Raw genomic sequence first — 72089 nt, forward strand, 5'->3', positions numbered from 1 at the left:
TATGAGTACTAGAATGGATGTTGATAAGAGTGCTTCTTAGCACTATTGATGCATTAAATTGACGCTCCATATTGTTTGCTGCTGGTACATCAGAGATATGAGTGTTATTATACTCTCCTCTAATTCATCCCATAGCATAGAGTTGATTGACAAGCTGTGCTCCACCAAGAACTCCTCTAATAGGCCACATTATTAGGAAGAGCCTAAAGTCCAGTCAAAGCTCACCTCGTTGAAACCTAGGAAAAAAAAAAGCTTAAATGAAGGATTGTTCCAAGAATAGGACCTCCTAAATCCTATTTGAGATATTGCATATATATGACTTCCAACCGTTCTGTAAAATATCTAATGGATAAATGCAAATTTTTTTAATTCCCCTCCCCAGCCGACTGTTGTGCTGGAAGGGGAGGGGAATAGAAAGGAGTCGGAAGCTCCTCGGTGGGAGCTCGCAGGGAATAGTGCCATGCATGTTGACACGAAGCAGAGGGAGGATCCCCCTCCCCTCCCCTATTTAAACCCTGTGTTACTGCCACTAGGGAAAAAAGGAGGAATCAGACGGAATACGTGAGGAGTGAGGGGCCATTCTAAACGTTGAGGGAGAGAGAGGAGGGTAAAGCTAAGGCCGCTACCGTAAAGGAAGGTACGAGATACGAGAGCCAGAAGAAGGTGCTGCCAAACAACATCAGTAGCTGCCGTGAAGGGACGAAAGGAGAGAGTGAACCGCCGCCATAACGCCGTGCCGTGCCGCTGCCGTAAGGAGGGAGGGCCGCCTCATTGCCGTGCTGTGGACGAGTATTGGGCTGCCGTGCAGCCAAAGGGAGCCACTGCCTTCCTTTTCGCCGTCGATAGACGGCTCTCACACCCCCCCCCCCGCCCACCCCCCCCCCAACATAATCTTTTGGAAGTCAGAAGCTTCCAAAGGGGGGGACCTCCTTAGGCCCCCCTTCCTATACCTTATTATCCCGTCCCAATTTTAATCCCCTTAAGCCCCCTTTCACCCCCCTTGTTGTTGCCTCATCAAATCCTTTCCCCTCGGGTTTAAAATCCTCCTAACCCCCCCTTCACCCTCGTGCTAAAACCCCTTTCATTGCATTTTGGAACCCCCCCTGTGTTAAACCCTTAAGCCCCTTCTTTTGGGATTATTAACCCCCCCCGATTTTTAAACCTTTATAAGCCCCCTTTTCCCTCTGGAAGAACTAAGGCCTCAAAGGTCTTATCATCCTCCATGTTCTATAAACACTTAGACCCCCTTTTTGCGTGGATATTGGAATCACCCCTTTTTTTTTCCCCCCCATTTTTAAACCTTCTCTAACCCTCCCCTTGTGGTGTATTGATAACCCTTTCCTCCAAGTTAACCTAAGGGTCCTTCGACCTTACTTATAACCTTTATGGTTACTATATTCCCTTAGAGTTCTCTCCCGTACCTTGTGTCTTTTCCATCCCTTTTCATTCCTCGTTTGAACAAGTCATTAAAAGGACATTAAGCCTTCCCCATGGCTTCAATGGGTCTTAGTTGTAAAAGATTCTGAAACACCCTTTCAAAGTCCCGACTTCAAGGAGGGAGCCTTCCAAAAACTACTTTCAACGGTCGGTGCAAGGGAGCGACGGTGGAATTCTGAAAAGGAGTGTAAAGCTGCTTCCACATTCGAAGGACTACAACTTTGATGCCTCCTAAGAAAGTCCAAGGAGTAGCTGCTGGAGGTGCATCTCCCGGTATCCATATGGATATCTCACCCCATAACTAGGTTTTTCTTCTTGGCTTTAATTTGGTTTTAAGTCAATCATGCTAAGAGAAATTATTAGGGATAGGATATATTTGTCCGAGTTATTTGTAATGAAGAAGTTTAGCTTATTTGAATGAATGATAATGTATAGAACTTAGTTTCCTTCGAATAGCATCATGCATTATAAATTACGAGCAATATTATCTATTTACTATAGTAGTATATTTCAGTTAAATCCTAAAGGTATAGAAATTATATCTTGCACTATTAGTCTTATTCCTTTTCGCAACGAATCATTGTAAATGATTAAATTCATGAAAGGTTTCTTTCATTGCCCAAATTATAGGAAGTTATCATTGCTAATTGCACATCTTAGCAAGGGAAATGATTGTTATTTGCATGAGTTCGTCTGCAGGGAAAAAGGAAGATTAAATTGAATTGTATTGACTGAAAAGTAAATTGTCACAAGGATAGCAAAACCGTGACAAGGCGATTAATATTACCTTCCAAAAGATAACCAAACCAATCTAAACATAGAAATACCATGCTGAAGAGAAAAATATGCCTTGAAATGATTTAAAGACCAAAGAAATATTCATACCCTAAGCACTTGACTACTTCCCTTATTGTAGGGTCAAAAAAAATTCGTAAAGATAAAGAACTAGGGTTGTCCCCGAGATTCTTAAAAAGAAACCCTAGGCCCGACATACGTCAGCTTAAAGGATCTAAAACGGATTATTTCATCGCAGGACTTGCGCAGCAAGTACGAAATCATTTAGTCTTGTGATTGATTCACAAGAAGAAAGGGTAAATACCCTCAACAAGGATGGCAGATCCATATGCAAGTTATCTTGCAAAAGGACGTATTTTTGGATATCCTTCTAAATAAGAAAAGTTGTAAACCGGAAACTAACATATCTAAGAAACTTTAGGATTGAACAAGTTGGATTAATAAGGTATTCCCTACACCGGAATGTAAAGGATCTTGCCAATGTACAAGACACCTTGGGAACGAGTGCTGATACACTCAAAAGGAAAGAACACTTCCTTAGGAGTTTGCCAAACAATACGGTTGATTAATGGAAATGTTTGTGCTTGCTAGAGATTTTAGGGCTCTCTTTGAATTATGAATTACAAATTAAATGAGTACATATACTTCAGGTTAAAGGCCTGAAGGAAGAGGCAGTTTTAGTTACCCCCGACTACTTGCCTAACCCTAACCAAGGGGGTTGTTGACCGCGCCGGGAACGTGGACCGAACCCCTGCGAGAGGTCTCTCCGTTGAGCTCTACTTGGAGCAGGAGGATGCTTGGGTGCCAGGGGGGCTCTCGCCGTAAATCCCTCGCCTTCCGGGTCCTGCACAAGTGGCTAACGTGACTCAGGATTGGATCTTGAGGCCCGCATACTAGTTTACGAACGGAAGCTTGGAATAGTGATCCCTGCAGATTACTGGATAGCCTTTGGGCGGATTATGGACAAGCCTACGGGCGGAACTCATTGTATTTCAAAGATAAAATGACGAAATGTTAACAAAGAACTTGCTTGATATTGTTTTCTATGTCACGTGATAAGATTACGTGAAGGAACCAGTGCTTAATGGATTAATTAAAGAAGCTGATTGTTATATGTCAAATCAATGTGTTAGATAATTACATAACTAAAAACAAACCGAGGAAAGTGCCGAGGATGGGCCATGGGTCCGTCCTATGGTTGGGTGGTCCCGGTTAGCCAGAAACTTTTCTCAAAAATCTCGAAGAACAGCAGGATGATCATCAAAACGAATAACAGAAGCAATGACCTAGAGTTATGTCTTACCCGATTTACGTTGTTTTAGGGGAACGGAATGGGACTATGCCTTATGGCAGAGAGGTTGAGCTTTGCATCCCTCTCGTTTCCCATTCTCCTTAAACCAAGTGCAATGTGAATCTGCTTCGGACCTGGCGTTTCTGCGTAAAGTAGTTCACTTGGGTCCGAGGCTAGTTGCTGTTAGTTAATGACCAGTCAGGAATACCCTAATTCCGGTTGATCCTAAGTGGAAACGGCCAGGATACTTCCGCTACGTGGCAGACACGGGAAGACCTAGATCGCAAATCCCGTAACATTCCATGGGAGTGCCGGGCAGAGCTTTCTAGACGTCCTTTCCGATGGACTGCTAAGACGTGTCCTGCATGATACTAAGGGGACACGTTACAGTTGGTATCAGAGCCGACCAACAACGGAATTGTTTTTATAGGATCTCAATAAATTGAATTAAAGAAATTGTTGTTGTCCAAACATTTCATTACCTTCAATGCTGTCTTGCAGAATTATGAAGCGTGGAACAAGTTTTTGGTATTTTGGGTCATGTTTATGACTGCAATGCATTCTCCGCTTTACAGACAAAGAATTGGGATGATGAACATCCTAGAGCAGATTTATAATCCATCACCTTTATACATAGAACGAAGATGGACGGGGTCTTTAGGAATCTACTATATAGCCACCCACCAGTTTGCTTATCTACAGACCAACCTAAAGAGGATCAAGTGGTTGGAAGACTTGAAAATCGTGAAGCTGTTCATTTTTGTGGAAGCCCACGTAAATTCGACTTTACATATTCAAGGTCGGAGGGTTGAGATGAACTCATATGTATATGAGGAAGTAACCTGTGTAATCCCAGCCAATAGGATTAAAGTGTTGGGCCACCATGAGAAGTATGGATTCCAATAGAAAGGGTATCCTGAACTTCCAATGAATTATTGATTCCTAAAAATCCACGAGCCAAAACCCTACTATTACACAGTTCCTGTAGACAAATGCAATACAACGTTGTTCTCCCCAAACTGAATGTAACGATTAGCTTATCATCACATGAAACGATGTATTCAAAAAGGCTATGCCCATGTAAATACAAATAAAGACTTCTTTTTATCAATATCTGGCTATGCATAAGAGTTGTTAAAAAGCTAAGTGGCTACATTGTTTATGAGATAGCTGAACTAAAAATGAAAGATAAGCTAACGTCGATTATCATATAATAATGTTAAGAAAGCCTTTATCCAGGCACAACCCCAGGTACAGGTTCCAAATTCACCTCCTACATCAAGTACTGTTGTGACCCAGGAGAAGAAGTTCCTCCTCAAGAAGATAAAGCCATCCGAGTTTGACGGGAGAGGCAGATTCGTCCAGGCTGATGCTGAAATTTGGATTGAATCCATGGAGGATAACTTCGAAGCAGCTGCAACTGCACCTACCAATCAGGCCATGCTCGCCAAGTTAAAGCTCACCGACGAAGCTAGACTTTGGTGAAAGCAATGGTGTAGGGATCAAGGGATTTCAAAGGGGTCCGTTACTTGGGAGAAGCTGAAGAAAGCTGTGTAGGGAAGATACTTACCACCTGCATATCATACGCAGAAAATGAATGAGTTCTATGAGCTAAAACAACTAGGACTCACTCTTGACGCATACTACTCTAAATTCGTCTTACTTTTAAAGTATTCGCCACAGATGGACATGATGTAGTAGGTGTCCAAATTTTGTGTGGGCTTAAATCCACCAGTAAATACCCGTCTCGAATCTATGCGTCCATCAGATCTTCAGGATGCACTCATTCGAGCGGCGCCTATAATTCAGGAGGTGCAAGCTAGACCAAGGGGTAACAAAACTTGGTATTATAGTGACCCCAACAGAGGAGCATTCAGACCTCAAATGAAGAGAGTTCAAGGTCATAATCAGGGACAAAGAAAGAAAGCAAGGACAAACAATGTCAACAACTTTGTTCCTACTCAAAGTAATGGCCGAAACCTCCGTTGTTTCCACTGCAACGAACCTGGTCACTTCAAGAGGCAATGTCCCAAGCTCAGCAAAGGACATCATCAAATGCCTTTCCAAGGAGTAGGCCGCGGTCAAGGAGCCGTTACCCGTGGAAGAGGAAAAACCGCTTGCATTGCCAATAGGCAAAGATGCGAAGAAGAAGAAGAGGAAGATCCGACTATGGAAGCTGAATTCAAAAAAGCGACATTCCATGCCGCTTTACACAAGAAAGGGCCGAATCGCTAGTTCTCGGTGATTCAGACACCGTCGGACTATCAAGGTAAAGGTTTCAAAACCTTGATTGATTGTGGCAGCACACATTCCTTTATCTCACCAGCATGTGCAAAAAGTTTAGGAATAACCATACTAGAAGCACCTACCCTGCTTGTGGAATTGGCAAATGGTCGTGACGTAACTTGTACCAGGCAAACTGCTAAGGTGGAATTCTTTCTGGGAGGAAAGAAGACTTCAGTCAAATTCAAAGTCATGAATTTAGGTATCCATGAGTGTCTACTCGGGATGGATTGGCTTAAACCCAACGACGCCCACATTCACTGTGGAAAGGGTCAAGTTTCCTTTCGAAACTCTGAAAGGGAATTTGTCACAACTCAAGGTGAAGCATGAGTGCCAAGAATCCAATTGGCCAAAGTATCTCGAATCATAAAAGGAGTCAGAAAAGGATTACCCGTTTACCTGATCAAACTCAACAAGTTAGATCAAAAGCAAGAGTCTCATGAGAGACCTTCTTGGCTAAAGGAATACACTGACGTATTCCCTGAGGAATTGACTGAACTTCCACCTCAAAGAGAAGTAGATCATGAGATTAGGCTAGTGCCTGGAGCTGCACCAATTGCAAAGAGACCTTATAGAATGTCCATACCAGAAGCAATTGAGTTGAAGGAACAACTCAAGCAACTGTTAGATCAGGGTTACATCCGGCCTAGCAATTCACCGTGGGGAGCTCCAGTACTATTCCAGAAAAAGAAAGATGGGACACTTCGACTATGTATTGATTACCGGGCATTGAATCAATCAACAGTCAAGAACAAGTATCCTATTCCTAGAATAGATGAGCTTCTTGATCGTCTTCAAGGTGCAAAGATCTTCTCCAAGATTGATCTCAGGTCAGGTTACTATCAGATAAGGATCAAGGAAGATGATATTCCAAAGACAGCCTTCAATACAAGATATGGGTACTTTGAGTTCCTGGTTATGTCATTCGGGCTTACCAATGCACCTGCCACCTTCAATAGATTAATGCAAGATATTTTTAGACCATATCTTGATGATTTCGTGCTTGTCTTTTTCAATGACACTTTAGTCTATTCTAAATAGGAAGAAGATCATGAACCTCAACTTCGGATTGTCCTTGAGACAATGAGGTCACATAAGCTTTATGCAAAAATGAAGAAGTGTGCATTCTTTAAGCGGAAGATTGAATATCTGGGATTCATAGTATCATCATAAGGAATATCAATAGACCCAGACAAGGTCAGAGATGTGCTTGAATGGCCAACACCAGTATCTGTCAAAGAAATACGCAGCTTTCTTGGATTGACAGGATGGTATAGGGTCTTCATCAAAAACTATGCTTTGATTGCAGTACCTCTTACAGACTTATGAAAGAAGCAGACTTCCATTACATGGTCAACTTTCGAACAAAATAGCTTCGACAAATTGAAGCAAAGTTTGGTATCAGCACCTATTCTAAAACTTCCTGACCTCAATAAGGAGTTCGAGGTAGATGCTAGCATTCTTGCCATGGAGTGTGTACTTATGCAGGAAGGTCATCCAGTAGCATACTCTTCAAGGAAATTGAAGAGTCATGAAAAGAATTATGCCACGCATGATTTGGAATTACTAGCTGTCATCCATGCTCTAAAGCTTTGGAGACACTACCTGTTGGGTAACAAGTTTACTCTAGTAACCGATCATAAGAGTCTCAGATGGATTTTTACCCAGAACGAGCTCAACATGAGGCAACGTCGGTGGATTAAGGTATTGGAGAAATATGATTTTGAAATCAAGTACCGACCAGGGAAGGAGAATGTAGTTGCCGATGCACTTAGTCACAAGGCATTCCTAAATTCCCTAATCTTGCAGAATCCATCAACGGCCAGATCTCTGGCTACAAAAGTATCTATGCCAAACAACCCTATACTTGAACTAGCTAGAGAGGAAGCATGCCATGATTTGGCCTACCAAACAATAATAAAGGAAATATCTGCCAAGGAGCAGAATCAGAAGTTGCAAGCTAAGTATCAGGAATTTTCCATTGATAATGGACTTGTCTACTATAAAACAAGGCTGTGTATACCAGCAAGCCAGTCACTTAAGCATAAGATATTATGGGAAGCTCATGACTCTCCTTTCGCAGGACATCCTGGCTATGCTAAGAATCTTAATGCAGTTAGGAAGAGCTACCATTGGGAGAGGCTTAAAGGTGACGTTCTCAAATATGTCACTGAGTGTTTGTCTTGCCAACGTATCAAAGCCGAACATGTCATGATGCCAGGGAAACTGCAACCGCTTGACATTCCCCAAATGAAATGGGAATTCATCAGTATGGATTTTGTTGCAGGCCTACCCCAAGTCCAAGGAGGATACAATTCCATTATGGTTGTAGTTGACATGCTTACTAAGGTTGCACACCTTATTCCAGTAAAGACAAAACTATAAAGCCTCAGACATTGCAAGATTTTTTATCAAGGAGATATTCAAGCTACATGGTTTACCTAGAAGAATCATTAGTGATCGTGATTCTCTTTTCACATCACACTTCTGGAGAGCTATCTTTGAAGCTATTGGGACTCAACTCTGTTTTAGCACCGCCTACCATCCCCAAACGGATGGCCAAACAAAGCGAGTAAATCAAATCATCGAAGATATGCTTAGGGCATACTGTTGTCGAGAGCCAAAGAGGTGGATTCAATACTTGCCATTAGTTGAATTTGCCTACAATGCTTCTTACCAGCAGAGCATTCTGATGATTCCTATCCAAGCATTGTATGGTCATGATTGTCGAAGTCCCCTAAACTTTTCTGATCCAACCTTAAGGGTTGAAGCATCAAGATAGATGTTGGAAGACATGGATGATAAAATAAAGTCAATAAGACAAGACATACAGGCGGCCAAGGATAGACAAAAGGCATACGTAGATTTGAAACGTCAAGAAAGAGTCTTCGAAGAAGGAGACATGGTCTTCATTCCTGTACGCCCTAAAAAGAGTTCTCTATCCCTAGGAGAGTGCAAGAAGCTAAGTCCAAGGTATTGTGGGCCGTACAAAATCCTCAAATGCCTAGGACCAAATGCTTATAGATTGCAACTCCCTGAGAACCTAAAGGTTCACAATGTATTCCATACCAGCCTATTGAAAAAATATGTACCCAACCCTAATCATGTACTTGATGACCAACAAATTGTAATGCCTAGTCAAGGAGTCCTTGAACTAAGGAACTAAGGCCGGATAGGATCTTAGATGTTAGGGAGAGACAGTTAAGATCTAGAACCTTGAGAGAATGCCTCGTCTAGTGGAAAGATTATTCCGAAGAGGATGCCACCTGGGTAGATGAAGGCACTCTCAACCATCAATATCCCCAGTTTATCTCGAGATGAGGACATCTCGATTCTTCTAAGGGGGAGAGAATGTAAAATATCTAATGGATAAATGCAATTTTTTTTAATTCCCCTCCCCAGCCAACTGTTGTGCTAGAAGGGGAGAGGAATAGAAAGGAGTCAGAAGCTCCTCGGTGGGAGCTCGCAAGGAGTAGTGCCATGCATGCTAACACAAAGGACAGGGAGGATCCCCCTCCCCTCCCCTATTTAAACCCTGCGTTGCTGCCACTAGGGAAAAAAGGAGAAATCAGACGGAATACGTGAGGAGTGAGGGGCCATTCTAAACGTTGAGGGAGAGAGAGGAGGGTAAAGCTAAGGCCGCTGCCATAAAGGAAGCTAGGAGGTACGAGGACCAGAAGAAGGCGCTGCCAAACGACACCAGTAGCTGTCGTGAAGGGACGAAAGGAGAGAGTGAACCACCGCCATAACGCCGTGCCGTGCCGCTGCCGTAAGGAGGGAGGGCTGCCTCATTGCCGTGCTGTGGACGAGTACTGGGCTGCCGTCCAGCCAAAGGGAGCCATTGCCTTCCTTTTCGCCGTCGATAGACAGCTCTCACACCCCCCCACGTAATCTTTTGGAAGTCAGAAGCTTCCAAAGGGGGGGCCTCCTTAGCCCCCCTTCCTATACCTTATTATCCCCCTCCCGGTTTTAATCCCCTTAAGCCCCCTTTCACCCCCTTTGTTGTTGCCTCATCAAATCCTTTCCCCCCGGGTTTAAAATCCTCCTAACCCCCCCTTCACCCTCGTGCTAAAACCCCTTCCATTGCATTTTGGAACCCCCCTGTGTTAAACCCTTAAGCCCCTTCTTTTGGGATTATTAACCCCCCCGATTTTTAAACCTTTATAAGCCCCCTTTTCCCTCTGGAAGAACTAAGGCCTCAAAGGTCTTATCATCCTCCATGTTCTATAAACACTTAGACCCCCTTTTTGCGTGGATATTGGAATCACCCCTTTTTTCCCCCCCCGTTTTTAAACCTTCTCTAACCCTCCCCTTGTGGCATATTGATAACCCTTTCCTCCAAGTTAACCTAAGGGTCCTTCGACCTTACTTATAACCTTTATGGTTACTATATTCCCTTAGAGTTCTCTCCCGCACCTTGTGTCTTTTCCATCCCTTTTCATTCCTCGTTTGAACGAGTCATTAAAAGGACATTAAGCCTTCCCCATGGCTTCAATGGGTCTTAGTTGTAAAAGATTCTGAAACACCCTTTCGAAGTCCCGACTTCAAGGAGGGAGCCTTCCAAAAACTACTTTCAACGGACGGTGCAAGGGAGCGACGGTGGAATTCTGAAAAAGAGTGTAAAGCTGCTTCCACATTCGAAGGACTACAACTGTGATGCCTCCTAAGAAAGTCCAAGGAGTAGCTGCGGGAGGTGCATCTCCCGGTATCCATATGGATATCTCACCCCATAACTAGGTTTTTCTTCTTGGCTTTAATTTGGTTTTAAGTCAATCATGCTAAGAGAAATTATTAGGGATAGGATATATTTGTCCGAGTTATTTGTAATGAAGAAGTTTAGCTTATTTGAATGAATGATAATGTATAGAACTTAGTTTCCTTCGAATAGCATCATGCATTATAAATTACGAGCAATATTATCTATTTACTATAGTAGTATATTTCAGTTAAATCCTAAAGGTATAGAAATTATATCTTGCACTATTAGTCTTATTCCTTTTCGCAACGAATCATTGTAAATGATTAAATTCATGAAAGGTTTCTTTCGTTGCTCAAATTATAGGAAGTTATCATTGCTAATTGCACATCTTAGCAAGGGAAATGATTGTTATTTGCATGAGTTCGTCTGCAGGGAAAAAGGAAGATTAAATTGAATTGTATTGACTGAAAAGTAAATTGTCACAAGGATAGCAAAACCGTGACAAGGCGATTAATATTACCTTCCAAAAGATAACCAAACCAATCTAAACATAGAAATACCATGCTGAAGAGAAAAATATGCCTTGAAATGATTTAAAGACCAAAGAAATATTCATACCCTAAGCACTTGACTACTTCCCTTATTGTAGGGTCAAAAAAAATTCGTAAAGATAAAGAACTAGGGTTGTCCCCGAGATTCTTAAAAAGAAACCCTAGGCCCGACATACGTCAGCTTAAAGGATCTAAAACGGATTATTTCATCGCAGGACTTGCGCAGCAAGTACGAAATCATTTAGTCTTGTGATTGATTCACAAGAAGAAAGGGTAAATACCCTCAACAAGGATGGCAGATCCATATGCAAGTTATCTTGCAAAAGGACGTATTTTTGGATATCCTTCTAAATAAGGAAAGTTGTAAACCGGAAACTAACATATCTAAGAAACTTTAGGATTGAACAAGTTGGATTAATAAAGTATGCCCTACACCGGAATGTAAAGGATCTTGCCAATGTACAAGACACCTTGGGAACGAGTGCTGATACACTCAAAAGGAAAGAACACTTCCTTAGGAGTTTGCCAAACAATACGGTTGATTAATGGAAATGTTTGTGCTTGCTAGAGATTTTAGGGCTCTATTTGAATTATGAATTACAAATTAAATGAGTACCTATACTTCAGGTTAAAGGCCTGAAGGAAGAGGCAGTTTTAGTTACCCCCGACTACTTGCCTAACCCTAACCAAGGGGGTTGTTGACTGCACCGGAGACATGGACCGAACCTGCTGCGAGAGGTCTCTCCGTTGAGCTCTACTTGGAGCAGGAGGACGCTTGGGTGCCAGGGGGGCTCTCACCGTAAATCCCTCGCCTTCCGGGTCCTGCACAAGAGGCTAACGTGACTCGGGATTGGATCTTGAGCCCGCATACTAGTTTACGGGCGGAAGCTTGGAATAGTGATCCCTACGGATTACTGGATAGCCTACGGGCGGAACTCATTGTATTTCAAAGATAAAATGACGAAATGTTAACAAAGAACTTGCTTGATATTGTTTTCTATGTCACGTGATAAGATTACGTGAAGGAACCAGTGCTTAATGGATTAATTAAAGAAGCTGATTGTTATATGTCAAATCAATGTGTTAGATAATTACATAACTAAAAACAAACCGAGGAAAGTGTCGAGGATGGGCCATGGGTCTGTCCTACAGTTGGGTGGTCCCGGTTAGCCGGGAACTTTTCTCAAAAATCTCGAAGAACAGCAAGATGATCCTCAAAACGAATAACGGAAGCAATGGCGTAGAGTTATGTCTTACTCGATTTACTCTGTTTTAGGGGAACGGAATGGGACTATGCCTTATGGCAGACAGGTTGAGCTTTGCATCCCTCTCGTTTCCCATTCTCCTTGAACCAAGTGCAACGTGAATCTGCTTCGAACTTGGCGTTTCTGCGTAAAGTAGTTCGCTCGGGTCCGACGCTAGTTGCTGTTAGTTAATGACCAGTCAGGAAAACCCTAATTCCGATCGATCCTAAGTGGAAACGGCCATCTAAATGAAGCATGATGATAGCATGAGCCCTTTCATCATCCTCTACATCAAGGGGATTGGATGGGTCACTAACTTTGGTCCCTTTTATGAAGGGCTAGTAGTCTCTTTCCATCATTTTGTATTTTACCAGGACTTGCCAAGGATGGAAATATTTTCCATTGAACTTGCAAATTTGAGGCCTTACATCTGTATAGGCCATGGAACACCATATTGGAGAATATGAGAATTTCCCATAAGTTTGGGACACGTGGTCAAATCTTTGGATTTGTCATAACATGAACACTTTAATTCCAAATCGAGCGCTCTATAGCTCAATAGATTCCATTTGTCAAGCGCTTTCCAATGATAGGTCACATCATATGGTTTTAAGAAACTTATGGGCATGTTATCCGGGTGCCACCTTTTCAGTATTCAAAAATGGAAATTGGCAGATTCCCAAACTTACTAATGTTGTGTTATGGCCATTATAGGAAGGTCTTACCTATTCCCTTAAGTAATGATAGTGTCTAGTCCTTTACAGGTGGCCAAGTACAATCGAATAGCAGAATTGATAGGCTTACAGATTATAACAAACTTTTAAAGTTGTAGAGTTGAGAATGTGTAACGTGTCCCCTTAGTATCATCCAGGACACGTCTTAGCAGTCCATCGGAAAGGACGTCTAGAAAGCTCCGCCCGGCACTCCCATGGAATGTTACGGGAGTGCTGCATTTCGTTGCCTTATGGGTTTAAAGGATGGAGACATCCTTACACTACAAGAGGAGATCAATGAAGATTCATCATATTGACCAACTCTCCATTGCCAAGGAGAAGTGGGATCAACTTGAAAGGCTCTATGGTGCTATAGGGAAGAACTCCGAGATCTTTCTAAAGATTGAGTTTTTTAGCTTGGAGTACAAATAGGGACAAGATCTAAGCAATTTTATTTCACATATGAAGGGGCTTATGGCATAGCTAGCCTCCATTTAAGCACCCATTCATGATGAAGATGCCATTGCCATCCTTCTGAAGTCTGTAAAGAAGGTTTTTCCAACCCTTATGATTGCCCTAAGTAATATCCCGAACCCAACCTTGGCAAGTACCATCCAGTCTTGACTAGATAAAGAGAAGAGAAACCATACTGAAGGGATTTCAGCATTTACTTCCCGTGAGCAAGTGTTAATCCATATCGCTTCTACTAAGTGCTCCTTCTATCACAAAAAAGAGCATATTGTAAGCAATTGCTAGAAGAAATATCCTGACAAAATGAAGTGCAATAAATGCAAAAATACAGGGGAGCATATCACTAGTAAGTGTCCCAATGTTCTAGAAGTACCTAAGGAATTGGATGCCAACTTTGCCTCCCAATCCACAAATGACCGACTCTTTTGAGTTTTTTAACACTCTCTACCTATAACCTTCTTTTGTAGCCTGATTTATAAAGGCATCTCATTATGGATTAGGGGGGGCATCCTATCATGTTGTATCTAATGCCACTTGGCATTGAGGAGCGGTGTTGAGAAATAAGCATGGGAACTCTCCTTATACTAGAGAGGATAAGGGTAGCTAGGTGTAAATGGACTAGAGGACACAGGAGCAAGGGGAAACCCTAACCCTAACTCCTCCAGAGGCTATATAAATAGCCTAAAGTACACACTCACAGTTGAGAAGAGTGTACTAGTTGTACCTTGAATAACTCACTAAACAAGATCTTATTCTTGTACTTGAGCTCTCTCTCTCCCTCTTGTGCACACTCTCTCATGCTTCCAACTCTAATTTGCAACAGTGTACTCTGTCTACCTTTGACAATACCTAGAGATCAGGATGAGTCTAGGGATGACATATGAGGAGCTACAAGAGATCTTCACAGGTTTAACTCCACATAAAATGACCTACTTTAGAGATATGGTGAACCAAGAGTTGTCGAGATCATCGTATCACCATTCTACAATGTCCTCGGGTAAGTTACTCATGGATATATATGTGCATCCATGGATTAAAAATAAGGTATTTTCTAAATACAATTTTTATAAATTTTTACATACAGAAGGGTGTAATATAATGGGGTTATTTACAGATTGAATAGAAAAGGGTTATATTTTATTCAAGAAAAATTCAAAGATAAGGATATTTATTAATAGGCATTGAACGCACGTGATGTAGAGGATATACATATAGTAAATTCCCTGAGACAATGTCTACCTCAATAAGCTTTGATGCTTCAATCTCGAGTAAGTGGAGTCAATGCTCTAGACTAGCCTTGGATGGAGGGAGTAGTTCTAGGAGGTACTACAGAGATGTAGATGTTGTGAGTCCATAGCCGATGGCTACTCCTTGCTCTCCTACCAGTTTTAGAGAGAGTGGCTAAGGTGGCTATTGTGTGGAGGCATCAATGTAGTATCTGGGTCTCGTCATTCTGGTAGACACTTGTTATCTCTTGGGTTTTTCACACTGAGATGTCTACTCCCATGACTCCAAGTTTTTCTCAGACATCTGCACAAGTGGAATCCCTATGGGTATTACTCTAAGAGATACCATCCCCATAGGTATGTGAGATGTACAAGGGTCTTCTAGTTATACCAAGGAGTGTGGTCACAAGTGGGAGATTCTGCATCTTAGACATACCCCAATAGGGTATAGATACCTCTCGTAGATGAGAAAATAGGCGATGTGATCATGAATGATCAGGGGAGAAGAGTGATGACTCACATGAGAGAGTTTTGTTAACAAATATTTAGGCATAATGTTTTAGATCATTGGAAGAATATACAGGAGGGGAGTAAGGACTATGTAGTGGAATCTTTCAATGGAGGATTTTTTGGTACCTATGACAGCAGAGAGGTTTTCCACTGGGTGGATGATGGATTGTATGCATGCATGCATGTCACATAGATTATCAGATGCACACATGAAAATCAAGAGTGACATCTCAAAGCTTGAGTGGTTGGAGCCACAGGATTGGCAAAGACTCATGGAGGAGGCCACAAACTCTCTAGGATTATAGCAATAGCAATAGGACGCAACAAGGATATGATTAGAGATATGGATCGTGCATCATTTGGGGAGTGGTGGTGGCCATACAACTTATTTGGAGGACATTGTAAGTTTTCTTTTGGTTCTTTTCACTTTCTTATTTGGAATATCACTTGTACTAACAACCTTATTTTTAACAATTTTATTCTATTTTCTTTGCAACACTTCATCACAAACCCCGATTCTACAAGTTTGGAGCCTCAATATGCAGAGAGACACGGTCTCACTACAGTTATGGATAGATTGTATATGCATGACAACCTAGTACGTCAATCATGTTTCTAGTTTTTTTGTGATACATTGTGTATTGTGGATTAATGTCTAGTTGTTTATATTGTAGAGTCTCTTCGATGCTCCATTGCATTGAGATAAGTTTTGGATAGCGAGGAGCTGTAGTATGCACTTGGATTCGTGGAATGCACATCATTTCCTTTTCTGGGTCCCTCTGAACTATACAAGCCTATTCCATGTAGCATTCCTTAGAGATATTTCTCATTCTCTATATAAAATCGCATTTTGCAATATTTTTAGATACATTTTCATGTTTGTTTTGGACTCTCCTCTCCATGGTTCCATGTATTTTTATGAGTTGTCATTATCAATCTTGTACTTATTTGAATAGTAAATCAATGTCACTTTTTTTCCAAGATCTCATGATGCATCTATCTTGTTGATAATTATGTATTCAATATATAATTACTTTATATAATATTATTCAACACATGGTGCTAGGATGTGGTGGTAGCTTGTTTCCCTATCACCATTTTTTTCCCTCTACAACCATCACTATTTATGTCACTAATTCACCTATACACATCACTATTTGAGTCAATATATGTGTTGAAAATCGCCGCTATTTACATCACTATTTGAATTGTAAAAGCAATGCTAATTGCAATGAATATGTAGAGACATCTTTGTTGATGCTTTTAACAATGATGCGGGTAAAAATTTTTATGAATGTTGGTCTCACTTAAAACGTGGGTATGCGGTCTATATCTTGTAGTGCTAGTCTTCCTTTTTATGAAAGAAATAGGTTGGTATCGAGTTGGTGCTAATCATTATGATAGGCTAGTTATGTATCTTGCTCCAATAATTTGACTTCAGAAGGTCAAGGCTACACTGTAAACTAGAGAAAGTTTCCTTTTGCAATTGTAATCTTTACTAGCTACTATGATAGGAACATAATGTATCTGTAACTTATACAACATGACTAGATTCTTCACCTACATGTGTAATAGCTTGTCTACATTGGATCTATGATGTAGCAGTGCACAAAGCATTCAATTTTGTGCACAACATGCATCTTTGTGCTCATGCCAATGATTGAGGTCAATAATGTCTGGTACTTTGATAATGGTGCTTCTAAGCACATTATCTCTCATAGTATATTGTGTATCTCTACATGGGATGCAAGGAAAGCATCGGTGTGGGTAACCTTGGACAAAATAAGGACTGCCAAAGTGTCAAGATCAAGCTACCTCACATGCAGCCTTTGCTGCACCCCTGTACTCAGCCTCTGTGCTGGACAAGGCAACTGTAGGCTGTTTCTTGCTGCTCCAAGTGACTGCAGCACTCCCAAAAGAGAACACATATCCACTGGTAGATCGTTTATCAGAAAAGCTACCAGCCCAATCAGCATCAGTGTATCCATGCAACTGTATCTGAACCCCAGTCTCATAAAATAGTCCATACTGCAATGTGGACTTCACATACCTGAGTATGCGTCTAGCTGCATCCAAATGCGGTTTCCTTGGAGCCTGCATAAACTGACTTACCAATCCAACAGCATAGCTCAAATCTGGCCTGGTAATAGTCATATAAATCAAGCTTCCTACTATGCGTCTGTACATAGTAGGGTCTTCCAGAAGCTCACCTGCATCTGTGCTCGCTTCACATTCTGCTCCAAAGGAACTGAAATAGGCTTACAGCCTGTCATCCCATATTTGGACAGCATGTCCAATCCATACTGCCTCTGCAAGAGCTATATCCCACTTGGTGATCTAATCACCTCAATGCCCAAGAAATAACGTAGCTCTCCCAAATCCTTCATCTCAAACTTCTGCTTCAATAGCATTTTCACATGAAGGATATCTTCATCACTGTCACCTATCATAATCAAATCATCAACATAAATGACAAGTAGCATAATACCTTTCTCTGTTTTTCTCACATAAAGTGAGAAATCTGCCTTGGAAATCTGAAAGCCAATAGTGACAAGATACTGTCCTATCTTGTCAGACCATGCTCTAGGTGCTTGCTTCAAGTCATACAAGGCTTTCTTCAACCTGCAAACAAACTCAGGATGAACAACATGCACATAACCTGGTGGCTACTCCATATAGACCTCTTCTTGCAAATCACCATGCAAGAAGGCATTCTTTACATCCATCTGATGTAAAGACTATCCCTTTGATGCAGCCATAGCAATGACTACTCTTACGGTTGCCATCCTTGCAACCGGACTGAATGTTTCTTCATAGTCAATGCCATATGTTTGTGCATACCCCTTGACTACTAATCTTGCCTTGTATCTGTTCACAGAACCATCTGCATTGTGCTTCACCTTATAAACCCACTTACAGCCAATTGCATTCTTACCTTTAGGCAAAGGTACCAATTCCCATGTAGAATTTTCTTCCAAGGCATCCATTTCTCCATCCATGGATTTCTCCCATTTTTCTTTTCCCATGGCTTGCTCAAAAGAAGTGGGTTCTGGTTCCTGTATCACTTTGACCATATATGCATAGTGAATGGCTGTAAATCCATCATATTTCAGCCTATCCACAGGATACCTAGCTTTCATAGACCTGCGCAAAGTAGGTTCACTCCCAGGTGCTCTCAAAAAATCCCTGGTCTTCCTTACTCTAGGTGTAACAATAGAAGGAATACCCAACTCATCATCAATGCTCTGTTTTGAGCCACTGGATTCACCATCCACATAAGAGTGACCTGCATTCACATCAAACATGGGCTGATCAACCTTCTCTTTTTCTTTTCGTGATACCTGCATACCACTATCTGCATTGCTTTGAGAAGATTCTCCTGATCTCAATCTGCCTGTCCATGGCAAAGAATGTGAACCACTGCTAGAGGATGCTCCAGGTCCACTAATATTTTGTGATTGCTGCTGTGAATTCTGTGCAGCATTACCATTTTGTGCATCTACATCATCAATCACATTTACTGGTTTATACCAGCTACTCATCTCATCAAAAACAACATCTCTGCTCACTGTAAACTTACGAGTAGAAGGGTTATAGCATGCAAAGAGTAACCAATAAAGATGCACTTCTCAGCTTTTGGATCCAACTTGGATCTCAACTCATCTGGCACATATACATAGGCAATGCATCCAAAAATTTTCAAATGAGAAATATCTGGTTTCCTACCAGTATACCTTTCCTCTCGAGTCATCCCATGTATTGCTGTAGTGGGAGTCCTGTTCATTATATAGACTACTATAGCAACTGCTTCAGCCCAGTAAAAATCTGGCAAGTCTTTTTCGTTGAGCATGGCACGAGATACCTCTCCAATATGCATGTTTTTCCTTTCTGCAATTCCATTTTGTTGTGGGGTATGACTACATGAATATTGCTGCTTTATGCCATGCTCCTGTAGGAACCTTGCAAACTCATTTGAGAGGTACTCTCCCCCTCCATCTGACCTTAGGCATTTTATTTGCAGGTCTATTTCTTTTTCAACCATAGCTTTAAGAGTTTTGAAATGTCCAAAAACTTCACTTTTCTTTTTCATAAAATACACCCAAACTTTTCTGCTATAGTCATCAATAAAAGTGACAAAATAATGACAGCCTCCAAGAGATGCAGCTTTAGTAGTCCACACATCAGAGTGGATTAATTCCAATGGCTTCTCACTCTCTTAAACATGTCTAGGAAATGGCTTCCTTGCTTGTTTTCCAAATTGACAGGCTTCAAATACCTTATGCATTTCTGCAACCTTGAATTTAGGCAATCCTGCAACAATATTTTGGGCCTGCATTGATTTAAGTCGCTGTACATTAACATGACCAATGCGTTTATGCCAGATATCAATATCTGCAACTACACCGGTCCCATGTGCAAACATTGCTGCACTCAATTCAGACATGTCTGCATCCAATGCAAACATTCTGCCCTTCTTCTTTCCTTTTGCTATCAAGTGACCTTTATTTTTCATATCCTCAACAAAGCATCCATGAGGATTAAATCTGACCTGCAAGCCTTGCTCAACCATTTGACCAACAGAAACTAGATTCTTGGTGATATTCGGGACATGAAATACATCGGACAGGTATTTCTTTTTCCCATCCTGCATAGACAAAGGAATTTTTCCAATCTGCACAATAGAATGTGCAGTATCATCACCAGTCTCCACAAATCCTGGTTTTTCCATTTTCCTTGCATCCTCCATCCATTCTGCATGACCTGTCATGTGGTTTGATGCACCTGAGTCAACATACCACACATCATTGCTTTCTTCTGCACTTGTCACAGAATTGTTCATGTGCTGCACCATAAACAAATGCTCATTTCTGTCATCACCCTGTCTACTAGAAGATGCATAATTTCCTTGTTGCAATTTTCCATTCATGATATCATTCTGCTTTTTATAGCAGTCTTTAGCCATATGACCCATTTTACCACAGTAGTAGCATTCAACATTGCTTTTGCATTTTGGCCTCTTTGCCATCCACCACGACCTCTTTGGCTCCCCCTGCCTCTAGAGTTACCACGTCCTCCTCCATAGGACTGGTTTTCTTGAGTTTGCTGCATATTCTGATTTCTACTACGGCCTCCAGATCGGCCCCCTCTACCTCTGCCTCTACCTCTTCCAGCATTTGAGTAGAAGACAGCTTCTTTTGAAGTTCCTCCTGAAGAAGATGCACCACCATTTCTCTGCTCCTCAGAAATTAGAAGAGCAATCAACTCCTCAAAATCAGGAAATCTTTGACGGACGGAAATGGATGTTCGGAACTGTGCATAATCCTTTCCTAGAACATTCAAGGTCACAGAAACTAAATCATCATCTTCCACTGGCGACCCAATGGAAGCAAGTGCATCTGCAATCTTCTTCACCTTCATGTGGTAGTCATTGATGCTCATATTTTCTCTTTGCACATTATGCAACTCTTGCTTGAGCTGCATTTTCCTGGCTTGCGTATTTGTGCTATACATTTTTGACAAAGTATCCCATGCCTCCTTTGGCATACTTGCATCCTGAATATGCACAATCATAGAGTCTGAAATACTAATAGACATCCAGTACATAACTTTCCTGGCTCTCTCATGCCATGCTTTGAATGCCTGCATTTGCTGTTGATTGGGAACATCAGGAAGAACTGGTTCTTCTTCATTTCCTGCAACAAATTCTCAATATCCTTTTCCCATAAGGAAATTTGTCATTCTAAACTTCCATGCTTGGAAGTTGTTCTTGTCAAGCTTTTCAGTGACAATCTGTGAAAGAGAATCAGACGCCATTACAGAACACTGCAAAAAATTCTGTCACTGCAAAGAACACAACTTCAGCCTCACAAGGGCTAATCTGCAAAACTGACGAAAGTGGTATTTGACCACACAGTCACTTCCTAGTGACGATTTTGCATCAACAGGCAACGGGGATGATTCTGTAACTCCCAATGTCTCTGCGCACAGGTGTACGATGCAATTTCTACAGTAAATTTTCACCGACCTGTAGAACAGTGACTGCACAACATAAAACTGGGCCTTTTCTTGAGTGCATGCAGAAAACTTCTGCCTCCAAAACAGGCCCCGAAATGGCCTCAAATAAAAAAAACAGGGTCACCGAGGGCTAAAGCCCATGCCCGCAGCATATACTGCCCTCTTGCTTCATCGCGAAGGGCATCTCAACCTGAGACAATGCACTCTTGCAATTTCCGGTTGTGCTACCTGCAGAGATCTGCTCCCAAAACAGAAAATGAAAGCAACACTGCTCCTCTTACCAGAACATCGCGAGCTTGGCTTGCTTTCTTGAGCTCCTTACCACGAACAAGGCTCTGATACCATGTCAAGATTGTGGGAGAGAAGGAAGGAGTCTCACTTGTAGCTTTCTTGCACAATGGGGAATACACACAGAGGTGGAGGCTGAAAACAGTTTTCCTCTTCTTAGTTGTGTAAGCCAAAAAGAACTCACTTACAAAGAAATAGAAGAACCCTATATATGGGTCTCAAACCAAACTCAACTAACTAAGGTGGCATACTAACTGAGCCACGAACTAGAGTAGATAAGGATAGCTATCATGTAGCTATTATTCATGGGTGGTGTACCAACCGCATCTGCAACTGACAAGTCGGTGACATAAATGCACAACGGTCACCCTGGCATATCACGAGTGGAGCTCGATATCTCAACACAAAGCTCATGAAAACATAGCAAAAGGCTCTTGTGAGGACATGAGCAAGTGAATTGGAGTGATAAGGGCTGCCTATAGAGTAGGGATGGCTTGACCCTTAACTCAGTAGTGGCAGATATCTAAGAACTCAGATGGTTGCAATAGAATAGTTATAATAGTTTTGCATTAATAATGGTGAATACCTCAAATACCTTCGTAATTCCTTGGGTCTAGCAAGATAATTGCTTGAAATTAAAGCATCATCTCTATTAGTAGATTGTAGCAGTAGCAACATTGGAGCAAGGAGTATTTGTTTCAGGGAAGTCAATTGATAGGACTGATAAATAGTGAATATGAGAAGATATTAGTGTCACTTTATTTCTACCATTCGACACATCTTTCTAAGTTGTGATAAAGATAGATTGTCTATATCATTGATGGAAAGTAGTATTTTGTGTGATAATTCACAAACGAAAGCACTACTACATGGCAAAACATGTGTCTTGAATCTAAAGTGTGGTACCATATGAACAAGTCTTAGTGGATGATCTATGTAATGGCCACTCATTTTAGATTCAAGAAGAGATAGTTTTCTCATGATGAATTTAACCCCATGTTGAGTAGATGTTATGATACACATCCTTATAGAAAGGTTACATGAACATTCAATGGAAAATTATAGACTCGCCTACCAATAGGACCTAACCTTACCAAATTCATTTCAAGACAACTATATTGATTAGGTTAGGATGGACTCTTGTGGATAGATGTATGTGAACATGATATGCTAGATGTGCTTGAAGAATCATATGCAAGAATGGTGGTGCACACTTCAATGGTAACTCACTTAATTGGCCCCTACTATTAGTTTATATACACAAGAATTATATCATATTACATCTCACTTAGTTGACTCCTACTCTTGCTCTAAAATGTTAGGCTTCTCTTGAGTCCTCATGGTTCCTAGTCAATAAGAAACCAAGAGACTCAATATTTAGTAGACTTATCTATATTTAGTTTCATGCATTGTAGTCTAAACTGTGAGGGACTATAATTGGTATCATGAATAAAGTGGTACACTCCTCAAGCTACTCATCTAACTCCTTCACATCCATATCAAGTATCTCCACTACCAAGAGATGATCATACAAAACAAGGAGGATTAGAAAAGGAAGGAGCCCTCATTCAGAAAGGTAGATGAGTGGAAGTTCCAAAGTTTGCATATATAAGAAATGTAATTCTGTACTTTTTATACATTAGGGTTTGGGTCTAGTTTCCAACTTAAAATTGGGCATTCCACCACTTTTTGAGGCTCTTGATGAGTAGTCCTTCAAGTATAATTACCTTTTTATGCATATATATATGTAGCTAGATGCTCCTAAGAATTTCCTTTTAAAAATACAATAATTGTGTTATCATTAGTTGTATAGGTGTTTATATGTATACCACATGTGATTGACAAAAGGTTTCTTTGATTTGATAAAATTTGGATAACTTTACAAGATTATATTAAAGAAAGGTTTCTTTTTTGCGCTTTAAATAAAAATTAGAAAGTTTCTTAAGTAAAAGTCCCAAACATGAGCCCATGTTTTTCCTAATGAATATTAAGATGAAGCAAGGGTACTTTTTATCACACCTCCTCTATTCAATCTCTACAATGACAAGATAAACAATTACAAGGGGCTTGGTGTAAACCTTATTGAAGTCTTCATATTATTATGGAATTATATTTATTGATTATTTTACTGTATATTTGATCTATTTTCTACATAATCCATGACTTATCATGAGAATGAGTGCATGTAGTAGTAATTGCAATATGCTTAGTAGATATACAAAAGGATATTAATGTATTTTGCATTGTAGTGAGAAGATAACTAGATAAAGATTGAGAAAAAATATTTTATTAAAGTATACATTTTAATGCATGGACTTTATGTACCTTACAACATGGAAAAATATTGGAAGCATTATATTTTATATAAATCTATTAGAGCAAGGACTTTGCATGTGTACATGTGCAATAGAGTTATTTCAATGTATTTCTTAGATAATACAATTTTTTTAAAAAAATGTAAAAGAGTGGGGATAGATGGGTAGGACGACATAGGTTAGCATGGGAATACATAGTTATACTGATGGGGTATTTAAGGTGTTGAGAGACCCAATTAGGGCATCAATTAATCAATAATCAAGTCTCTTTTACCCTTCCTTCCAGCTTTCATGGCTTCCCTTGTCTTTCTCTCTTTTCATGTCTTTCTCTCTCTTCTTCTAGTCTTTCTCTCTCTCTCTCCCTCTCTCTCTGTATCTCTCTCTCTCCTAGGTCTCCTTCATTACAGTTGGTATCAGAGCATAGGTATTTGGTCCTTTGTTCTTTCACTTTTCTCACATCTAGTTACATTTTACAGAAAAAAGCCCTATTTTAGATAGGTACATCAGGGACGGCAGTTGTAAGGAGCAATGATGGAGTACCATAGGGGGATGGTAGGTTTCTTGAAGATGACACAAGCTATGGTAGGAGGCTTGGAAAAATTGGAGGCAAGGGGATAAAATGGCAAGTAATTTTCAATTCCTAGTCAAAATTAAGAGGTAAACCTACCAATAAGGACTCATAGGAGTTAGTGAGGGCTTTAGTCCCAATTACTTTTAAGAAGAAGTCTTTTCTTTCTTCCCTGTAAGCTTCCTTTTGGAGCTTCCATGAAGTACCAAGCCAAGATCTTTTCATATCTCTTAGACCTTGCTCTTCCCTTGAAAATGGGTGTTGTCATGGCTTTCTCCACTTCATCTGAGTGTCTGGAGTACTAGCTAAGGGTGTGAAGGTCCCAAGAACAAGAAGAAGTTTGGGAAGAATAAATCAAAGCAAACTGTGTGGTGTCTTCCTCTGCTACAAGAGACACTATGACATGACCCATTTTGACTAAGGTGTTGACTGTAGTTTACTTACTATAGCTGGAGCATTGTTAATAGTTGCATGAGCCAAGATTTGAGCCATTTGTAGACCACAATGATGCATTAGACTCCCTGATCTCCCCTAGTGTTGCAAAGTGTTGCGGAGGGTAGGCCCTCACCAATCAGACTGTTCTACCCTGTGAAGCCTGTGTCGATGCTAATTTTCCATAAGAAACCTCTCTTGCCTTCTCTTCCAATTATCCCTAGGGTTTGGAAATCAATGGCACGCCGGTCTGGGGTAAGACAGGCAGTAAGATCTATGATCGAATCATAGGGGCATGCTACCAGGACAACCAACTACAATTCAGTTTGCTTGCTCAAGCTATGCTTGAGGCCACTCAATTTTCAGTTTGGCAAGTACATTCTTCAATAAAACACTATTGACATCACTCAAGTGGCTATGTGGATTGAACTATCATAGTTTCTTACTGAGAAGCTCTATCATAGAGGTAATCACAAACATTGTTGGTATCTTTGGTCTACTGACCGCCTTCCTGAGTAGGTTGGAAGTGAGCAAGAATTACTTCGAGACCAAGTCAGACTATGTGAGACTTGGATTGTTGCATATTGATGGACAGAACATGCCTAGAAGGATGGATGGTCCAATTTTACCTCACGTGGACAGAATGGATGGTTGGGGTTTGTCCCTCCTTAGATGGGAAAAATGTGCCCCAGGGAATGGAAAGACCTGGTATGTTGCATTTGGATGAGCCCTGGAGGACGTCCCATTTTATTGCACCTTGAAGGTGCTAGCATTCTACACCCCCAAGGCCCTGGTATACTACACCCTAAAGGGGATCCCACTTTAAGGATGATTGATGGTGCTACTATGCTTCACCCTGAGGATGACAACAATTTGCAGAGAAGAGAAGGCCCTAATGTGCTTCACCACCCTAAAAATGTCAATGCTCTTAGGAGGATAGATGGTCATGGAATACTAAGACCTACTACTAACAAGACTGGGGCCACTCACTTGTGGTTATGATTCACCTGGTATACTGATAGTTGAGAGGAGAGTCTCATAATACACCTCAATTGAGGAGATTAGAAAGAGTCTGGAAGCCTCTTGTGGATAGGCTTACATACAGTGGCTACACAGTGAGGCACTGTGCATATATGGCAAAAGTCACTAGCTTTAAGGAACCCACAAAGTTTTCTGAAGCTATTTTGGATGATCATTGGTCTAAGGAAATAGATGAAGAATATTCAGCATTGGCTAAAAATGACACTTGGGATTTGGTTGATTTGCTTAAAGGCAAAGTTCATATTGGTTGCAGGTTGATTGAACAACACCCTAAATGATTTTACATTCAACTAATTATTGGATTGTGCTGTAGATGATTATTCAAAGTGCTTGTGATTGATGGTAAATGCATGGGAGAGGTGTGTGATGACAAGTTGCCATGGGGATGGATTTTTTTTGGAAAGATGATATTAGGGCTGAATGCCTTATTTGCACTTGATTCTTAAATGATTTAATTAAGAAAATGATAATTTGCACGGGTGGATCATCTCCAATATCGCACCGTGGATTAACCCAATAAGGGCACTATTCAATTCATGGGCCAAAGGTCGAGTGGTAAAAAGGCCAACCACGTAAATGGTGTTTCTCACTCTTAGGCCGCTTGTGGGTGGAGCTCCTTGTCTAGTCCAGAACGGAGTTGAAGACTACCGTGAGCCCAACGCCTATGGTGCTGGAAGATCCTATTCTAGATAAAGGAAGGAAATTGTGGTGCCATGTGATTTAGACTAGTTACTTCTGTAGGGCAGAAGGGATATATAATTTCTCCTGTATGGGAAGGAGACAAAGATTAACTTGAAGATAAGTTAAGGAACTTGTTAAACTTGTTTGTCAAAGGATTGCTTGCTCTATATTTGTGTTTGTGCTGTAAATTACGTGAACGAATCATGTTCCCTAAAAGGCTTGATTAAGGAATCTAATTTTAAATGTTCCACATAATTGTGGTAGGATCTAATTAGATCACTAAAGAAATCCTATTGAGGAAAGTGGGTGGGTGGAACCCCCGATGGGTCTGTCCTACGACAAGGTGGTCCTAGAAAACTAGGAGGCTTCTCACAAGGTTTTACCAATGTACCCTTAGGAATTGTAAGGCTAGATCCCGATTCATGCCATTTTAGGGGACTGGAATGGGACTATGCCCTACGGGCAGAGAGGTTGAGCAGTACATCCCTCTCATTTTCCATTCTCTTTGAACCAATTGCGGGATGGGTCTGTTTCAACTTGGGTATCTTTGCGTAAAGTAGAATGTCTAGGATGACCCAACACTAGAATGCTGTCAAGAGACCTTGACCACTAAGGGCCAAAGTTTTAGGTCAATCCTAGTGGGTTCCGATTGCAAACATTCCGTTGTGAGGTGGAATTGAGAAACCCTAGGCGACAAACCCCATAACATTCCATGGGAGTGCTTGGTGGTGTCGCTTAGATTCGTCTCTTGATGGACCATTAAAAATGTGTGTGGACAACGGGCTCATTACACTGATTTATTACACCTTGATCACTAATAATCTCAATGGGATAGCCAAAACAAGAGGTAACTTCCTCCCATAAGAATTTGCCTATAGTCTTGGCATTTTTTATTATGAGTGTCCCTAGCCCCTATCCACTTTGTCATCTAATTAGTTGGCATGATGATGTAGGGTGCTTGGGAATATTGGATAGTATGTTTGATGAGTGTCATGACATCAATTTTCGAGTTTTCAAAGGGTTGAGGATAAAATTGCAAGAAATAGTTCCATTTGATCCTTTCTTATAGGAAATATTTTGGCATTCATTAGAGTGTTTAAGAAAAGAAGCTACATTCTTGAGTATATTTTGCCACCACAATTGAGAATATAATGCCATGTTGTCTACTTCTTGTAGCACATCCTCAAACTCATGCTTAGATGTACATCTTTAAAGAAGATTGTCCTCCCCTAATGGTGGGTAGAGTTGATATGAAATCATTTTGATAGGGTTGGGTCTTGATTAGAAGGAGTATGAGTTTTTCCTCTTATATCAGTGTTTGCATAAGTCATTCTCAAAGATGTGATAATTATAAGTAGCCTAATACGGTGCCAAGTTGGCTTTAAATAGTTGTACCTCTTCCTATATTCTGAACAAGTACACATCAAGGCGATTTCATCAACTCCAACTTATTTCTTACCACTTGTGATTCTAGACATGTGAATAGACATATAATAACACTTTCCCTTCCTTATGACCATAAAGAAATCCAATTTTTCCAAAACTAGAATCCATCAAGCAATGTAGCATGTGGCACATAATTTATTGATGATCTACAAAGAATGTGAATGGAATAGTAAGAAAATCATACCAAAAATTCTTTACAATATAAAACCATCCCTAATGCTTCTTATCTATCTAGTCATTAAATCATTGATCTTAGCCTTGGTGAGTTTTTTGCTAGCAAAACTCACTAAAAATTTTATGTTATGCTTGCCACGTTGATCCATTACTACTCTATGAATAATCTTGGAAGCATTAACATGGACATGGAACTTGATTCTTTGATCTAGGGCTTGCAAAATGGGTATTATTACAAGAGCTTTATTTAGTGACTCATAAGCTACTTTGCATTCTTCATCCCATTCCCAAATAATTGAGAGGTTATACAAATGTCTTGCAATAATGGCATAGTCAAGAACAAAATGCATGTAGTACCTATTGTCACTATGATTTTGGAAGAGTTAATTGCTATGCCATTTTTTGATACAACATGGCCTAAGTAATATCTATTTTGCATAGAATAGGTAGTTGAGTGGATTAAGGGATGAGAAATATTTCCTATATTTCTCAAAGATAATTGAATGCTTCTCAAGGTGTTCCCCTAGCTAGAGTGGACACATAGATAATCCATAAATGCCTCAAGTCATTTTCTTAGCATGTCTTTGAATATAGTACACATGAGGTAGGTAAAAGTGTCCAAAAAATTTGTCAACCTAAAGTGCATGACTATGTATGCAAACACTATCCACTTGGTGGGAAAAGTAGTCTTATGCCTATGATCTAGGTGGAATTGCACTTATCATAACCTAAGAAACCATCAAGAAAGTCATAGGATTCTTTTGGTTTCCACATGTTTAATCATATAGTAAATCTAGAGTAGTGGATAATGGTCTCTCTTAGTTGCAACATTTTCCTTCCTATAGTTGATGCATACTTAGATCTTGACATTTCTTGAATACCATAACAACAAGAGATACATATTTCATATGCTTTATCTAATAAATGGATCCTAATTTTCTAATTTTTGTTTAATTTTTATCAAATACGGTATGTGTAGTAGGGATTCATTGGGTAGGGTCTTTGCTTCAATAGCTTTGTATCAAATCTAAGAGGTATGATATGTATTAGTACTTAGGAAGGTACTTAGTGTCAGTTCCATGCTAACACATCATAGTAATCTTGGAGTAAACTGATAAATTTATGTTAGTCATTAGCATTAAGGTTTTCTGTAGACTGCAATGAAGGTAGTCCTAGGCGGTTCCCCTTTATTACCGAGATTTATCGCCTTCACTTTCACAAGTCCTTCAAATGGGTTCACTAGATTCTCCTTATCTCTTTGCAAAAAAAGCATCATTATTACTCAATCTCCTTTCTTGATCTTTGTGAACTTCTTTGATTGATCTTATGGTTTTTGTTGGGTTCTTGTATTAGAGTTTGCATTTTTTGAGTATTCTTGAGATACCTTCTTCTCAAATGGACAAGAAGATTAGGCTTGGACTTCCATGTGGATATTAACTATGAAAACTTAGGTTCCATGTTGGCATTTTCTTCCAACTTTGAATTCAAGTCTTCTAACATTGGTGGAGTATCAAAAGTTAGGTCTTTATCTTGCTCAACCCTCAATAGTTTAGGGTGGAACAAAGTCTGTGCTTTGAAATTTGGATTATTCAAGGTCCAAGTCTTGCAAGTGTTCTCGCCATTCCATGCACTACAAGGATATGGAGGTATAGCGACTGCGATTTTCGACGCAAAATAGTGGCGTCGCTATTTGCTTCGCATTTTGACACTAATAGCGACGGTACTCAGACGAAAAAAACACGGGCCGAAACTCGAGCGCGTTATTTTGCGCACATACACGAAAGAGAGAGCGAAAGGGAGAGTGAACATCTTGCATTTGAGAGGGAGAGGGAGAGAAAGAGAGAAAGAGGGAGAAAGAAAGATTCTCACCACAGCCACCACCATTCGCGAAGAAGAGGAGGAGGTGTACAGAGGGTGAAGAGGAGCCGCCGTCACGAAGAGGAGCTGCCAAACCCTTCTTTGAGCCTTTACAGTGAGTGCATTGTTCATTCTTGCTTTACTTTTGTGTTTTCTCTTTCTCTTTTACTTGTTTTTGTTAAAATTCATGTGTATTGAGAGAGGGAGAGGAAATGAGAGAGAAAGAGAGGGAAAGGTAGAGGGAGGGAGAGGAAGAGAGGGAAACATTAAACACAATAGGGAAAGAGAGAAAGAGAGGGAGAGGGAGAGGGAGGGAGAGGAAATGAGAGAGGGAGGGAGAGGGAGAGGGAGAGGAAAGAGAGGGACACATTAAAGATAATAGGGAAAGAGAGAAAGAGAGGGAGAGGGAGAGGGAGGGAGAGGAAATGAGAGAGGGAGAGGAAGAGAGAAAAAACATTAAACATGATAGGGAAAGAGAGAAAGAGAGGGAGAGGGAGAGGGAGGGAGAGGAAATGGGAGAGGGAGAGGAAATGAAAGAGGGAAATGACATAACACGACCCCCCTTCCAAACACAGCACGGCATGACACGATGGGCTGTCGCATGTCGTGGGGGGTTGAGGTGGGGTGGGGTGGAGTGGAGTAAGTTAAGCGGGGTTTTTTGAGGTGATGTGGGGTGGGATGGATGGAGAGGGGTTTTTTCATGGGGTTGCCATGTCGTGGGGGGGACTTGGGTGGGCGGGGGTTTTTTTTGGGGGGGAGAGATTGTGCCATGTCATGGGGGGGCGGGGGGTTAGGTGGAGTAGGGTTTTCTTAGGGGAAGGAAGGTGCACCATGTCGTGCGGGGTGGGGTAAGGTGGGGTGGGGTTGGGGGGTGGGGGGTGTGGGGGGGGGAGCAGGGTTTTCTTTAGGGGAGAAGGTGCACCATGTCATGGGGGGGTGGGGTGAGGTGGGGGGGGGGGGGGGGGTTTAGGGTGGAGTGGAGTTTTTTTTTGGGGGGGTGAGGTGGGGTGGATTGAGCGGGGTTTTTTTGAGGTGAGGTGAGGTGGGGTGGGGTGGGGAGTTTTTTGAGAGGCGGGGGAGGGGGGGTTTGTGCCATGTTGTTGGGGGGGAGGGGGGATTGTGGCATGTCATGGGGGGCGGGGGGTTGGGTGGAGCGAAGTTTTCTTGGGGGGAAGGTGTGCCGTGTCGTGGGGGGGTGAGGTGAGGTGAGGTGGGGTGGGGTGAGGTGGGGAGGGGGGGTTGGGGTGGAGTTGGGTTTTTTGGGGGGGTGAGGTGGGGTGGGTTGAGCGGGGTTTTTTAGGTGAGATGGAGATTGTGCCATGTCGTGGGGAGGGATTGTGCCGTGTCATGGGGGGGGGAGGGAGGCGGGGGGTTGGGTGGAGCAGGGTTTTCTTGGGGGGGAAGGTGCGCCATGTCATGGGGGGGTGAAGTGGGATGGGGTGGGGTGGGGTGAGGTGGGGATGGGGAAGGGTTGGAGCGGGGTTTTCTTTCGGGCGGGGGAAAGGTGCGCCATATCATGGGGGGTGAGGTGGGTGGTGTGAGGTGAGGTGAGGTGAGGTGAGGTGAGGTGAGGTGGGGGGTTTTTTGAGAACCGGGGGGGAGGGGGGGGGATGAGGGTGTGCCATATCGTGGGGGGGGATGGGGTGGGTGGTTTGAGGTGAGGTGAGGTGAGGTGAGGTGGGGTGGGATGGGGGGTTTTTTGTGAACCGGGGGGGAGGGGGGGAAATGAGGGTGTGCCATATCGTGGGGGGGGATGGGGTGGGTTGAGCAGGGTTTTTTGAGGTGAGGTGGGGTGGGATGGATGGAGAAGGGTTTTTTCATGGGGTTGCCATGTCGTGGGGGGGGGGGGGGAACTTAGGTGGAGTGGGGTTTTTTTTGGGGGGGGGAGGGGAGATTGTGCCATATTGTGGGGGGGGGGATTGTGCCATGTCGTGGGGGAGGAGAGGGGGGTGGGGGGTTGGCTGGAGCAGGGTTTTTTTTGGGGGGGAAGGTGCACCATGTCGTGGGGGGGTGAGGTGAGGTGAGGTGGGGTGGGGTGGGGTGGGGTGGGGTGGGGGGGGATATTGTGCCATGTCGTGGGGGGAGGGGTTGTGCCATGTCGTGGGGGAGGGGAGGTGAGGTGGGGGATTGAGGGGAGGAAATGAGAGAGGGAGAGGAAGAGAGGGAAACATTAAACATAACAGGGAAAGAGAGAAAGAGAGAGAGAGGGAGAGGGAGGGAGAGGAAATGAGAGAGGGAGGGAGAGGAAGAGGGAGAGGAAAGAGAGGAAAACATTAAACATAATAGGGAAAGAGAGAAAGAGGAAAACATTAAACATAATAGAGAAAGAGAGAAAGAGAGGGAGAGGAAGAGGGAGAGGAAAGAGAGGAAAACATTAAACATAATAGGGAAAGAGAGAAAGAGAGGGAGAGGGAGAGGGAGGGAGAGGGAGAGGAAATGAGAGAGGGAAAGGAAGAGAGAAAAAACATTAAACATAATAGGGAAAGGGAGAAAGAGAGGGAGAGAAAGAGGGAGAGGGAGGGAGAGGAAATGAGAGAGGGAGAGGAAAAGAGAAAAGGAAATGAGAGAGGGAGATAAAGAGAGAAAAAAATTAAACATAATAGGGAAAGAGAGAAAAAGAGCGAGAGGAAGAGGGAGAGGGAGGGACGGGAAAGAGAGAGAAACATTAAACATAATAGGGAAAGAGAGAGGGAGAGGAAGAGCAAAAAAACATTAAACGTAATAGGAAAAGAGAGAAAGAGAGGGAGAGAGAGAGGGAGGAAGAGGAAACGAGAGAGGGAGAGGAAGAGAGAAAAGGAAATGAGAGAGGGAGAGGAGAGATAAAAAACATTAAACATAATAGGGAAAGAGAGAAAGAGAGGGAGAGAGTGAGGGAGGGAGAGGAAATGAGAGAGGGAGAGGGAGAGGGAGAGGGAGGGAGAGGAAAGAGAGGGAAACATTAAACATAATAGAGAAAGAGAGAGGGAGAGGAGAGAGAAAAAACATTAAACATAATAGGGAAAGAGAGAAAGAGACGGAGAGGGAGAGGAAGAGAGAAAAGAAAATGAGAGAGGGAGAGGGAGAGGGAGAGAGAAGAAACATTAACCATAATAGGGAAAGAGAGAAAGAGAGGGTGAGAGTGAGGGAGGGAGAAGAAATGAGAGAAGGAGAGGAAGAGGGAGAGGGAGGGAGAGGAAAGAGAGGGAAACATTAAACATAATAGGAAAAGAGAGAGGGAGAGGAGAGAGAAAAAACATTAAACATAATATGGAAAGAGAGAAAGAGAGGGTGAGGGTGAGGGAGGGAGAGGAAGAGAGAAAAGGAAAGAAAGAATGAGAGAGAGAGAGGAAAAAACATTAAACATAATAGGGAAAGAGAGAAAGAGAGGGAGAGGGAGAGGGAGGGAGAGAGAGAAGGAGGGAGAGGTTGTTGTTTTCTTGTTTGTTGTTGTAGTAGTAGTTTTTTTTTCTTTTCTTGTTTATTACTGTTTAGTTTTCTTGTTTTTTGTTGTAGTAGTAGTAGTAGTAGTAGTAGTTTTTTCTTCTTTTCTTGTTTACTGCTGTAGTAGTAGTAGTTGTTGTTGTTATTGTTTTTCTTTTTCTTTTTCTTTTCTTGTTTATTATAGTGGTAGTGGTAGTGGTAGTGGTGGTCATGCTCGTGGTCGTGGTAGTGGTAGTGGTAGTGGTGGTCTTGCTCGTGGTCGTGGTAGTGGTCGTGGTCGTAGTAGTCGTAGTAGTAGTAGTAGTAGTAGTTGTTGTTGTTGTTGTTTTTTATTTTTTTCTTGTTTATTATAGTGGTAGTGGTAGTGGTAGTGGTTGTGGTGGTCATGGTCGTGGTCGTCATGGTCGTAGTTGTGGTCGTGGTTGTGGACGTGGTCGTAATCATAGTCATAGTCATGGTCATGGTCGTGGTTGTAGTCGTAATCGTGGTCGTGGTCATGGTCATAGTTGTAGTCATCGTAGTCGTGGTTGTAGTAGTAGTAGTGGTTTTCTTGTTTGTTGTTGTTGTTGTTGTTGTTATTCTAGCAATGGTTTTTTTTGTTTCTTGTTTATTATTGTCTAGTTTTCTTATTTGTTGTTGTTGTTGTTGTAGTAGTGGTAGTAATAGTAGTTTTTTTTTCTTTTCTTGTTAGTAGTAGTAGTAGTGGTGGTGGTGGTGGTGGTGGTGGTGGTAGTGGTGGTGGTGGTAGTAGTAGTAGTAGTAGTAGTAGTAGTAGTAGTAGTAGTTGTTGTTGTTGTTGTTGTTGTTGTTGAGAGAGATATGTTTTGTTAAAGAAAATGAGAGAAGGGGAGGAAGAGAAAAAAGAAGAAGGAACGAGAGAGAGGGAATAAACATACATCATAATAAAGAAAGAGAAAAAGAGAGAGAGATGGAAGGAGAGGAGATAATGAATGGATAAAAAACAAAGAGAGTAATATTTCAACGCAATAAAAGTTAGTTGATTAGTTCGAACGTTAGTTAGTCAATTAATAAGTTAGTAAGATTACTAACTAAAGTAAAAACTGACTAGCATTAATAGCTAATAATTTTCATTCAATTAAAAATATATTTAAAAAAATCGAGTCATAAATTTGACATTTTTCTCGAATTGATAAGAACCGTAGCCACCCTTCATGAAAAGTACAATGTGAACGGGACTTATGAGCCATATTAATCACAAGTAATAATGTTTATAGTTTGAATGGTCTAAAAATATTAGATTCTTGGGGGGGGAAAAAACTATTATATTTTAGATATCATCCTAAAAGATAGAACTAAAAGTCATTTAAAAGAAAAGATAAGTGATGTTTTAGTTATTTTTTGAGATTTTATAAAAAGAAAAATTAAAAAAAGTGATTTGCAAAATCTTGTGTGCCGCGATCGCAATCTACAAGCAGTAGATAGCACTTCAAACAGAGAAAAGGAGTGAACCAAGAGCTTTCTAACCAAGTGTCTTGTGTCTTGGGGTTTTACCCCCCTTTTGGAGCCAATGCAACCATCAGATTTATGATCTGAGCATCAGATCATTGGGTCTTCTAAGAGCCCCTCTACTCTTGTTCTCAAACTTATCCCCTCCTCTCTAATTTATTATAAATATGAGGCATGGGGAGGCACAAGGGAGCATAAGGAGACCCCGAAAGGCTGCAAGAGAGAGGGAGAGAGAGTATACCCCTCCAAGAGATTGTGAGAGAGAGCATGAGAGAGAGAGAGAGAAGAGTTACCCCGAGAGGCTGCAAAATTTCCCTCTATCTCGATCCTTGATTTAACCATCTTCTCTTATGCTCTCCCATCTCAAATCTATTCCACCTTCTTAATCTCTTGAGTCTACTTGCGGACAATGGCCTCCAAGCGAAGAATATCACGTGCAGATGACAATCCTACAACTAGCAAGAGAGCTTCGGGCGAAGGCATCACTATCAATCCAAATGCAACACCGGTCGTAAGTAATGTATTTTCAAATTGATAGATGCTTGTTTTAATGCTCACAAGAGATACATTAGGCTCCGTACCTTGTGGTGCTAGAATAGGTCATTGAAAATGATAAATCACATCTCAAATATTCAAAGATAAAGTTTATGAAGTGCTTGTATCAAAGGGAGTTAAATTGCACCTAGTTGCTATGTGATGAATCCATGCATAGCATAAGCAACATATGGGACACTAAAGTATTGAGCATCGATAAGTCTTTGATTAATCTTTACTGAGGATAATATTGTTTAAAGTTCGCAAATGCATATACACAGTACATATATGGGAGAGATTATGTAAACTTTACATCGATGATATGCGACTCCTTGCCTTAGGAGAAAGGAAGATAAAGCCAAGAAAAAAAATGTTGCATAGTAGGAAAATGCTAAAAGATAATTGTCACTTAGAGAAGAGGCATAAATGCTCTTGCTAGATTGATTAATTTGCTTTGGAATGATAGGACTTATGTCATGTATAGTATTGGAACCTTTAGCATATGCCTTAGTCTAAAGGAGGGAATATTAAGTAATTTCTACTCTTTGGCCCCAAGGAAGAGAGTGAATTCTACTCTTTGGCACCAAGGGGAAGAGTGAATATGCGATGGAATTATTGTCGCATCTATTATTGTATTGTTTGGGAAAAATACAATTAGTTTTTTTGGTTGATTGAATAACACCCTAAATGTTTTTCTTTCAATCAAGGGATTGTTGCATTGAGATTTGGATAAATATTCCAAGGCTTATGTTGATGACAAATGCATGGCAGGGGTCTGTAATGACAAGTTGCCATGGGAATAAATTAATGTTTTTCTAGACTATGATATTAGGATTGATTGCTTTGATTGTGCTTGAATTTTAATTGGATTAATTAAGGAATGATATTTTGCACGCATGGATCATCTCCAAGATCACATCACAGATTATCCCAAGAGGGCATTGCTCTATTCGCAGTCCGATGTTCGAGTGGTGAAAAGGCCAACTACGGAAATGGCATCTCAGTCCTAGACCACTTATGGGCCAGGTGGAGCTCTGGACACCCCTTGCCATTCCAGAATTGAGTTGAAGATCCCCGTGAGCCCAACGTTTGGGATGTTGGAAGATCCTATTCTAGATAAAGGATGGAAATTTCGGTGCCATGAGATTTGGACTGGGTACTTCTATTGGACAGAAGGGATACATAATTCTCATGTATGGGCAGGAGACAAAGATTAACTTAAAGATAAGTTAAGGAACTTGTTTGATAAAAGGACTGCTTGTTTTGTTTTTGTGTATGTGTTGTAAATTGCGTGAACGAACTCTGTGTCCTAAAAGGATTAATTAATGAAGCTAATTTTAAATGTCGCACATAAATGTGATAGGACCTAATTAGACAACTAAAGCTATCGAGGAAAGTGCGGTGGACGTGACTTGGGTCCGCCGTCATACGGAAGGGTGGTCTCGGTTAGCTGGGAACTTTTCTCAAAAGATGTAATAAAGAAATTGTGAAGACCTAGCGTCACTAGAGTTAGAATCCCGATTTATGATATTTTAGGGGAGCGGAATGAGACTATGCCTTATGGGCAAAGAGGTTGAGCTTCGCATCCCTCTCGTTTCCCATTCTCCATGAACCAAGTGCAATATAAATCCACTTCGACTCTATTGTTCCTATGCAAAGTGGTTCATCTGGAGCTCGACGCTAGCTAGTTCCTAGCTGATAGGAAAGAAACCCTGACTTCAGGTCGGTACTAAGTGGGAACGGTAGGATACTTCTGCTTCGGAGCAGAGTTGAGAAGACCAAGATTGCAAAGCCTATGACATTCATTGCGAGTGCCAGGTGGCGCGTTCTAGACTCCCCTCCCGATGGGCTGTTAAGATGTGTCCCACAAGTGGACAAGTGGACACGTTACAAAGAGAGTGGTGGTGAGGTCCGGTGAGGTCCGGTGCAACACTACAAGACGGGAAACACTACGACATACGTTAATTTGTGGGTGGGTGGGTGGAGACTTTACATACGTTAATTTTTGCTGAGTTACAAGAGAAGAAATCCCTTCTCAAGCAATTTAAGAAAGAAAAAAAGAATGGTAACAAAAACAAATTGTTTGTCGTAATGTAGACAAAATGGAGAACGATGAAGGTCTTGATATTCAAGATCGCGACGTGTATCTTAATCAGAGTGTCCCATGTCCCTACTCTCAATGCAAGCTAAAAATTAGATGAAAACATTGATTATCTATAGAACACGTACAACGCTTCAACGAGTTTCAATCTAAGATCCTTGATCAGGCGATCTTGGATTTTCAGCAAATGGTAAGAAAAGTTAATATCAATCATGCATTGTACTCACAAGCTAATTGAATACCATATACAAAAAGATTGGGTGTGGCTGGCAAATTTTCTATCCAGGGAGGTGATGTCTCATCCCAAGGAGGAGTGCACCCTTTGTGGCCAATTAGAAGAGTTCGTAGGCGTGCGATGGATGGAGTGCCTGAGCCAATCCACCACTTGGAAGGTACTATCCAATCTATACTGTCAATACAACCAAAATATTGCATAGAACCAAAAGACTTTTGGCATGGACTACAACAGCACCCATGCATGTATCAATCAACGATTGTATACTGGTTTCAAGGAGAATACGAGACTACGGAGACATGTCCAAAGTGTGGTTCTCACACTTATTGATAGGACTTGCAAGGGCAAACCATCTCTCAAAAAGTTCTTAGACACTTTCCAATTATCCCCCGCATAAACCACGTGTTTCATACGTCTGGCATGGCGAGCTTGACAACGTGGCGGCCATGTGCAGAATAGGTCCACATATGGAGTTCAATGAATATCAGCGAATTCACGCGCATGGAGCCACATTGACTCTACCTTCCCAGGCTTTGCTGGAGAGTGAAGGAATCTTCGGCTTGGTCTTGCAACAATGGATGGCATGAACCCATTCGGTCTGCCCTCAACTTCTTACAGTGTGTGGCCTATAGTCCTTGTCAACTACAATATCCCTCCATGGCTTTCTACGAAGAAAGGAAATCTCATCCTTAGCTTACTTATCATCAGCTGCTACAAAGTCAAAAATATCCCTCCATGGTTATCATGCATGTCCATTGTGTGGGTCACAATTAGACTCCCGAAGGTCACGAACCATGAAGAAGATGGTATATCAAGGACACGCCGCTTTCTTGCCAGAGAGTCATGAACTCAAGGAAGGTTTTCTTGGACAATCTCCAACACTTATGAATGTCACAAGCTGGTACGAGTTGTAAATGGTCCACACGGAGTCACATCCAAATGGAATGCGACGATTCTAAGTTTTCTACGAGTTTCCATATTGGACCCACTTACAGATCAACCACTTGTTGGATCCCATGCATATTTTCAAGAACATGGGCAGCTTGCTATGGGACCACATCACAGGAAAGAGAGACACTATACGGGCACGAATGGATTTAAAGGAGGTAGGCAAAATGAAGGCACTTTTTTCGCAGTTGAGTGCTGATGCTCGCGTGTAGCTACCTCACGCTCCTTGGGTTTTGTCCAGTAAAGAAGAGCACATTGTGAAGCAAATAGTCAAGTCTATCCGCACTCCGATGGGTATGATGCGTTCTCTCAGGTCTGCATTTTCTAAAAACAACCAATTATCAGGGCTAAAATCCCACCATTGGCATAAGATATGTCAAGTTTGTACTACGCATGGATTGTAAGTGATATGCACATTTTGCTATTTGGAGTGTAGTCATTGTTCATAATGCTTTCTCATTTGTGATAGTTTGTACTACCGATCACGATCGCAGGATGCCTTACTCGGGGTCATTTATAGGTTGTCGACTTTAGTGTAATGGATCTCACAGAAGGAGATTAAGATGTCCTCTATTGAATCCGCGAAGCGGGGTAGTGAAGACGGTGTGTCTCTTTGAGAAATACCTACCTAACCAGCATGCTCACTATACAAATCCACCTTCTTGTGCATATTGTAGATGAAGTGGAGATTGTTGGACTTGTCCATACACAATGGATGTTCTTCTTGGAGCGCTTCATGAAAATCCTGAAAGGATTTGTACAACAACGAGCTCGACTAGAAGGTAGCATGGCTGAAGGTTGGTTGGTGTCTGAGGTGCTAGTGCATATTTTACAATAGCTACCAACAGTGGATCCAGACAACAACATACTATGGTCACTGAAGGACAATGATAGACTGATCGGAGATGTGGTGGTTGAAAATGGGGTAGAAAAAAGAATGGATGCTGCAATGGAGGAGAAAGTGAATCGCTTTTGTATGTTGCACCATGCCTCTATGGAGACGTGGCTCTCCCGGTACCAACAAGCTAGGCAAGATCAAGAGGAAGTGCAATCTGAATTTTGATGTAGTATGCGCCATCGACCAATTCGATATCTCGAGGGCATGGAGGAGATGCCGTGGTTTATGTCAACATGATGGTTGCATGGAGCTTTGACCGTAGCATCTCGTGAATGGGTAGAGATCTCAACCGAGGAGTGGGAATTCTCGAGGGGATGTAGTCCAAAGGTGATGACGTATTTAGGATTTGTCGTATCTATAGTTTATATGTGACAACTAATTTGAGTGTTTCAATCTACAGTAAAATATATATAGTGCAGCGTGGTTGCGTAGACGACATTTTTGCATGTATTGACAAAATGCTCTCCATAACAGATTGTGGTATCATGGCAAGGTTCGAGCAAGAGAGCTGACGACGAGCAATGGATCCAAACAAGGTTATACATAAGATGAAGTATTTTGGGAACTTGCAAAGTATTGTTACGGTGGATTACCGTAGCTTCTCCATGATATTATTCAATGTGCAGTGGTTCAAAGTAGTACTTGAAGGAGCTGGAGCAACAATTTGACGAGGTCCATCTGGATTTCTTGAAATAGATTCCGAAAAAAAATGGATGAATTTGCGTGACACCTTTGTGTTGATGACCCATTGTGAACAGGTACATGAACTCATTTGTTTGTTAATTGTATTACGACATGGTACATGTCACAATAGTTTAAATTCTCTTGTACGTGTTTGTGAATATGTAATCTTCTATCCAAAACCCCAACAACCTCGATGGTGGTATGTTATACCTTCAACTCCCCGAAGTGCAAGAGTATATTATCAAAGCAATGTTCCGAGCATAGATGAGGAAAATATGCAGATAGAGGGGTCGATATTGCAAGGAGTGGAGGCCACCGAAATCTTAGAGCATATAGAGGAGCCAACATCGAGTAATAATGGTGGAAATACAAGAGTCCAAGAATTCTTTGAGAACGAGGTGGACTCATCCTTTTGTGGTGACATGTCTATCAACCTTCCAATTTATGCGAGTTGTGTCAGGAGATTGACGTCGGACCATAGGATACTTCATACTTGGAATATCCACTTACTCAATTCGTTGACTAATCACTTATAAGGGTACATAAGATATGCATTTTAAGTAAGATCATTTTTTTAAGATTTATATTACCGTGCTTTGTATGATTTAAATTGATCATGCTAACATCATTTTTGTGTGTGCAGGTGACCTTTGTGGATATTTAGATCATCAAGATGAGTCAAGGGATGAGCGATGAGGAGTTGCAGGATACCTTCACACGCATGTCTCCAGATCAGATGGCGAGATTCAAAGACATGGCAGACCAGGAGCTGTCTCGGACAGCCGCTCTATTAGATCTACTTCGATGCGATCAGATGCTTCAAATTCGAGCAGACGAGCTCGACACTCCAGACTTGGGCTAGAGGGAGGGAGTGCTTCAGGGTCAGAGGGATGCTGCAGAGATATAGATGCAGTGAGCCCACAGTCGGCTCGGGATACAAGTACTACTCCTCGCTCTCATGGTGGTTTCAAAGAGTGTGGCTCAGGTGGTTGCTGTGGAGGTGTGGACGTGATGTCTCCGTCTTGTCGTTTCGCTAGAGTTGCGTCACCTCCAGGATTTATCACACTTGTGGAGATGTCTACTCTAGTTCCTCCGGCTTTTGCTCAGCCATCTGCACGTGGCACCCATATGGGTGCTACACCGATAGATACTACACTGGTCGGTACACCAAATGTACAAGGATCTCCTGGATATGCCTAAGAGCGTGGTCGCAGGTGGGAGAGGACCCATCTTAGGCATATCCCAGTGGGATATGCCTATCTTGTAGATGATCGGTCAGGAGCCATCATCATGAATGATGAGGAGAGGAGGGTGCTGACTCAGATGAGAGAGTTGTGCCAACAAGTTTTTCGACACAATGTCTTGGATCATTGGAAAAACATACCAGAGGGGAGCAAGGACTACATAGTAGCATCCTTGCATGAGGAGTTTCCGGTTCCAGCCACAGCCAAATAGGTTTTCTATAGGCTAGATGATGGAGTGCATGCGTGCATATATATCACACAGACGATCGGACACATGCAAGGCACTTAAGAGTGGGGCTACAAAGCCCGAGTGGCTAGACGCGAACAACTGGCGCTGACTGAGGGAGGAGGCTATAGATTCTCCAAGACGTTTTTTCTTTTGTTTTTCTTGCTTATTTTTTTGCAATATCCTTTGTATTGAAAATCGTGTTTCTAACAATTAGTATTTTGTTTCCTTTGCAGCACTCCATTACAAATCTCGATCTGACCAGCCTTGAGACTCGATATGCAGAGAGGCACAGTCTCACTGCACAGTCCGTAGTTACCATGTTTAATTAGAATGCATTATTGTATGGTGGACTGATGTGTAGTTGTTTCTTTTTTTGCAGAGTCCATTCAATGCTCCTTTGCGATGGGACAAGCTTTCAGATGGCGAGGATGTATAGCTCGCCCTTGGATCCCTGGAGTGTTGAGATATCGAGCTCCACTCGTGATATGCCAGGGTGACCGTTGTGCATTTATGTCACTGACTTGTCAGTTGCAGATGCGGTTGGTACACCACCCATGAATAGTAGCTAGATGACAGCTATCCTTATCTACTCTAGTTCGTGGCTCAGTTAGTATGCCACCTTAGTTAGTTGAGTTTGGTTTGAGACCCATATATAGGGTTCTTCTATTTCTATGTACTTGAGTTATTTTGGCTTACACAACTAAGAAGAGGAAAACTGTTTTCAGCATCCATCTTTGTGTGTATTCCCCCATTGTGCAAACAAGAAAGCTACAAGTGAGACTCCTTCCTTCTCTCCCACAATCTTGACATGGTATCAAAGCCTTGTTCGTGGTAAGGAGCTCAAGAAAGCAAGCCAAGTTCGCGGTGTTCTTGTTGAGAGAGAGAGAGAGTACGAGAGAGATACACAAGACATGCTCCCAAAGAATGATTCATATTGATGTAGAGTTAGTATATATAGTTGAGACCCAAGTCAAGTGAGAGATGATATATATAGTTGTAACATCCCCACTCAAACAAAGGTCTCTGGCTGCAAGTGAAAAAACCCTTGGGGAGAACAAGGGAAAAACCGGAGCCCCTACACATGCCTACGATAAAAAAATGATTTACTATAAAGTTTTCTTGAATACAATGATACATGCCTCAATCAGTGAGACAAGAACTTGGAATACCAAGTTCATGTCTGTAACGTGTCCCCTAGTATCATCCAAGACACGTCTTAGCAGTCCATCGGAAAGGATGTCTAGAAAGCTCCGCCCGGCACTCCCGTGGAATGTTACGGGTTTTGCGATCTAGGTCTTTCCACATCTGCCACGTAGCGGAAGTATCCTGGCCATTCCCACTTAGGATCGACCGGAATTAGGGTTTTCCTAATGGGTCATCAGCTAACAGCAACGAGCGTCAGACCCGAGCGAACTACTTTACGCAGAAACACCTGGTCCGAGGTGGATTCACGCTACACTTGGTTCAAGGAGAATGGAAAATGAGAGGGATGCAAAGCTCAACCTCTCTGCCATAGGCATAGTCCCATTCCGTTCCCCTAAAACAGCGTAAATCGGGTAAGACGTAACTTTAGGTCATCGTTCTCGTTATTCGTTTTGATGATGATGATCATTCCACTGTTCTTCGAGATTTTTGAGAAAATTTCCCGGCTAATCGGGACCACCCAGCCGTAGGACGGACCCATGGCCCATCCTCCGCACTTTCCTCGGTTTGTTTTAGTTATGTAATTATCTAACACATTAATTTGACATATAACAATCAGCTTCTTTAATTAACCTTGTTAAGCACTGGTTCCTTCACATAATCTTATCATGTGACATAGAAAAACAACATCAAGCAAGTTCTTTTAACATTTCATCATTTTATCTTTGAAAATACAAGGAGTTCCGCCCGTAGGCTTGTCCATAATCTGCCCGAAGGCTAACCAGTAATCTCCAGGGATCACTATTCAAAGCTTCCGTCCGTCAACTAGTATGCGGGCCTCGAGATCCAATCCCGAGTCATGTTAGCCTCTTGTGCAGGACCCGGAAGGCGAGGAATTTACGGCCAGAGCCCCCGCTGGCACCCAAGCGTCCTCCTACTCCAAGTAGAGCTTAACGGAAAGACCTCTCGCGGCGGGTTCGGTCCACGTTCCCGGCGCGGTCAACAACCCCCTTGGTCAGGGTCAGGCAGGCACTTGGGGGTAACTGAAGCTGCCTCTCCCTTCAGGCCTTTTTAACCTGAAGTATAGGTACTTATTTAATTTGTAATTCATAATTCAAACAGAGCCTAAAATCTCTAGCAAGCACAAACATTTCCATTAATCAACCCAGTTGTATGGCAAACCGCTAAGGAAGTGTTCTTTCCTTTTTGAGTGTATCAGCACTCGTTCCCAAGGTGTCTTGTAAATTGGCAAGATCCTTTTTCATTCCGGTGTTAGGGCATACCCAACTTGGTTAACCCTAAAGTGCTTTAGATATGCTAGTTCCCGGTTTACAACTTTCCTTATTTAGAAGGATATCCAAAAATACGTCTTTTTGCAAGATAACTTGCGTAAGGATCTGCCGTCCTTGATGAGGGTTTTTCCCTTTTCTCCTTGTGAATCAATCACAAGACTAAATGATTTCCTACATGTTGCGCAAGTCCTGCGATGGAATAATCTGTTTAGATTCTTTAATCTTACGTATGTCAGGCCTAGGGTTTCTTCTTTTAAAAACCTTAGGGACAAACCCTAGTTTCTTATTTTTATGAATTTATTGTCCCTACGATAAGGAAAGTAGTCAAGTGTTTAGGGTATGAATGTTTCTATGTTTAGATTGGTTCAATTATCTTTTGGAAGGTAATATTAATCGTCTTGTTACAGTTTTACTATCCTTGTGACAATTTACTCTCCCAATCAATACAGTTTAATTTGACATATAGCCTAATGCCAAGGTGATACAAAGAGCGACAATACTCCTTGGGACAAAAAGGCCTAGCTAAGAAATTGGTGTATACACATTTTATTAGTTCCCAAGTCCTCAAATAGCAAGGAAAAAGTATTAATAGAGTGTCATCTAGCAATTCCCCATTACATTTTCTTTCCAAATGAGTTTGTATATCTTTTTTTTTTTAAACTTGTTAATTTCTAACATGAACTCATGCCAAATAACAACAATTGCCTTGCTACGATGTGCAACTAGCAAAGATAACTCCCTCGTAATTTAAGCATCGAAAGAAACCTTTCTTGAATTTAGCCATTTACCATGAATCGTTGCGAAAGGAATAAGACTAATGGTGCAAGATATAATTTCTACACCTTAGGATTTAACTAAAATATATTACTATAGTAAATGGATAATCTTGCTCGTAATTTATAATGCTTGATGCAATTTGAAGAAAGCTAAGTTCTATACATTGTCATTCCTAAGCTAAACTCCTTTGTTACAAATAACTCGAACAAATATATCCTATCCTTAACATTTTTCCTTTGCATGATCGACTTAAAACCGAATTAAAGCCAAGAAGAAAAACTTGGCTTTGAGGTGAGATATCCACATGGATACCGGGGGATGACCCTCCCGCAGCTACACCTTGGACTTTCTTCGGTGGCATCGTAGATCAAATGTGAGGTAGCCTTTTCCTCTTTCTTCTGGAATTCCACCGTCTTCTCCTTCTTTTTCTTTTGTCTTTTTCCCACTCTTCGTCCTTCACTCCCTCTTTTCACTCCCTCTACTTCCCTCCCTATCTTTTATCTCACGGTTATTTCTCCCTTACGGGATACCGTCCGAGGCCATGATGATGATTTGGATTTTTTTGGTTCGGGGGGAAAATAATAATGGAGATACGGGTGGTTAGGAAGAAATCTTAGGGAGTTGTGGGAAAATGAGAGTTATGAGGGGGTTGAAGAAGGGTTAAAAAGGGTTATGAGGGGGTGAAAAAGGGTTTAGGGGAAATAAACACGGGGGTTAGGTTCCCAAAGCCAAGGGAGGGGCTTAAGGGAAAAAGGGACAAAACAACGTAGGGGGTGTGTGGTTCCAACCCATGGGGAGGGCTAAGAGAATTTTTGAAACCCGGGGGGAAAAACAAGGGCCTTATGGGGATTAGAAAGACTTAAAGACCTCTTAAGGCCTTCTAAGGATAATTTGGGGGGGGGGGAACAATGGCTTAGGGGGGATTTAAAACCCGGAGGGGTGGGAGAACAAGGGCTTGGGGGGGGATTATACCCGGGAGGGGGGGAACAAAGGGGGTTTAAAGAAAAACATAAGGGGGGGTGAAAGGGGGCTAAGAAGGTTCTTTTAGAAGCTTCCCCCCAGGAAGCTTCTAAAGCTTCCACGTGGGGGGGGGGGGGGAGCTTATTCAGCAGACTACGGTGGCGTGTTGACGGAATGGACAGACTGCGACAGTAGATGGCGATGTGCTGGAGGGGAGATGTCGACGTGATGATCGACAGTGGCGACTCGTCTTCCTCCCTCGACTCGGAGTTATGGCGGCACTCTCCTTGTCTCGCTCGGCCTCTTCTCTCACGGCCCAGCCTCCCTCCTGTACAGCGGCCCCCCCCTCGTTTAAATAGAGGAAGGGAGGGGGATCTTTCCGCACGGCGTGTCAACACGCATGGTCCCCCTCCCTCCTAAGGCTCCACCAAGGAGCTTATATCTCCTTCTATTCCCCTCCCCCTCCAGCTCGTCAGTCGGCTGGAGGGATAAGGGGGGAATTTTAAAAAAATTCCATAAGTCCCATTTATTTTCTTAACGTGGAATATTACATTCTCTCCCCCTTGGAGGAATCGAGATGTCCTCATCTCGAGATAAACTGGGGATATTGATGGTTGAGAGTGCCTTCATCTACCCAGGTGGCATCCTCTTCGGAATAATCTTTCCACTGGATGAGGCATTCTCTTAAGGTTCTAGATCTTAACTGTCTTTCCCTAACATCTAAGATCCTTTCTGGCCTTAGTTCAAGGACTCCTTGACTAGGCATTACAATTTGTTGGTCATCAAGTACATGATTAGGATTGGGTACATATTTTTTCAATAGGCTGATATGGAATACATTGTGAACCTTTAGGTTCTCAAGGAGTTGCAATCTATAAGCATTGGGTCCTAGGCATTTGAGGATTTTATATGGCCCACAATACCTTGGACTTAGCTTCTTGCATTCTCCTATGGATAGAGAACTCTTTTTAGGGCGTACCCGAATGAAGACCATGTCTCCTTCTTTGAAGACTCTATCTTGACGTTTCAAATCTGCGTATGCCTTTTGCCTATCCTTGGCCGCTTGTATGTCTTGTCTTATTGACCTTATTTGATCATCCATGTCCTCCAACATTTGTCTTGAAGCTTCAACTCTTAGGGTTGGATTAGAAAAGTTTAGGGGACTTCGACAATCATGACCATACAATGCCTGGAAAGGGGTCATTTGAATGCTCTACTGGTAAGAAGCATTGTAGGCAAATTCAACTAATGGCAAGTATTGAATCCACCTCTTCGGCTCTCGACAGCAGTATGCCCTAAGCATATCCTCAAGGATTTGATTTACTCGCTCTGTTTGGCCATCCATTTGGGGATGGTAGGCGGTGCTAAAGCAGAGTTGAGTCCCAATAGCTTCAAAGATAGCTCTCCAGAAGTGTGATGTGAAGAGAGAATCTCGATCGCTAATGATTCTTCTAGGTAACCCATGTGGCTTGAATATCTCCTTGATAAACAATCTTGCAATGTCGGAGGCTTTATAGTTTGTTTTTACTGGGATCAGGTGTGCAACCTTGGTAAGCATGTCAACCACAACCATAATGGAATTGTATCCTCCTTGGACTTGGGGCAAGCCCACAACAAAATCCATACTGATGAATTCCCATTTCATTTGGGGAATGTCAAGCGGTTGCAGTTTCCCTGGCATCATTACATGTTCGGCCTTGATACGTTGGCAAGACAAATATTCAGTGACATACTTGAGAACGTCACCTTTAAGCCTCTCCCAATGGTAGCTCTTCCTAACTGCATTAAGAGTTTTTGCATAGCTAGGATGTCCTGCAAAAGGAGAATCATGAGCTTCCCATAATATCTTTTGCTTAAGTGACTGGCTTGTTGGTATACACAGTCTTGTTCTGTAGTAGACAAGTCCATTATCAATGGAAAATTCCTGATACTTATCTTGCAACTTCTGATTCTTCTCCTTGGTAGATATTTCTTTTATCATTGTTTGGTAGGCCAAATCATGGCATGCTTTCTCTCTAGCTAGTTCAAGTATAGGGTTGTTTGGCATAGATACCTTTGTAGCCAGAGATCTGGCCGTTGATGGATTCTGCAAGATTAGGGAATTTAGGAATCCCTTGCGACTGAGTGCATCGGCAACTACATTCTCTTTCTCTGGTCGGTACTTGATTTCAAAATCATATTCCTCCAATACTTCAATCCACCGATGTTGCCTCATGTTGAGCTCGTTTTGGGTAAAAATCCATTTGAGACTCTTATGATCGGTTACTAGAGTAAACTTGTTACCCAACAAGTAGTGTCTCCAAAGCTTTAGAGCATGGATGATAGCTAGTAATTCCAGATCATGCGTGGCATAATTCTTTTCATGACTCTTCAATTTCCTTGAAGAGTATGCTACTGGATGACCTTCCTGCATAAGTACACACTCCAAGGCAAGAATGCTAGCATCAGTTACTACCTCTAACTCCTTATTGAGGTCAAGAAGTTTTAGAATAGGTGCTGATACCAAACTTTGCTTCAATTTTTCGAAGCTATTTTGTTTGGAAGTTGACCATGTAATAGAAGTCTGCTTCTTTAGTAAGTCTGTAAGAGGTGCTGCAATCAAAGCATAGTTTTTTATGAAGACCCTATACCATCCTGTCAATCCAAGAAAGCTACGTATTTCTTTGATGGATACTGGTATTGGCCATTCAAGCACATCTCTGACTTTGGCTGGGTCTAGTGATATTCCCTCTGATGATACTATGAATCCCAGATATTCAATCTGATGCTTGAAGAATGCACACTTCTTCATTTTTGCATACAGCTTATGAAACCTCATTGTCTCAAGGACAATCCGGAGTTGAGGTTCATGATATTCTTCTTGTTTGGAATAGACTAAAGTGTCATCAAAGAAGACAAGCACGAAATCATCAAGATATGGTCTAAAAATATCCTGCATTAATCTATTGAAGGTGGCAGGTGCATTTGTAAGCCCGAATGACATAACCAAGAACTCAAAGTGCCCATATCTTGTATTGAAGGCCGTTTTTGGAATATCTTTTTCCTTGATCCTTATCTGATAGTAACCTGACCTGAGATCAATCTTGGAGAAGATCTTTGCACCTTGAAGACGATCAAGAAGCTCATCTATTCTAGGAATAGGATACTTGTTCTTGACTGTTGATTGATTCAACCCTCGGTAATCAATACATAGTCGAAGTGTCCCATCTTTCTTTTTCTGGAATAGTACTGGAGCTCCCCACGGTGAGTTGCTAGGCCGGATGTAACCCTGATCCAACAGTTTCTTGAGCTGTTCCTTCAACTCAATTGCTTCTGGTATGGACATTCTATAAGGTCTCTTTGCAATTGGTGCAGCTCTAGGCACTAGCCTAATCTCATGATCTACTTCTCTTGGAGGCGGAAGTTCAATCAATTCCTCAGGGAATACGTCAGCGTATTCCTTTAGCCAAGAAGGTCCTTCATGAGACTCTTGCTTTTGATCTAACTTGTTGAGTTTGATCAGGTAAACGGGTAATCCTTTTCTGACTCCTTTTATGATCCGAGATACTTTGGCTAATTGGATTCTTGGCATTCCTGCCTCACCTTGAGTTGTGACAAATTTCCTTTCAGAGTTTCGAAAGGAAACTTGACCCTTTCCATAGTGGATGTGGGCGTCATTAGGCTTAAGCCAATCCATCCCGAGTAGACACTCATGGATACCTAAATTCATGACTCTGAATTTGACTGAGGTTTTCTTTCCTCCCAGAAAGAATTCCACCTTAGCAGTTTGCCTGGTACAAGTTACCTCACGACCGTTTGCCAATTCCACAAGCAAGGTAGGTGCTTCTACTGTGGCTATTCCTAATCTTTTTGCATATGCTGGTGAGATAAAGGAATGTGTATGAATCACTGAGAACTGACGATTCAGCCCTTTCTTGTGTAAAGCGGCATGGACGGTCGCTCTTTCGAATTCTGCTTCCATAGTCGGATCCTCCTCATCTTCATCTTCGCCTCTTTGCCTATTGGCAATGCAAGCAGTTCTTCCTCTTCCATGGGTGGCGGCTCCTTGATCGCGGCCTGCACCTTGGAAAGGCATTTGATGATGTCCCCCGCTGAGCTTGGTACATTGCCTCTTGAAGTGACCGGGTTCATTGCAGTGGAAACATCAGAGGTTTCGGCCATTACTTTGAGTAGGAACAAAATTGTTGACGTTATTTGTCCTTGCTTTCTTCCTTTGTCCCTGATTGTGACCTTGAACTCTCTTCACTTGAGGTCTGAATGCTCCTCTGTTCGGGTCACTATAGGACCAAGTTTTATTACCCCTTGGTCTAGCTTGCACCTCCTGAATTATAGGTGCCGCTCGAATGAGTGCATCCTGAAGATCTGATGGACGCATAGATTCGAGACGGGTATTTACGGGTGGATTTAAGCCCGCGCAAAATTTGGACACCTGCTGCGTCATGTCCATCTGTGGCGCATACTTTAAAAGTGAGACGAATTTAGAGTAGTATGCGTCCAGAGTGAGTCCTAGCTGTTTTAGCTCGTAGAACTCATTCATTTTCTGCGTACGATATGCAGGTGACAAATATCTCCCCTGCACGGCTTTCTTTAACTTCTCCCAGGTAACGGACCCCTCTGAAGTCCCTTGATCCCTGCACCATTGTTTCCACCAAAGTCTGGCTTCGCCGGTGAGTTTTAACTTGGCGAGCATGGCCTGATTGGTAGGTGCAGTACCAGCTGCTTCAAAGTAATCCTCCATAGATTCAATCCAAATTTCAGCATCAGACTGGACGAATCTGCCTCTCCTGTCAAACTCGGGTGGCTTTATCTGCTTGAGGAGGAACTTCTTCTCCTGGCTTACAGCAGTACTTGATATAGGGGGCGAATTTGGAACCTGTACATGGGGTTGTGGCTGGATAAAAGTTTTCTTAACGTTATTATATGATAATTGACGTTAGCTTATCTTTAGTTCAGCTATCTCATAAATAATGAAGCTACTTAACTTTTTAACAACTCTTATGCACAGCCAGATATTGATAAAAGAAGTCTTTATTTGTATTCACATGGGCGTAGCCTTATACAACGTCTCGTGTGATGATAATCCAATCATTACATTCAGTTTGGGGAGAACAACATTGTATTGCATTTGTCTACAAGAACTGTGTAATAGTAGGGTTTTGGGTCATGGATCTTTAGGAATCGATAATTCATTGGAAGTTCAGGATACCCTTTCCCTTGGAATCCATACTTCTCATGGCAGCCCAACACTTTAATCCTGTCGGCTGGGATTACACGGGTTACTTCCTCATATACATATGAGTTCATTTCAACCCTCCGACCTTGAATATGTAAAGTCGAATTTACGTGAGCTTCCACAAAAATGAACAGCTTCACGACTTTCAAGTCTTCCAACCACTTGATACTCTTTAGGTTGGTCTGTAGATAAGCAAACCAGTGGGCGGCTATATAGTAGATTCCTGAAGACCCTGTCCATCTTCGTTCTATGTATAAAGGTGATGGATTATAAATCTTCTCCAGGATGTTCATCATCCCAATTCTTTGTCTATAAAGCGGAGAATGCATTGCAGTTATAAACATGACCCGAAACACCAAAAACTTGTTCCACGCTTCATAGTTCTGCAAGACAGCATTGAAGATGAGAAAATGTTTGGACAGCAACAATTTCTTTACTTCATTTTATTGAGATCTCATAGAAACAATTCCATTGTTGGTCGGCTCTGATACCAACTGTAACGTGTCCCCTAGTATCATCCAAGACACGTCTTAGCAGTCCATCGGAAAGGATGTCTAGAAAGCTCCGCCCGGCACTCTCGTGGAATGTTACGGGTTTTGCGATCTAAGTCTTTCTGCGTCTGCCACGTAGCGGAAGTATCCTGGCCATTCCCACTTAGGATCGACAGGAATTAGGGTTTTCCTGATGGGTCATCAGCTAACAACAACTAGCGTCAGACCCGAGTGAACTACTTTACATAGAAACACCAGGTCCGAAGCGGATTCACGCTGCACTTGGTTCAAGGAGAATGGGAAACGAGAGGGATGCAAAGCTCAACCTCTCTGCCATAGGCATAGTCCCATTCCGTTCCCCTAAAACAGCGTAAATCGGGTAAGATGTAACTTTAGGTCATCGTTCTCGTTATTCGTTTTGTTGATGATGATCATTCTGCTGTTCTTCGAGATTTTTGAGAAAAGTTCCCGGCTAACCGGGACCACCCAGCTGTAGGACGGACCCATGGCCCATCCTCCGCACTTTCCTCAGTTTGTTTTAGTTATGTAATTATCTAACACATTAATTTGACATATAACAATAAGCTTCTTTAATTAACCTTGTTAGGCACTGGTTCCTTCACATAATCTTATCACGTGACATAGAAAAACAACATCAAGCAAGTTCTTTTAACATTTCATCATTTTATCTTTGAAAATACAAGGAATTCCGCCCGTAGGCTTGTCCATAATCTGCCCGAAGGCTAACCAGTAATCTCCAGGGATCACTATTCCAAGTCAACTAGTATGCGGGCCTCAAGATCCAATCCCGAGTCACATTAGCCTCTTGTGCAGGACTCGGAAGGCGAGGGATCTACGGCCAGAGCCCCCCCTGGCACCCAAGCCTCCTCCTACTCCAAGTAGAGCTTAACGGAAAGACCTCTCGCGGTGGGTTCGGTCCACGTTCCCGGTGTGGTCAACAACCCCCTTGGTTAGGGTCAGGTAGGCAGTCGGGGGTAACTGAAGCTGCCTCTCCCTTCAGGCCTTTTTAACCTGAAGTATAGGTACTCATTTAATTTGTAATTTATAATTCAAACAGAGCCTAAAATCTCTAGCAAGCACAAACATTTCCATTAATCAACCCAGTTGTATGGCAAACCGCTAAGGAAGTGTTCTTTCCTTTTTGAGTGTATCAGTACTCGTTCCCAAGGTGTCTTATAAATTGGCAAGATCCTATTTCATTCTGGTGTTAGGGCATACCCAACTTGGTTAACCCTAAAGTGCTTTAGATATGCTAGTTCCCGGTTTACAACTTTCCTTATTTAGAAGGATATCCAAAAATACGTCTTTTTGCAAGATAACTTGCGTAAGGATCTGCCGTCCTTGATGAGGGTTTTTCCCTTTTCTCCTTGTGAATCAATCACAAGACTAAATGATTTCCTACATGTTGCGCAAGTCCTGTGATGGAATAATCTGTTTAGATTCTTTAAGCTGACGTATGTCAGGCCTAGGGTTTCTTCTTTTAAGAACCTTAGGGATAAACCCTAGTTTCTTATTTTTATGAATTTATTGTCCCTACGGTAAGGAAAGTAGTCAAGTGTTTAGGGTATGGATGTTTCTATGTTTAGATTGGTTCAGTTATCTTTTGGAAGGTAATATTAATCGTCTTGTTACGGTTTTACTATCCTTGTGACAATTTACTCTCCCAATCAATACAGTTTAATTTGGCATATAGCCTAATGCCAAGGTGATACAAAGAGCGACAATACTCCTTGGGACAAAAAGGCCTAGCTGAGAAATTGGTGTATATACACTTTATTAGTTCCCAAGTCCTCAAATAGCAAGGAAAAAGTATTAATAGAGTGTCATCTAGCAATTCCCCATTACATTTTCTTTCCAAATGAGTTCGTATATCTTTTTTTTTTTACTTCTTAATTCCTAACATGAACTCATGCCAAATAACAACAATTGCCTTGCTAAGATGTGCAACTAGCAAAGATAACTCCCTCGTAATTTAAGCATCGAAAGAAACCTTTCTTAAATTTAGCCATTTATCATGAATCGTTGCGAAAGGAATAAGACTAATGGTGCAAGATATAATTTCTACACCTTAGGATTTAACTAAAATATATTACTATAGTAAATGGATAATCTTGCTCGTAATTTATAATGCTTGATGCAATTTGAAGAAAGCTAAGTTCTATACATTGTCATTCCTAAGCTAAACTCCTTCGTTACAAATAACTCGAACAAATATATCCTATCCTTAACATTTTTCCTTTGCATGATCGACTTAAAACCAAATTAAAGCCAAGAAGAAAAACATGGGTTTAAGGTGAGATATCCACATGGATACCGAGGGATGACCCTCCCGCAGCTACACCTTGGACTTTCTTCGGCGGCATCGTAGATCGAATGTGAGATAGCCTTTTCCTCTTTCTTCTGGAATTCCACCATCTTCTCCTTCTTTTTCTTTTATCTTTTTCCCACTCTTCCTCCTTCACTCCCTCTTTTCACTCCCTCTACTTCCCTCCCTATCTTTTATCTCATGGCTATTTCTCCCTTACGGGATACCATCCGAGGCCATGATGATGATTTGGATTTTTTTTGGTTTGGGGGGAAAATAATAATGGAGATACGAGTGGTTAGAAAGAAAGCTTAGGGAGTTGTGGGAAAATGAGAGTTATGAGGGGGTTGAAGAAGGGTTAAAAAGGGTTATGAGGGGGTGAAAAAGGGTTTAGGGAAAATAAACACGGAGGTTAGGTTCCCAAAGCCAAGGGAGGGGCTTAAGGGAAAAAGGGACAAGAAAACCTAGGGGGTGTGTGGTTCCAACCCATGGGGAGGGTTAAGAGAATTTTTGAAACCCGGGGGGAAAAACAAGGGCCTTATGGGGATTAGAAAGGCTTAAAGACCTCTTAAGGCCTTCTAAGGATAATTTGGGGGGGGGGGAACAAGGGCTTAGGGGGGATTTAAAACCCGGAGGGGGGGGAAAACAAGGGCTTAGGGGGGGATTATACCCGGGAGGGGGGGAACAAAGGGGGTTTAAAGAAAAACAATAGGGGGGGTGAAAGGGGGCTAAGAAGGTTCTTTTAGAAGCTTCCCCCCAGGAAGCTTCTAAAGCTTCCACGTGGGGGGGGAAGCTTATTCAACAGACTACGACAGCGTGTTGACAGAATGGACGAACTGCGATAGTAGATGGCGATGTGGTGGAGGGCAGATGTCGGCGTGATGATCGACAGTGGCGACTCGTCTTTCTCCCTCAGCTCAGAGTTATGGCGGCACTCTCCTTGTCTTGCTCGGCCTCTTCTCTCACGGCCCAGCCTCCCTCCTGTACAACGGCTTCCCCCCTCGTTTAAATAGTGGAAGGGAGGGGGATCTTTCCTCACGGCATGTCAACACGCATGGTCCCCCTCCCTCCTAAGGCTCCACCAAGGAGCTTATAGCCCCTTCTATTCCCCTCCCCCTCCAGCTCGTCAATCGGCTGGAGGGATAAGGGGGGAATTTAAAAAATTTTCCATAAGTCCCATTTATTTTCTTAATGGGGAATATTACAATGTCTTAATGAGCTAAAGCGAGCTTCACTAAGAGCTTTTGTGAAGATGTCTGCAACCATTTGATCAATGGGACAATGCTCCACCATAATGGAACCTTTCTTGACTTCATGTCGAACATAATGATAATGAATAGCAATATGCTTTGATTTACTATGTTGTATATAGTCTTTGGTAAGACTAATAGCACTTTGGTTATCGCATTGAAGAGGTGTACTAGATGATGAAGGATGTCCCAAATCTGCAAGTAATTGTCAAAGCCAAACTAGCTCGCAAGCTGCTAATGATGCAGCAACATATTCGGTTTCAATTGTAGAAACCGCAACACATCGTTGTTTCTTGCTGGACCAAGAAACCAAACATCCATTTACAAAGAAACAATTTCCACTTGTAGATTGCATGGATAAGTGTGAACTTGCCCAATCAGCGTCTATATATCCAATAAGGTCAAGAGAAGTTGAAGAACATAAAGAAGAATCCTCTCGATGACGATAAATAAGACCAAATTCCTTAGTACCCTTGAGGTACTTAAGAATACATTTTGCAGCACTCCAATGAATAGTGGAAGGGGAAGAAAGATACTGTCCCAAAAAGTTAGCTGCAAATAAAATATCTGGTCTTGTGTTTAAACCAATAAATTGAAGACAACCAACAAGATTAGCAAAAGGTTGATGAATGGCTGATTCTTCATTGCGTGTTGTAGATGTACCCTTGGTAGAGCTTGAAAGAATGGGAGTGTTAGCAGAGTGCGCATTTGTCAACCCAAACTTCTTAACAATATCATTAATAAACTTTGTCTAGCGAAGAAGAAGAATGCCTTGTTGTCGGTGTCATTGAACTTGAATACCCAAACAAGAATGTATCTCACCAAGATCCACCATTTCAAATGCAGCCGATAAAAGCTTCTTCATAGCATCCAAGAAAGCAATATTATTTGACACAAGAATAGTATCATCAACATATAGAGCAAGAATAATAAAATATTTGTCCTCCCTTTTGATGTAAAGATTTGGGTCAGCAAAACATGCAACAAAACCTTAAGATGTGAGGAACTTATCAATCTTAATATACCAAGCACGAGAGGCTTGCTTCAATCCATATAATGCATGATGAAGCTGAAATACAAGATGCTCCCTTCCTACAATCATAAAACCTTCAGGTTGCTCCATATAGATTTCTTCTTCAAGATCTCCATTGAGAAAAGCCGTTTTAACATCCATTTGGTGAATTTCTAGATCAAATAGTGTTGCAAAAGCCAAAATCATACGAATAGTTGTGGAGCGCACAACGGGAGAAAATGTTTCTTGATCATCTACTCCTGCAATCTGTGAGTAACCTTTTGCAACAAGTTGTGCTTTGAACTTATCAAACGATCCATCAGCTTTGGTCTTGGTTTTATAAACCCATTTACATTTGATAGGAACACGATTTGGGGGGAGTTCAGTAAGAATCCATGTACCTTTGGAGATTAAAGAATCGTACTCAGCTTGCATAGCTTCTTGCCATTGATCCCTTTGAGACGAATTGATAGCTTCCATATACGATATTGGATCCTCTTGGACAGACATAGCATCATCAAAGACATCATATTCAATAGAATAGAATCCATGCTCTATCTCAATAGGAAGATCAACATAGATCTCCAAATGTTCATCAATCTTCTTTGGAGGTGGAGGAGGTTTATGATCATCAGAACTAGTAAAATCACAAAGCAAGTAAGGAAATTCACTAAGCAAAGATTGTGTATCATCTGAAACATCTGACGACCATGTGCCACCCATAGTCTTCTCATCAAATATAGCATCATGACTAATGATAACCTTTTGAGAAGAAGGATCATAAAATTTGTAACCTTTGGAATGATCTGAATAACCAAGAAAAATAACCTTCAAACCTGGAGGATCCAACTTATGTCGAGTGTCCTTGGGCACATGAATATAAGCAATGCAGCCAAATGTGCGAAAGTGAGAGACTGAAGGTGTCTTCCCTGTCCAAATTGTTATAGGAATTTTACCAGCAGGTGCAGTAGTTGGAAGATGATTTTGAATAAAAACAGCTGTTAGAAGTGCTTCAGTCCAAAACTTTCGAGACAAACCAGAGTGCATAAGCATGCAACGTACAGCATTAAGAATCGTGCGATTTTTGTGCTCAGCAACACCATTTTGCTGAGGAGAATAAGGAACTGTAAACTCATGATGAATACCTTGATCCTTATAGAAGTCATCAAATAGATTGGATACATATTCACCGCCATTGTCACTACGAAGCGTCTTTATAGAGAATCCAGTTTGAAGCTCCACACTTATCTTGTATTGTTTAAATATAGATAAAGCCTCAGACTTATGTCGAAGAAGATAGACATGTGTGTACCATGATAAATCATCAATGAAAGTTATAAAATATCGATATTGAGACTTTGAGGCAGGAAAAGGACCGCAAATATCAGTATGAACCAAATCCAAGAGAGCATAGGAATGTGATGAAGTAGAAGTGTGGAAAGGCGAACGATGGTGTTTTCCAAGTGCACAGTACTCACATATTCCCATACGTGGATGAGATTTAAGATCCATACCTTGCACAAGACCATGATGATGAAGATCAAGAATTTTGGCAAAATCGGAGTGTGCAAATCGTTGATGCCATAATTTGCAATCTGCATCTCCAGAGGCAGTAATAACATTTGCAAATGTACCATTTAATGATAGCTCAAATAGATTATCATGTCGAGGAGCCACTGCTATAGTATGCCCGTCTTTCTCTATACGACATTAATTATGATCAAAGCCAACAAACAAACCAAGATAAACTAGATGAGCAATAGAAAGAAGATTTCTTTGCAAATCTGGAACATGAAGAACTCCTCTTAATATTCTAGTGGATGAAACAGTCCCCAGATATAAATCACCCACTCCTTTGACTTGACAAGTCGTATCATCTGCAAGGTAAACAAACTTCTTGACAGGAAGAGAATGATAATTGTGAAGCCACTGCGATTGGTATGTCATGTTTCCAGTGGCACCTGAATCAACGATGAATAGAGAACCATCATGAACATGAAGTACCTTTTCTGGAGAGATATCATAATGGACAAAATTGAGCTCCTGATGAGTATAATCATCATCAGTTATAGTTTGTTGAACAATATAAGCTCGAGAATGTTCTTCATCATATCTGCATTTATAACAACGACGAGATGGATGATCTGTATGTGCACAATAATCACAAGGAGGAAAACTTTTGGACGAGCGAGGTTGCTTTGTAGTAACTCCATGCTCCTCATCATATTGACATGCCTAGCAATCAGAAGCCACATGACCTTTCTTATCACAATAAGAACAATGTTTGTTAGGATAAGCAAGACGAGAAGATTTAGTACCTGGATTAGGGCGTCCACCCTGCTAAAAATGTGAAGCAGGACGCTTGCGAGCAACAAAACCAGCATCAAAATCCCTTTGTTCCCGAGTGACCAAAACAGCATCAGATTTTTCCAAATGATGCTCATGACATTGAGAATATTCAATAAGAGATATACATGCTTTGTCAAAGTGGATATCATCCTTGTTAGACAAAATAGTGATGATATTGTCATATAAAGGATCTTTGATGGTATGAAGAAGTTCAATAACAATCTGATTTTTAGCAATAGGAGCGTCGGCAACACCAAGCTGATTGATAATGTCTTTAAAAGCCTCGATATGAGAGTGCATAGAGGTACCAACCTTATATTGAAGATTCTTCAAACAAGTTTGGAGATATAAAATTTCGGTGACCGATTTCTTCTCAAACGTTGAGATAAGATACTCCCAAATAGCATGAGAGGTTTCCAGATGAAAGACATCCAACATAAGTGAGTCAGGAAGTGCAGACAATATATAATGACGAGCCGCTTTGTCATGACGAATCCAATCAGTATGATCAATTTTCCATTGTTCAAATAATGGACCATCAGTAATCACAAAATTGTTATTCATCACATCAATAGGTTGAACTGGGCAAGACAGGTCGCCCAAAACAATATCAAATAATTCGTCACCTTTAAGAATTAGCATCATCTTTGCTTTCCACCCAGGAAAGCCTTGTCCTTGGAAGAAGGGGACCGAACGTTGGCCAGATGGATATCCGTTAACAATTACGCAATTGGCCACGCCTGTATGTCGAGAGAAAACAAATAAGATGAGATCACAGAATCTGCAAACCATGATCAAGACGAGTGTAGTTGAGATGCATGACAATCAAAATAGGGATATGCACGTAAGAACGACAAAAAGTATTGAGTGACTAAAAAGAAAGCCCGAAATAAAGAGGCGTAACGTGCAAGACGAGATGACGCATATAAGAAAAGTGCTATTTCGATCAAGCAAAGAACATGAACGATAATAAAACATCGCTAAAAATAGCAAGATGTTTGCTTGTCGTAATCAACATCATTAACAAAGACGAGCGATTAATAAACTGTAATTGGGGATTAACGAACTGTAATTAGAAATACAGTTTTAAATAAAGAATCGCAGATTCGAGCAGAATTGCTGTCTTGAATCTTGAACTGTCATAACTTTTGATCCAGAACTCCGATTGACAAGCAGTTTTGACAGGATTCGAGAGCACGACGAGAGCTACACACTTGTGCAAGTTCATGTATCAAATTAACTAATACTTCTAATTTGAACAAGTTCATGTATCAAATCATCACTTGTGCAAAGAATTCAATCAAGTATAAACAATGAAACAACTTATCTTCCTTGTTGTTGCTACGCATCCATAGCTCTGATACCATGTTGAGAGAGAGAGAGAGTACGAGAGAGATACACAAGACATGCTTCCAAAGAATGATTCATATTGATGTAGAGTTAGTATATATAGGTGAGACCCAAGTCAAGTGAGAGATGATATATATAGTTGTAACAGTTCTGGTAAGAGGACTAGTGTTGCTTTCATTCTTCTGTTTTGAACACCATATTGGGGAATATGGGAATTTCCCATAAGTTTGGGACACGTGGTCAAATCTTTGGATTTATCATAACTTGAACACCATAACTCCAAATCGAGCGCTCTATAGCTCAATAGATTCCATTTTTCAAGTGCTTTCCAATGATAGGTCACATCATACAGTTTTGAGAAACTTATGGGCATGTTATCCGGGTGCCACATTTTTAGTATTCAAAAAATGGGAATTGGGAGATTCCCAAACTCTCTAATATTGTGTTTTTGGGAGCAAGTCTCTGTAGAGGTAGCACAGCCGGAAAGTGCAAGAGTACATTGTCTCAGGTTGAGATGCCCTTCGCGGTGAAGCAAGAGGGTAGTATATGTTGCGGGATAGGGCTTTAGCCCTAGGTGACCCTGTTTTTTTTATTTGAGGCCATTTCGGGGCCTGTTTTGGAGGCGAAAGTTTTCTGCATGCACTCAGGAAAAGGACTAATTTTATGCTGTGTGACCACTGTTCTATAGGTCGGTGAAAAGTTACTGTAGAAATTGCATCGTATGCTTGTGCGCAGAGACATTGGGAGTTACAGAATCATCCTTGTTGCCTATTGATACAAAATCGTCACTAGGAAGTGACAGTGTGGTCAAATACCACTTTTGTCAGTTTTGCAAATTTTCCCTTGTGAGGCTGAAGCTGTGTTCGTTGCAATGACAAAATTTTTTGCAGTGTTCTGTAATGGCGTCTGATTCTCTTTCACAGATTGTCACTGAAAAGCTTGACAAGAACAACTTCCAAGCATGGAAGTTCAGAATGACAAATTTCCTTACGGGAAAAGGATATTGGGAATTCGTTGCAGAAAATGAAGAAGAACCAGTTCTTCTTGATGTTCCCAATCAACAGCAAATGCAGGCATTTAAAGCATGGCATGAGAGAGCCAGGAAAGTTATGTACTGGCTGTCTATCAACATTTCAGACTCTATGATTGTGCATATTCAAGATGCAAGTACGCCAAAGGAGGCATAGGATACTTTGTCAAAAATGTATAGCACAAATACGCAAGCCAGGAAAATGCAACTCAAGCAAGGGTTGCACAATGTGCAAAGAGAAAATATGAGCATCAATGACTACCACATGAAGGTGAAGAAGATTGCAGATGCACTTGCTTCCATTGGGTCGCCAGTGGAAGATAATGATTTAGTTTCTGTGACCTTGAATGGTCTAGGAAAGGATTATGCACAGTTTCGAACATCCATTTCCGTCCGTGAAAGATTTCCTGATTTTGAGGAGTTGATTTCTCTTCTAATTTCTGAGGAACAGAGAAATGGTGGTGCATCTTCTTCAGGAGGAACTTCAAAAGAAGATGTCTTCTACTCAAATGCTGGAAGAGGTAGAGGCAGAGGTAGAGGAGGCCGATCTAGAGGCCGTGATAGAAATCAGAATATGCAGCAAACTCAAGAAACCCAGTCCTATGGAGGAGAACGTGGTAACTCTAGAGGCAGGGGGAGCCAAAGAGGTCGTGGTGGATGGCAAAGAGTCCAAAATGCAAACAGTAATATTGAATGCTACTACTGTGGTAAAATGGGTCATATGGTTAAAGACTGCTATAAAAAGCAGAATGACATCATGAATGGAAAATTGCAAAAAGGGAATTATGCATCTTCTAGTAGACAGGGTGATGACAGAAATGAGCATTTGTTTATGGTGCAGCACATGAAAAATTCTATGACAAGTGCAGAAGAAAGCAATTATATATTGTATGTTGACTCAGGTGCATCAAACCACATGACAGGTCATGCAGAATGGTTGGAGGATGCAAGGAAAATGGAAAAACCAGGATTTGTGGAGACTGGTGATGATACTGCACATCCTATTGTGCAGATTGGAAAATTTCCTTTGTCTATGCAGGATGGGAATAAGAAATACATATCTGATGTATTTCATGTCCCGAATATCACCAAGAATCTGGTTTCTGTTGGTCAAATGGTTGAGGAGGGCTTGCAGGTCAGATTTAATCCACATGGATGCTTTGTTGAGGATATGAAAAATAAAGGTCACTTGATAGCAAAAGGAAAGAAGAAGGGCAGAATGTTTGCATTGGATGCAGACATGTCTGAATTGAGTGCAGAAATGTTTGCACATGGGACCGGTGTAGTTGCAGATATTGATATCTGGCATAAACGCATTGGTCATGTTAATGTACAGCGACTTAAATCAATGCAAGCCCAAAATATTGTTGCAGGATTGCCTAAATTCAAGGTTGCAGAAATGCATAAGGTATTTTAAGCCTGTCAATTTGGAAAACAAGCAAGGAAGCCATTTCCTAGACATGTTCAAGAGAGTGAGAAGCCATTGGAATTAATCCACTCTGATGTGTGGACTACTAAAGCTGCATCTCTTGGAGCCTGTCATTATTTTGTCACTTTTATTGATGACTATAGCAGAAAAGTTTGGGTGTATTTTATGAAAAAGAAAAGTTTTTAGGCATTTCAAAACTCTTAAAGCTATGGTTGAAAAAGAAACAGGCCTGGAAATAAAATGCCTAAGGTCAGATGGAGGGAGAGTATCTCTCAAATGAGTTTGCAAGGTTCCTGTAGGAGCATGGCATAAAGCAGCAATATTCATGCAGTCATACCCCACAACAAAATGGAATTGCAAAAAGGAAAAACAGGCATATTGGAGAGGTATCTCGTGCCATGCTCAACGAAAAAGACTTGCCAGCTTTTTACTAGGCTGAAGCACTTGCTACAGCAGTCTACATAATGAACAGGACTTCCACTCCAGCAATACATGGGATGACTCCAAAGGAGAGGTATACTGGTAGGAAACCAAATATTTCTCATTTGAAAATTTTTGGTTGCATTGCCTATGTTCATGTGCCAGATGAGTTGAGATCCAAGTTGGATCCAAAAGCTGAGAAGTGCATCTTTATTGGTTACTCTCTCCAGCAGAAAGGGTATACATGCTATAACCCTTCTACTCGTAAGTTTACAGTGAGCATAGATGTTATTTTTGATGAGATGAGTAGCTGGTATAAACCAGTAAATGTGATTGATGATGTAGATGCACAAAATGGTAATGCTGCACAGAATTCACAGTAGCAGTCACAAAATATTAGTGGACCTGGAGCGTCCTCTAGTAATGGTTCACATTCTTCGCCATGGACAGGCAGATTGAGATCAGGAGAATCTTCTCAAAGCAATGCAGATAGTGGTATTCAAGTATCACGAAAAGGAAAAGAGAAGGTAGATCAGCCCATGTTTGATGTGAATGCAGGTCACTCTTATGTGGATGGTGAATCCAGTGGCTCAGAACAGAGCATTGATGATGAGTTGGGTATTCCTTCTATTGTTACACCTGGAGTAAGGAAGACCAGGGATGTTTTGAGAGCACCCGGGAGTGAACCTACTTTGTGCAGGTCTACCAGAGCTAGGTATCCTGTGGATAGGCTGAAACATGATGGATTTATAGCTATTCACTATGCCTATATGGTTAAAGTGATACAGGAACCAGAACCCACTTCTTTTGAGCAAGCCATGGGAAAAGAAAAATGGGAGAAAGCCATGGATCAAGAAATGGATGCCTTGGAAGCAAATGCTACATGGGAATTGGTACCTTTGCCTAAAGGTAAGAATGCAATTGGCTGTAAGTGGGTTTATAAGGTGAAGCACAATGTAGATGGTTCTGTGAACAGATACAAGGCAAGATTAGTAGTCAAGGGGTATGCACAAACATATGGCATTGATTATGAAGAAGCATTCATTCTGGTTGCAAGGATGGCAACTGTAAGAGCAGTCATTGCTATGGCTGCATCAAAGGAATGGTCTTTACATCAGATGGATGTAAAGAATGCCTTCTTGCATGGTGATTTGTAAGAAGAGGTATATATGGAGCAACCACCAGGTTATGTGCATGCTGTTCATCCTAAGTTTGTTTGCAGGTTGAAAAAAGCATTGTATGGCTTGAAGCAAGCACCTAGAGCATGGTCTGACAAGATAGGACAGTATCTTGTCACTATTGGCTTTCAGATTTCCAAGGTAGATTTCTCACTTTATGTGAGAAAAACAGAGAAATGTATTATGCTACTTGTCATTTAAGTTGATGATTTGATTATGACAGGTGACAGTGATGAAGATATCCTTCATGTGAAAATGCTATTGAAGCAGAAGTTTGAGATGAAGGATTTGGGAGAGCTGCGTTATTTCTTGGGCATTGAGGTGATTCGATCACCAAGTGGGATACAGCTCTTGCAAAGGCAGTATGGATTGGACATGCTGTCCAAATATGGGATGACACGCTGTAAGCCTATTTCAGCTCCTTTGGAGCAGAATGTGAAGCTGAGCGCAGATGCAGGTGAGCTTCTGGAAGACCCTACTATGTACAGACGCATAGTAGGAAGTTTGATTTATATGACTATTACCAGGCCAGATTTGAGCTATGATGTTGGATTGGTAAGTCAGTTTATGCAGGCTCCAAGGAAACCGCATTTGGATGCAGTTAGACGCATACTCAGGTATGTGAAGTCCACATTGCAGTATGGACTACTTTATGAGACTAGGGTTCAGATACAATTGCATGGATACACTGATGCTGATTCGGCTGGTAGTATTTTTGATAGACGATCTACCAGTGGATATATGTTCTCTTTTGGGAGTGCTGCAGTCACTTGGAGCAGCAAGAAACAGCCTACAGTTGCCTTGTCGAGCACAGAGGCTGAGTAGAGGGGCGTAGCAATGGCCGCATGTGAGGTAGCTTGGTTGCATAAGCTACTTTACGATATGCATCAGCCTACAGATGGGCTAGTTGTCATTTATTGTGACAACATGAGCAGTATACACTTGGCAAATAACCCAGTCTATCATGCTAGAACAAAGCACATTGAGGTGCATTATCACTATGTGTGGGAGAGGGTTTTACTAGGTCTTATTGATCTAGTTTATGTCAGCACAGAGGATCAGGTAGCTGACATATTTACGAAGGCATTGGGCGCAGACAAGATGTGCAAGTTCAGAGACCTGCTTGGTGTGCAGGAATTGAGATTGAGCTCGAGGGGGAGTGTTGAGATATCGAGCTCCACTCGTGATATGCCAGGGTGACCATTGTGCATTTATGTCACCGACTTGTCAGTTTTGCAGATGCGGTTGGTACACTGCCCATGAATAATAGCTAGATGATAGCTATCCTTATCTACTCTAGTTTGTGGCTCATTTAGTATGTCACCTTAGTTAGTTGAGTCTGGTTTGAGACCCATATTTAGGGTTCTTCTATTTCTATGTACTTGAGTTCTTTTGGCTTACACAACTAAGAAGAGGAAAACTGTTTTCAGCCTCCACCTTTGTGTGTATTCCCCCATTGTGCAAGCAAGAAAGCTACAAGTGAGACTCCTTCCTTCTCTCCCACAATCTTGACATGGAGCTCACACACCCTTCTTTTTTGGTCACTTGATCTGTGTAAACATTTTCTATGTAGTAGTGATATCTTGCCATGATTGTACCAGTCGCTTTCATCATGCGATCATGTATTTATTTCATGTATCAGTGTTATGATTTAAGTACACTTTGTCTTTATTTGCACAAGCATTCTACACAGTGCAGAAACTATTTTGTATGGCCTAAATAAAGCACAAAGTGCTATATGTGGCAGGGCAGCTTGCTGCCCTGCCACAATTTTTTTTTCCCTATTACCATCGCTATTAGCGTCGCAAATTTACTGCACGCGTCATTATTGGCGTAGTTATTAGTATTGCAAAGCATCTTTATCAGCGACGTTATTTGCATCATTATCAGTGTTGCATTTGCATCGCTGATAACGATGCAAATAGTGACACTAATAACAACGCAAATGCGACGTTGATAACGACAAAAATAACGACGCTGATACCGACTGTTCTATGGCGTCACCAATAACAACACTTTTTGCGACGACGAGGGCAAATTTCTTTATTTACATTTTCGTCGCTTTTAACATCAGTATAAGACCTAAATCTTGTAGTGATGTTTGATTTAATTTTAACAATATTGACATCTATGAGTAAGTTCCTAAATAACAATGGAGGGCTTAAGGTCAATTGAGATTTGCTTTCATTGGTATCATAGTCAATGGAATCATCTCCAAAGTCCTCTACACTCTCATATTTTGTTGGTGTCACTTCATCATGATTTTCATTTTTACTCTCTATCTCCTAAACCTCCATACATGAGATGAAGAGTTCATGTGGTAATAAAAAAATAGTTGATGGAACTTTGTCCTTTGCCAAGTTGAGCTAGTGAAAAAATCTTCAAAAATGAGCAGATTAGCTTCATCCTTGTTTATGTAACAAGGGTGCCATTGTGTTAAGATTTTGTAAAGCTCTAAGCAGCCCATGGGAGGGGGACATACTCTTGGTTTAGATGATTGATGACACCCAAAGAAGCACAACAATAAAGAACAAAAATATCCATGCATACATCACATTTCTATTCTTTTTTAAAGAGATTAATAATCACATTGTTTCAAAATCAATTAAAATAGACCCTACATGAGGGGGCCACATCGATCAAAGAAAATGGTATGCATTAAACTATATTTCATGCATTTGCAAAGAGCTAGAAAACATTAAGACATAAAGGTTAAAGGATTACAAATATAAATGTATTATTATTTCAAGGAAATAATAAAAATATGAAGGATTATATGTGAATTTTGGAAAAAGGTGGGGTGGAGAGCATGACTCTTTTTGTGCCTCTTTTGTCCCATTTCTTCCAACTCTCACACATCCTCTTTTTGGTGGTACAAAAAAAATCTCTCTCTTCACCTATCTTTGCAAAAGTTTTTTTATCTCTTTAATATTTTCTTTCTCTATTGTAGAATAGTTGAACATACTAATCATTCATTATTAAGAGGGATTTTTGGTTTCTTTTAAGTTGTGACATCCATATGCAACCATATGCATAGATTTTGTATGCTTTTGCCCTTGTTTTGTATCTATTTATTACCATAGGAGGGATGCCTTCATTTTGATGCAGAGTTGGTGAACAAAAGTGATATTAAGAGTAGTAAATAATCTTAATGACAAATGGATAGAAATCCTCAAGGTTTTGAGAAACACAACAATGCGGTAATGATGGAGCAATGGTGGTCTTATCAATGGTTCTTTCAATTTCCAAAATCTTCTACTTGTAAACTACATTCACAAGTGTACTCCTTAATGCGAGGAACCATCAAGTTAAGAGCAAAAGAAATAAAATTATGAGAGGAGGAAAGTGGGTTCTTTCCCTAATGGATTAATCATTTCATTTTGCAAGCATTCTCTTAGTTTCAGGAATGAATTTGGCCTAAGGAGGTCTGTATCCATACTAAAAAGAAACTAGAAGAAGAATCCTCATTGGATAGATTTCACAATCCATAAATTTTCCAATAGGCAACTATTTTGATGAAGAATAGAATATTAATTAAAAATGGTCATGTGAGAGAGGTCCCTTGGTGTCATGGACCATTGGATAAAAAAGGAGTATCATGATTGTGCTATTGTGGAATTTTAGAATCAAAAGGAATGAAGGTCAGACTTATACTTTGGTACCAATGGTGCAAATAAAGAAGATAGTATAACCCATTCTCCTTTCCTTCTTCTCTCCATCTCTTTCCTCATTACCATTTCCTAGTTAGTTTGCCCCATCAAGAGTAACTCATCTTCAACAACCTCCATTCTAGCATAAATCCTACCCAAGCATTTTACAAAGTTTTCAAGAATATCAACACGCTTGTTGAGAATAGCAAATGTTGCTTGCCCATAGAGGCTAGATGTATGACCTGAAGAGGCTAGAAGATAGACAAATGATATGCCCTAGGAAGAGATGTCCTAAATCCCATATGCACAGTGAGGAGAGTAGAACAACCAAACTACTATAACACATTGTACTTTCACAATGAGTAATGCAATGGTATGATGCTTTCCTCTTTGAGTTAGTGTCATTGTTGTCATTGCAGTCTAATACACAAGATTGTCTTTATGAGTCCAAGATTCCATCTTGGAACCTAATTAACTTGTGTAACAGTTGGTCTCTATATGAGTTATGTATTCATTTTCCATCCTCTATAGCTCCTACCATGCTCTAGATCTGCCCTTTTCAACATGGTATTAGAGCTCTGTTGAGCATGGCCCAGCTCTTCTTTCACTCCTCTCAACTCCTCTTCATCTCAGTCCAGCTCTGTGTGAGTGTATGACCCCCATTCTTCACTTGAATCTCACAGTCACCTTGTGGCAGCCATAGCTAGGCTGTATCTACCTTCATTAGAGCTCTCGGATCTCCCTCTACAAGCCATATCTCCACAAGGTTCCTTATAGGCAGATCTTCTTGGACTTCTTGAGATCCTCTATGGCACCTCAATTGGTAGCATTGTTTCTCCCTGGCCTTCGGTATTATTGAAATTCATCGTGTTGCCCTGAACTATGCTTGCAACCTGTCGTATGTTTTGATCTCTCTCCACGCAATGCGATTCGTCCTATGAGTTTAGGGTAATTGAAGGTCCATATATGAGCTACCTCCTACATAAATCTTGTATCATATGATCCATTATAATAGTTGTAATAATAAAAAAACTAGACTTGTAGAAAACCCTAATAAACAAACACCATAGCCATTGACTTGCAAGCTCCAAATCACATCATTTTCTCTCTTCTCAGTCCATTGGAGTTCCTACCACTTGGTTTAGAGTTCTTACTCAGTAACCAACACGCATTTGGGTATCAAATCAGTAAGTAGGGGAGATATTGAAGGCTTGGAAGATTTGGAAGACCATCCAGCAATGTCAACATCAAGCTCCTCTTCGACCTCACTCTTCTCAATCTTCTCATTCCATTGGAGGTGCAACACTCTCTTTAAGTTGAATCCCACCTTAGTTTCAAGCAAGTATAAACTCAAGAAGAATCTTTTTGAAGATCTACCGAAGACTTGATCAACAAGACATTCAAGCATCATCAAGCTTCAACTACATAATATCTCTTCATAAATGTTGTCTAACACTACTATTTCTTGTGCCCTTCTTTGACACATTTAAGAATTGGCTTGCTACTAGTCTCATCTCACTCACTTGAAGCTGATAAATGTTGCAAATCAGAGTTGGAGGCTTGATAGAGTGTGCACAAGAGGGAGAGAGAGAGAGAGTTCAAGTACAAGAAAAGATCTTGTTTAGTTAGTTGCTCAGAGTTCAACTAGTACACTCTGCTCTCAATTGAGTGTGTACTTTAGGCTATTTATATAGCCACTGGAGGGGTTAGAGTTAGGGTCTCCCCTATCCTCTAGCCCTTTTACACCTATCTACACTTATCCTCTCTAATGTAGGAAGAGTTTTTGTGCTTATCTTTCAACACCCCCATCAATGCCATGTGGCATTGGATACAAACATAATAGGATGCCTTCCCTTAATTCTCAATGAGATTCCTTTATAAATCAGGCTACAAGAAAAGGTTATAGGTAGAGAGTGTTACAAGACTCAAAAAAGTCGGTCACCTATGGATTGGGAGGAAAAGTTGACCTCCAATTCCTTAGGTACTTATGGAACACCGGGATACTTACTGGTAATATGCCCGGTCTTTTTGCATTTATTGCACTTCATTTTGTCAGGATATTTCTTCCAACAGTTGTTCATAATATGCCCCTTTTTGTGACAGAAACAACACTTAGTAGAGGTTGTATGAACTAACACTTGCTCATGGGAAGTAAATGCTCAAGACCCTTCAGTATGGTTTCTCTTCACTTCATCTAGGCATGACTGGATGGTACTTGCTAAAGTTGGGTTTGGGATATTAGTTAGGGTAATCACTATGGTTGGAAAAACCTTCTTCACAAACTTTAGCAGGATGGCAATGGCATCTTCATCATGGATAGGTGCTTGAACAGAGGCAAGGTGTGCCATAAGGCCCTTTATATGTGAAATGAACATTCTTAAGTCTTCTCCCTGTTTATATTCCAAGCTAAAAAACTCAAACTTGAGAAATATCTTGGAGTTCTTCCCTATAGCACCGTAGAGTCTTTCGAGCTCATCCCATTTTTCTTTTGTAGTAAAGAGCTGGTCAATGTGACGAATTAAGGATTCATCTAAATGAAGCATGATGATGGCCTGAGCCCGTTCATCATCTTCTACATCAAGGGGATTAGATGGGTCAATTTTTTTGGTTCCTCATATGAAGGGCCAATATCCTCTTTTCATCAATTTGTATTTGATGAAAACCTGCATTCCATTAAATTTTCGAATTTGAGGACAGACATCAGTGTATGTTGTGGCCATTGGGAAGGTCTTACCACTTGTTATAACAAGGGCAGTGTCTAGTCCCTTACAACCTTGCCACTGAATGCGGAAACAAATCAAACGCTTGATATCAAAGTTGTAATGAGAAGAAAGGCTGAAAATCATACATATGTAATATTTCAAAATATGACTTTGGTGGTCCTTTCCGATGTTTAGTCTTCTTCTGAGGTTTAATTCTCTTTTTAGGCTTCAATAATCTGAACCTAGAGTGGACTTCAAGCTCCTCCTTGTGGTATGGCTTAGTGGATGAACCTTGTGTTGGACAAGGACAGTCTATGATTTCAATGCTTGTTTGCTGATGATTCTTAGGAGAGTACAATGACACTCATCCCTCTGATTTCATTGACCAATGTACTTGAAAAAAGTCACTCAATATATGCAATACAAATCTAGTGTATGATGGTCTTTTTTGTAGCTCATGTTGCTAGAGATGGTAAATGTCGATCTTGAAAAGCTTGATGATGACTTTCCAAGTGCATTAACCTTTGAGATTAGGTTCCTAGATTAGTAACTGACTCAAAAGGAGCTAACTCAATGATTAAAATCACTGTTAATGAGCAAACATTGAGAAATCAAAAAGTTGAAGAAGCTTGAAGCTTCTTGGCTATGGCTGCTAGTTAGGGTTTGGCTTCTAGCAGCCAGTAGAGATCAAATTTCCCCAAGCCCTCTTAGGGGGAGATGGCCCACTAGGGGGGCTATGAAAGCCCTATGGTGGCCAAGGAGATTGCGCTACATGCTACCCACGCCAAGCTTGGAAGCGTCATGCTACCAAAAATAGCACCGATTTTGCATTTTGGAGAATGTTGCCCACCACATCGACTAATCCCAGGCTTTGTTGTGCTAGGTTGAATTTCCCTAAGCTGAAGAGAAGATCTCTAGAAGGAACTAGGAGCTAAAACTGCTTCTGTTTCCCTCACCAACTCCTCCAAGGTCAGGGGGTCTGGCTAGCTATGGAGGCAAGAAGTAAAAGATAAAGATGATGGAAGAATATCATGTGCACTTAGTGAAACTGAGGGTATATGAAGCTAAAGAGATGAGAAAAGGCTCTAATACCATGTTGCAAATCAGAGTTGGAGGCTTGATAGAGTGTGCACAAGGGGGGGAGAGAGAGAGCTCAAGTACAAGACAAGATCTTGTTTAGTTAGTTGCTCAAAGTACAACTAGTACACTCTCCTCTCAATTGAGTGTGTACTTTAGGCTATTTATATAGCCATTGGAGGGGTTTGGGTTAGGGTTTCCCCTATTCTCCAGTCCTCTTACACCTATCTACCCTTATCCTCTCTAATGTAGGGAGAGTTCGTGTGCTTATCTTTCAACAATCAACATGGCAGAACTTGAACAAATATCCAAGTTCAATGAAGAAGGCTTTCACGTGTGGAAGGAGAAGACCATGTACCACCTTATGCAAAAGGACGTGGGACTTGTTTGAGGATGATGCAGACTCGGGGAAGTTATTATATGCATATCCTCTACATCACATGCATTTAAGATATATTTATAAATATCCTTATTTGTAATTTTTTTTGAATAAAACATAACCCTTTTCTATTCAATCTATAAATAATCCCTTTATATTACACCCTTCTATATATTAAAAAAGACAATAAAATTGTATTTTAAAAATACATTATTTTGAACCCATGTGATGCACACATATATTC

This window comes from Lygodium microphyllum, chromosome 9 (genome assembly GCF_053477565.2).
Source record: "Lygodium microphyllum isolate KBCC chromosome 9, Lygodium_microphyllum_v1.1.10, whole genome shotgun sequence".
Taxonomy (NCBI): Eukaryota; Viridiplantae; Streptophyta; class Polypodiopsida; order Schizaeales; family Lygodiaceae; genus Lygodium; species Lygodium microphyllum.